The sequence below is a fragment of the Bos indicus genome, chromosome 2, assembly GCF_029378745.1.
Source record: "Bos indicus isolate NIAB-ARS_2022 breed Sahiwal x Tharparkar chromosome 2, NIAB-ARS_B.indTharparkar_mat_pri_1.0, whole genome shotgun sequence".
In the NCBI taxonomy this organism is placed as follows: Eukaryota; Metazoa; Chordata; class Mammalia; order Artiodactyla; family Bovidae; genus Bos; species Bos indicus.
In genome coordinates this window covers 5,519,485-5,591,573 of record NC_091761.1, presented here as the reverse complement: position 1 = coordinate 5,591,573, position 72,089 = coordinate 5,519,485, and the positions used below count along the sequence as shown (strand labels likewise).

Below are 72,089 nucleotides of genomic sequence, written 5' to 3'. Positions count from 1 at the left end.
ATACTTAATAGTCACAATATGCTAAATATGTATGAGGCCATAAATCATCAAACACCCATGGCACACTTAAGATACAGGGGGCACATGAGGAGTTCACTATTTACGAGATTTTAATTCAGCCGACCATTGGCTCCTCACATCCTCTGCACAATGCATACAAGATTAAATCCATAACTGCTCATCAGGCTAATTACAGTGCAGCTGTCAGCCAGAAGCACTTGCTCCCAAACCTGTAAAGCAAGTGTGTGTTTTGACTCCAGGCACCTTCTATGAATTGGGTCACTTTGTTCAAATCTCAACTCTGAATACAGGACTGAGTATTCAGATAGTGTCATCTTATGAGACCCCTACATCATACCTAAAATGTGCTAACCTACCCCATCTCTCTCACCTTGCTTCTTGCTGTGTTTTCAATTGATTTAATAAGCCATGTGATTCAAGCATCTCGTTTTGGTCTGTAAGCCCTTCTGCTTTGTGAGCTCTTGGACAGCTTGCCTGCTGTTATACTTACAGGCTTCCGTTGTAGCAAGGTAATTTCCCACACAACAATAATATTTACAAGTTTTTAGCCTGGATAATAAATGGCATCATCTTGTAGACCTTTATAGCCACTTGCTCATTTATCCTACATCATATTTGTGACATACTCCCATGGAAGTTGTAGATCTATTTATTTTCACAGCTATATCCACTGTATGAATGTATCATAACATGCTCATAAATTCTTATTGATATAATGTAGGTTGTTTCCAGTTTTTAAATACAGCACCCAGTGATGCTGTGATTATTCCTGGGCACATGGAAGAGAGTCGCTCTGAGAATACACCTGGGAGTGCAAATTCTGGGTCAAAGAATTTGCACACCTTTAACTTGATTAAGTATTGCCAAACTTCTCTCCAAGATGATTGTATCAAGTTATACCCTTACCAGAAGAATATGAGTTCCTATGCTCTTAATCCTAGCCAACACTTGGTGTTGTCAGACTTACACACTTTGCTGATCTAATGAATCAACGGACGAACTCTGGTTACAAGTAATAATTCTGGCAATTTAAAAGCCTTGTGGCATTTCCTCATGAGAAAAAAAAATCTGGACACATTTTGTGTCATATTTTTGGACTTTCCTATCCTTTGTTTAAGGCCAAGTAAAGTTTCCTCTTTATTTTTCTAACTCTGTGAATACCAAAGGAAAAACAACTCTGCAACAGAATTTGTCATTTTTTTTTTTTTCCCCATAGGGATTAGGGTTTGGAAGAATACCATGTTGGCTGTTTTATATCACAAAAATAACCCTCTGATTATAAAGGAGCACAAGAAAAAGAATTTAGCAGCACCCATGCAAATCAGTCTAAGTACAAATCAAAACTAAGTACATGACATAATGATGGTGGGTCAGTAGCTGGACAACTATTACTCATAGGCTGAGAATGCACTTATTTAAAAAATTCTAGAAAGTTGCTCCTTGCCCCAGAATATATACCCAAGAGGCTTGTTCCATACCTTAAATCTATTAGAAATTAATTGTACGGGGGTCGAATTTTTTTCATATTTAAGGAACTCCCAAAAAAAAATCTCCAAAAATACAGTTAGTACTTATATATTATCATCACCTTATTTGTCACATTTTTTTCAAAACCACAAAGGAAATGGGATATAGGACCTACAAGCACTATTGGATACAAGACAGAAGCCATCCTCAATTTACTCCTCTCCCTAATCCAGCCATTTGGACAGGTGAGTCTGTGTTCTTCATTTCTTGCTTAAACCTTTTGGATGACTTCACAAGAGCCCCAGCAGTGTTCTCAAAGTGTGGTCGAGGGGTCCCTTGTGACTTCAGATGCCCTAAACTAACTGTTTAAAAAATGCAGATTCCTGAGTCCCAGGCCTTACACTCAGAGTATAAAGCCCTAGAATCTGTGTTTTCAACAAATTACCCAGTTTGATTAAAAAGAAAACTCTTTTACAATTGAGATGGATAGCTCACATTAAGTACTGAAATCATAAATACTTAATGATTTAATAAATAATTACAAAGTGAACAGCCACATAACCACAGCCTAAAACAAGAAAGACAGCCTCGCCCGAACTTCAGAAGTACAATACTCCCTTTCCAATCACCTCCCTCTTCCCTAACTGGAACTACTCTTCCAAAGGTTAGCACTCCTACTTTGATTCTTGTACTCAGTGACGCTGAGAACTACAGCAACAGGATAAAGTGCACACTGCTTAGAGTATCATGTGAAGATGCTGCATAATTTGTTCTCTGCAACCTCATCTTCTGCCTCTGTCCTCTTCGCACTTCATTCTGAAGCCACTTGGAATCAGGTTTCATTGCACAGTTACTGCCCTAATTCATTGCTCTTGTTTCCTGCTGTTTCTCTGCCTCAGTACTTGCTGGGGAGTGCCTGTACTTCCTGAGTCTTTCTATTAAATCCATCCTTCAAGACCCGCTCCACCGTCACTTTTGTGTAAGCCTCTCCTGACTTTCACCCCTGTGCCTCATCCGAGGCAGAACCTCACTCCTTCCACTGTGTGACTGAGAACATCTTACAATGTAGAACGACTGTTCTTTTACATGTCCATTCCCCTTCTTAGACCAGGAATTAGGACAGAGGTTTATTTGCATATTTTTAAAACTCTCTTTGGTATATAGTACAGGCTTCAGTAGATGATCAATTGTTGCTCAAACAATCTCCAAGTATGCACATCTTTGGAAAAGTGGCACACTGCACAATTAATGCCTCCAGGTATATTTGGATTAGATTATATTCTTCCTTTGCTATTCTTGTTGCTCAGTTGCTCAGTTGTGTCCGACTCTTTGCAACCCCATGAACTGCAGCACGCCAGGCTTCCCTGTCTTTCACTATCTCCTGGAGTTTGCTCAAACTCATGTTCTTTGAGTTGATGATGCCATCCAAATATCTCAACCCCTGTCACCCTCTTCTCCTCCCACCCTGTGTTTCCCAGAATCAGGGTCTTTTTCAATGAGTTGGCTCTTCATGTCAAGTGGCCAAAGTATTGGAGCTTCAGCTTCAGCATCAGTCCTTCCAATGAATATTCAGGGTTGATTTCCTTTAGGACTGATTGGTTTGATCTCCTTGCTGTCCAAGGGATGCTCAAACCCCCATCTTCTGCATCCCCTGCATTGCAGGCAGATTCTGTAGCCACTGAGCCATCCACTCGTCAGGAAACAAACCAAGCTCAGACCTCAGGAGAACCCTGGGAGCCTGAGTTGGGGGTGGGGGGTGGTGGTGGTGAAAGCAAGCGAAGGAAGCGGAATGAAATGCAAAGTGGGGCAAGTGGGGGAGCCAGAATGATGTCTAGACCTCAGGGTGGGGTAGGCCATGCAGAGAAAGGAGTGGTCATGCTGCTCCAGGCGGCAGCGGGGAACCAGCCTCACCGGGGTCTTCCTTTCTTCCTCGGACAAGACACCTAGCTGTCAGGCTGCCGTACGGCGTGGAAAGCCCAGACTGCTCTGACTTCTTTACAACATCTTGTCCTGCCTCTAATCGCCCCCCCTCCACTGTTCATCTGCTTCTGCGTGTCCATTCTTGTGTGAAAAATGCCACCTTATAAGTAACCTATTTCTTGACCTTAGCATACAGGGAAGGTGGAGCATTCCGTCCTTCAAAACTCCTGCCCATCCACAGTATGTGCGAGGAGGAGTGGAGGGCGACCACAAGGGACAGAGGGGCCTTGTGCAGCTGCCCTGGCGTGCAGAGGGTCTGGATCGTACGCATCTGGGCAGCCTGCACGGGGACCTTCTCAGCAATGTAGATAGTCCTTACGCAAATGATCCACGACTGTTAGGCAAACTGAGAGGCTGGAAGGACGGGCGTGAGAATGACTCAAAGTGCATATAATCCAGAAAAGATACTGTCAGACAAAATGCAGATCTGTTATATCAGAAAGTAGTCTGAAAGGGAGCCAACACTGCCAGTTTGATCCCTGGGACGGGGGTAGGAGTGGCTTTGAGCATAGAGAGGGTCAAGGTCAGTGTGGAGGCAGCACTCTTGGGAGATGGTTGCTTGTGAAATGAAGGAAGAGTGGAGTCCTGAGAACGGCAGACTTCGGGAGACTGGGCTCCTCTTTCCTCCCCTAAAGGACCACGCAGTCTGCAGAAGGGTCCCAGCAGTACTGCACCAGTACTGTGGCTGGAGGGCCCAGTTCACTGCAGCAAAACAGGGGCAGAGAGACACGGGGACACCAGAGGCTGCCCAGAAGCCAATTTTGTCCGTTTGGCTGTGGAAGCCCAGTGGAAGAATTACCAAAGTCCCGAAGCTGCATACGTTCCTGGAGTAGGGGCACCTTCAAGAAGGTACAAGTTTATACCTGCCTTAAAGATTAATCAGAAAAAGAAAAGAGGTATGACTGTAACATCAGATTAAAGCTGCTCCTAATGTTATAAATATATAAATGGTATACACACACACACACACACACACACACACACACACACACGGCTTCCCTCGTAGCTCAGTTAGTAAAGAATCTGCCTGCAATGCAGGAGACTGGGTTGGATTTGATTCCTGGGTTGGGAAGATCCCCTGGAGAAGAAAATGGCAACCCACTCCAGTATTCTTGCCTGGAGAATCCCACAGACAGAGGAGCCTGGAAGGCTACAGTCCATGGGGTCACAAGAGTTGAGCACAACTTAGCGACTAAACCACCATACCCACACACACACACACACACACACACACACACACACACATATATATATATATACCAGACTGGGCTTCCCCAGTGGCTCAGAATATATATCATACATTCACATCTCACACATGGTAGGCTCTCAATATACAGTTCAGTATAGACAACTAATATCATACGAAGTGCTCCATACATACATGTTCACTGCATAAGTTCCTGATTTTTGTGCTCTTTTCAAATAGATAAACTAAGAATTTTGTTTTCATTTTTATTTCATTGTAAACTGCTTCTGAAGCAAGATCTTTTTACACAAATAATATTGCAATGTTCCCTCTGATTCTTAATGTTAATGCATGTTTATTGTTGAAGGTTTTGATTAAAAGAAAGATAAAAAATGATTTATAATACCATCATCTAGAGATAACTGCTGCTAAGATTTGGTAAATTTCCTTTCATATTTAGCTAGAGTGATTACAGTTCATTCAGTTTTGTCCTATTTTGACTACTACTATTGTATCATGATCATTTCCCAAGGTTATTAAATATTAATTAAATGTATTCCATCACATTGATGTACTATAATTTAATCAAATCATCATCTCAAGTCTTGGTTTTTCAATTTGTAAATAAAGTTGTGATAAATATCTTCTTAAATGTTTATAAACTTGGATAATACCCTAGAAATGAATCTGTTGGATCTACTTGTATGAATACTTTGAAACTCTTGGCTCAATTTGCCAAGTTACTCTTCTAATGTTTGTTTACCTTTTGACCAGCAATTTACACAAGAACTCCTAAACTTACCAATACTGGAAGTATTTGGAAAATTTTATTTAAGAAATATATTTATGGTCAGAAAAAACTCACACTCTGTCATTATTGGAGACTGTTGTTACAGTACAAATTGAAAAAAAAAAAGGCAGCGCTAGCTTCTATTATTAAGAAGTCAAGGTCTTTACCATTCTTGACTCCCATATATTATTGCCAATCCTGGGCAGGCAGATGAGTCATGATGTATAAATCCCAGTAAGACAACAATAAAATTCAAACTGTAACTTGGCAATTGTATGTGAACATGATTTGCTTTTATGTCAATAGTTCTAAGTCTCTTATTGTACAATACATGCGTTGTCCTTTCCAAGCGTCTGCTCCTAGAAGGCAGTGTTGAGTAATTTGCTGTGACAATTAGCCCAACTTATTAATATTAACACACTCGATTTCCTCATATCTGAACCACAGTGTAGTGAAAGCACTTGGCGCAGAGGGTGCTTTCTGAACCCATTCTGCTTTTCTTTCCTTTTCCTGATATGCACTCCTACGTGACACGCACTTGTGTCTGATACGTTCAACACCTCTTCTAATCCAACTTAAAGGGAACGAACGCATAGGCTCTCTGCAAGTCAAGAGAGCCGGACACCGGCTCTTTCTCTGCCCCTTCTTCCTGCAGATCTACCCCCTATACTCCATCCATCCCTGCCATCCGTCCCAGGTCGAGAGCATACCAATATGGTGAGCTCAGAGGAATTTATGTTGGGGTGATCCCTTTTCTGTCTCTTCTTTTTTCTCCTTCAGGAGAGTTATGGATTTGGGTACTTTTCCCTTGGCTTTTCCACTTCTTCAAAGAGTTACGTCCCCTTTAGTTAACTTCTCACAAGTGCACTTATCTCCTTTTTGTCTCATCTCCTCCCACTTTCTTTCAACGCTTGCCCGTTTACTTCAAGAAAGTTCTCCTTCTTTACATGCTCTTTTCCTATTCCTTTACTCCGCGTCTTGGTTAATGAGCCATACACCTTTGTTAAGGGAACAAACAAAATCTTCCATCCACTCTCATGAAGGATGCTTTAAAAGGGGGACTTGAACTGGTGGGTCGTTTACCTGCACAGCGTAGGCCTGACGAGACAAGTGCAGAGACAAGGTGGGAGAGTGAGCACAGACTTGCTGTCAATCTCCGCAAACCGGGTGGAGAAGAGCAAAAGCCAAACACAGGACTGTGAGGAACAAGAAAAAGAATGAAGTGTGCAAATGGAAGATGGTCTGGATTAATTTCAGAGGCTGAGCAGAGTATTTTTTTTTCCTACTTTCCACTTTGCCTTGTGTAGCTAGCTGAGAGTTATTAACGGCCAGTGCTTTAGTCCATTCAGGCTGCTACGACAAAAAGTACCATAGACAGGATGGCTTAAAAAACAAACATTTATTTCTCACAGTCTGGAATCTGGGAAATACAGGATCAAGACACTGGCAGATGATTCTGTGTGTGGTGACGGGCCACTTCCTTGTTCATATATGGTTGTCTTCTCACTATGCCCTCACATAATGGCAGGGTCAAGAGAGCGCTCAGCAGTCTTGTTTATAAGAACACTAATCCCATTCATGAGGGCCTCACCCTTGTGACCTAATCATCTCCCCGTGGCTCACCTTCTAATAGCATCACTCTGGAGGATGGCATTTCCATATATGAATATGGTAAGGACACAAACATTCAGTCTCTAACAGCCGGGAATGAGCGGACAGTAGGTAGTGTGACGAGGCCTGAAACAGGGTCATGGAACAGTTAACTATACAGGGGCTACACAATGAAGGCCAGAAAAAAGGGAAAGAAGTGTTAGTCGCTCAGTTGTGTCCATCTCTTTGCGACCTCATGGACTGTAGTCTGCCAGGCTCCTCTGTCCATGGAACTCTCCAAGCAAGAATACTGGAGTGGGGAGCCATTTCCTTCTCCAGGGGAATCTTCCCAACCCAGGGATTGAACCCAAGTCTCCCGCATTGCAGCCAGATTCTTTACCAGCTAGGCCATCGGGAAGCCCGAAAATGGGGAAAAGGTGGGAAGAAAAGAGAGGATGCTACCAGAGAGGATGGAGGAGGAAGAAAAACAGGGCACTAATCTCTACAAAATGTCCATAAATTCTCCTGTCTTAAAGACAAACTTTTAGCTTTTATTAACATTTAATGCTTTTTCCCTCTCATATTCCAAAATTCTTTATTTGTAAAATGTGAGGACTACTGTCCCCGAATACACGTTGTTTTTTTTTTTTTTTATATTGGAGCATAGTTAATAAAACCAGAATTACTCAATTAAGTGTTTGCTTGTATCTACTGCCTAATATATTAGTATTTTTCTGCTCTTTATATCAGCAATGTATAACATAAATGTTCTTATCTGTAGAAGTCAATTGGATTAGATGACTTCTAAGATCCTACTTGGCTCCCCACTAAGTCTGTAATTGGATGTTTTCATTTGCATTCTATAAGGACTTAGAGCCTATCCTGGGAATCTACAATTTTCTTTTCCAACAGGAATTGCAATATGAGTTCAAAATAACCAACTTATTGGAAACTAAACTAGTTGTATGTTGAATTTCTGAAAATTATTTGAAAATATTTTGAATGTACAAAGGTAGTTGAACTAGGTGAACTTCACAGTCCTTTACATCTTAAAATTCTATATTGGCCTGTATTGAAGATTTGTTTATTTTTAAGAAGACCAAGTGTCTTTAAAGTCATGACTCTTGAAATAATCAGTTATATATTAGCATACCTTTAAAAAACTTGTTTATAATCTTCATATATTTTAAAACATTCAAACCTCTACACACTAAAAACACCAATTTAATCAACATATACATCCAAAATTTTAAATTTCACATTGCAAAATAAGGGAAATTTAAATTATATTTCGGATAATATGAATATTACACAGGACTCAGTTAACTGTAGGGCCACCACCACATAGAGTAGAAAATCAGTTAGGTATGGAATGGTTCTGGTCTTCCCTGGGGGCTGAGAGGTAAAGAATCTGCCTGTAGTGCAGGAGTTGAGGGTTTGACCTCTGGGTCAGGAAGATCCCCTGGAGAAGGAAATGGCAACCCATTCCAGTATTCCCGCCTGGGAAATTCCATGGACGGAGGAGCCTGGTGGGCTACAGTCCATGTGGTTGCAAAAGAGTCGGACATGACTGAGCAACTAAACAACAATGGAATTGTTCTAAGGCAACCACAGAAGAAAAAGAGGATAAAATTATACAATATCTCAGATCTTATCGGTCATAAGCCATGTTATTCCTTCTCTCCTCTAGGAACATCTAAAATCATTTGTTCTGTTGTTTTGAATCACTGAAGCATTTTAAAGGAATCTTTCTAAAAGTAATCGAGTAATGCTCTTCCAGGGAAGTTTTCATTCTAATGTCAGAACCACTACCAACTTTCTACATCAGTTTGTATTCAAAACTTTATTTTAGTTTCACAATGCAGAAATATTTTTTTGTCCAAAAATTCCTTATTTTTGCAAATGCACTAATCATTCTAATAATCACTTTTTAAGATCCTATTAAACATACATTTACTGAATTCAACAGATGTGTAAAACATACTTACAGAATGGAATATAGAATAATACGAAACCAGAATACAATGGAATATAGAATAATCCAAAACCAGAATTGTTACCTTACAGGATGGAATGCTTTTCCTTAACAAACTACCAGGGCCTGGGCATGGCAGGAGACCGTGTTTTGTGAGGGAGACGTCAAGGTGGCACTAGCAGTGAAAATGGTAAGGAGGTGAATTTATTTAGAATCAATGCTTCTTTACCGGAGTTGTCTCAGATACAGGTGAATGTCTCAACTCTCTTTTTGAACAGCCATATTAACTACAGTGTTGTCATACAGACATACAGAATTGGATGCTAAAAGCTTAAAATATTTTCTTTTCTTCATTTTCCTTCCTCCCACCATTTCCCTCAGCATCATGGGTGTTTAAAGCAATGCAAAGTGGGCCAAAAATGCCATTCTTAATGTGGGAAGAACATACTATCTAAATGTGCTCAGAAAACAAACAAGGAGAGACTTCCATGTTTAACTGTAGAAATAACCAGTTAAAAGGCAGAAGAAAATGTATCTGCCCTGACACATTTCCTTTTCAGCACTGTATTCTATGCTGGCCAGAGATACAAGTTTGGGAAGAGGATTTCATGTCATTTCTTCCAACTCTGGAAACAATTCTACTGGGAGGCTCAATAGTTCAGGTAAGACAACTCATTTCATGACTGATGAATCACTGATTGTACACCTTTACGTAAGTAATTTTTCTCTAGCTGTTCAGAACCAGTAATGTGTGCAAAACATCAAGATTCCAGAGAGGAACTGGAAGAAAATAATCATGCAGATTTCATTTGTTCATTTGAAAACTGAACAAATTTAACCTATATCTTTACCTGTATCTTTCCAAGAAGTTGTTTTTATTACAACCCATGTTAACTTTCTCTTTAGAACAGGGTCCAAAATTGCAAATCTGAGACAATGAGGCTAAGACACACTTACAGTAGTGATTCTTCAATTGAAGAAAAATTCAAGGAAGCATGCTTATTCATATGATACAGTAACACAACTATTCCTGACAGAACCTTCCACTAATACAGGAGATTTAATTATATATATTACATTGTGACATTACTCTTTCCTATAACATGCTTTTGCAAAAAGAAAAAGGTTCAGTACTTTAATAAGGTCTTTTTCTTTCAATGTTATCAGCCCATCCATTGCTGCAACATAAAGATGTGGTATGAAGAATTTCCCATCTCAAAGAATGCCTTGTATAGCCATCAGCAAAGTAGGCACACTCTGGGAGGCCAGCCAGGATGTGGGAATGGCCTCCTATAAAACCGAGTTTGTATATGAACATTAAAACGTAATTTTACCTGTATTTGCAGTCGTTTTATATTTACTAAACGCTCTCTAGCCTTCAAGAACACAATCCTAAAATTCAAGGAATTCTTCCCTTGTCCCATTTTTGCAAAGAAAGGAAAAATAGATTCTAAAACAAATTTCCGAATTTTCTGGCAATAGTTTAAGTACATTTTTGGAGGTGTTTTAATACTTTTCTTTGGTTAGAAAAAGTTCACGCAAACCAAATTAAAAAATTCTACAGCGTGCCCTGGGAGCTCAATTTTAACACATCCCAGGGCTGTTCTAGCGCCGTCGGATTTTTACACCATGGAAATAGAAAATATTAACCAGTGAAATAACAGGCAGGTTTTCAGGAGAGTTGACAAGGTTGGAATGAAGTTACCCAGCAAGCCAGACAGTTGTCAAAGCCGCACTTCGGAATCGTGGGTTCCCATTCCTTCCCACCTTCCTATGCCAGAGGGGTGGTGGGGAGGGGGCAAGATGGGCGAAGCAGAGATTCACAAGGACTGCCAGTTTCTCTTCCAGCCCCGCGCACCTGCCAGCCCTCCCCCCCCTCGCCCCCGGCTTCGCGGCCGCAGCCAACTTCCCGCAGGACCCGGGGGCCGGCCGACCCGGGGGTGGGGGTGGGGGCGGCACCTGGCTCCCGGCCTCGGGCCGGCGGGGGCGGGGCGAGCCAGGCGCCCAGATCGGTGGGACAAGCGTGCTATTTTTTTTAAAGTCAGCCTCCCGGGGGATGTTGGATTTGGCGGGGTGTGCTCTTTGAAATACTATATTGGGAACCTCACACATTAAACAATTTTTTTTTTTTAATTGCAAACCTTCCCAGTTCACCCGGCAGCTGGCAAGCCTCCCCTCTCTCCTGCCCGCCACCCCCGCCTTCTTCCTTCCCGCCCCTTATCCCCGCCGGGCTCGCGGGAGCCGCCCCCTCCCAGGCGCCCGTTTGGTTCCTCCCAGCTGCCGCGTGAATGGGCCGCCCTCCGGGTTCCGTGGGGCGGGGGCGGCGGGAAGAGGCCGAGCCCCGGCCCCGGCGGCCGCCGCCCCCGCCCCCGCTCCGCGGCGGCCCACGCCGGGATCTGCGTCACTCGGCCGCGCGGGGGCGGGAGCCGGAGCGGCGCATGTAGCAAGAGCGGAATCTCCCAGCGTGACAGCGCGCGGGGGGTGGAGGCGGCGGAGGCGGGCGGGGGAAGGGGGGTGCCGCGCGCGAGGGGAGGGGCGGGGCGGGGAGGGGAGTAGGGGGGAGGGCGCAGCGGGGGAGGCGCCGCCGCCTCAGCCGCCCGCGCGCCCGAGTCGGGAGGAGCCGCCGCCGCCGCCACCGCGGCCGAGCGAGTGCCGTCGGGGCTGGCGGGCGGGAAGGAGCCGCGGGCCCGAGCTGGAGGGGGGGAGTAGGGAGAGCGCGCCCACCACCTTCCCTTCCCCCCACCTCGATGGGAGCGGGGGCGTCCCGGCCGCCGCAGCCGACCGAGGAGACCGAGCCGGGGGCCGTCACTTCGGAGTTGGGGCTGAGGTGTCCTCTGGGGAGAGCGCGCCAAGACCGCTGCAGCAGCTGGCCGAGTACGTACCGACTCGCTGTCCGCCAAGTGCCAAATGCCTCAGTGCTCGGGCGAACTTGGGGCGGCGGATTCTCCGGGCTGCGCCGGCACTTGGTGGGGCGGGCGTCCAGGGCCGCGGGCTCGGCGCGGCCGCTGCCGGAAGGAGAGGGCGGACTCGGGCTCTTGTGGACGATTCCCGGAGAGAATCGGTGCGCAGGGGCAGCGAGAAGAGGGCGAGCCGGGCCGCGGGGCCGACCTGTGCGTTCCGCTCCCAGAAAGCCCGGGGTGCGGCGTCCACTTTTCTGACCCGGCTGTGGCCGTCGCGCGCGGCGCTGAGCGCTCGTGGGTTGTGCGCGGTGGGAGCGCGCGCCGGCCCCGGAGTTTTGCAGCCTCTTTCCGCAGAGGCAGAGTCTTTTTGTTGGTTTGTTTACTTTAGAGTCGTAATTTTCGTCCTGAGTATCCTCTCTTTCGGAATGTAGTCGTTTTCTTTTTAAAAGCGGAAGGAGAGTTTTGCTTTAAAGTGGCTTACAGAAACTTGGCACCGAGGTGAGATGGAAGCGAGAGACTCATTTGTGCTCGCTAAGGCCGAGTATGGAATTTGCCAACACATGTGGGACATACAAGCCTTGGATGCAGAAGTCTGTGACCTTATTTATGGAGAAACGTTGCGAGGGCAGTCAAATGCTTTGGGACTGCAACTTCGCGGTTCACAAGGCTCAGATGTGAAAGGACACTTCCGAGTGAGCCTAAGTTTTGTAAGATCTTGGGCGAAAGGATAATTGAATTGGAATATGCATTTAGAGGTTCTGCAGACCAAGTTTTGCAGCAGGTGATCAGGAGAAATCCTTGACTTGCATATACTTAATACCTCACTCAGAGAGATTCGGGAGGCAGGGAAAATTTGGGGGTAGCTGTCAATTTAAAATTTCCCCCAGAAAGAGTTGGTTTGGAGTAACCTGTCACTACCAATTGGTTTGCCAGTGACATGTCTGCAAACTTAAGGAGTGCAAAGATCAGAGCTGAGAGGGAAATACTCAGATCTTATTTAAAAATATTTTGGCAGTTTTAATAGATAATATTAGATTGCATAGGAACAGTGAAATAGAATTTTAAAAAGATTAGTCACGTAGGAAATGCTAGGCTGTTTTGTTGGAGAAGTGTGCACACAATGAAATACCTTCTTAGATTTTCACTTTTTTGAAAAATTTCCCTGTAAACCATACCAGATTATGACATGTCGGAATTTATGTGTGGGTTTTAAGAAGGAGTAGTGGGAGAAAAGATGCATAGGATTTACTTTCTCTATTTTGGATGGGAGCTGATGTTTTCCAGAAGACCTTAAAAAGCTGCTTCTAGTCCAGCCTAAGGGCCAGTAAAAGTGTCTCTTTAGATTCAGGGGTATCCTTTTTCCTCCATTTTCCAGTACTTGAAACATTTAATACTGTATTTTCGTTAAGTTTTAAGAACTATATTCTCCTTGTAGGTATTATTGTGCATGTTAGGATTCTCTTTGGAGAAGGAAATGGCAATCCACTCCAGTATTCTTGCCTCGAGAATCCCACGGACAGAGAAGCCTGGTGGCTACAGTCCCCGGGGTCACAAAGAGTTGGACACGACTGAGTGACTGAGCAGCAGGATTCTCTTGAGAGTTTATATATATCTGCAAGGTCAGCCTACTTTATTTCTGTTTGGGTATTAGTTATTGGGAAATCAGGTCATGAAAGAAAATACCAAAGAACCATTGGAAGGTTTCTCGTTTTAATTTTATTATTTTTAGCAGCTTGCACAAAAGTTAATATGTCAGCCTGGTATTAGGAAAATTTTGTTTTCCTTGGCTCTGGTGATTTCCTATTATGTGTGAGTAAATCTGATAATAAAAAAAACATTGAGGCATTGTAGATTTTGATTTCATTCTTACTGCTAATTATGGATGTAGCGAACATGACAGAAATCCTTAGGAATACTGTAGCCGATACAAGGAAATTTAGTGAGCTTATATAGCTAATAAGTAATTTGCTATATCCAGTGGATATATCTTTCCTTGTTTGAGAATTAACAAAATTAAATAATCTCGGTTAAATTAATGAAAAATTTTCCTTTTTTGTTGACTAGTAAAATCCATTGCCCTTTAGAAAATTAATATATTTCCATTCTCCTTGTTATTTGGAGAATCAGTTAAAGCATTAGGTATTTTCTTTTAATCACATTTTAAGAGCATATTGGCTTATTATTAAAGATTTTGGGGATTTGTACCATGGCTGTTTTGAAAGAAAAAATTATAATGTATGACAAAGTGGCAGAGACCTTTGAAGAATTTATTGCATGAACGTTAAATATTTAAAGTAAAAAATGGTTGCATGGCAACAGAAGTATGTCAGGTTTTTGTGTCTGTTAACCTAGACTCTGGGCTTCGTCTGGTCCATTATAAGTCTAATTGTTTTTGTTGGTGCTGTGCATGTACATTATTAGGAATAAAAGCTTTGTAAAATTTACCCTTAAATGTGAAGCATATTCTGGATACCACAGAAGTATGATACATTTTATGTTACTTCCATGGAAATGACCATTTTATAATACTTTTTGAACAGGTTAAGATCTTCCTTAGTATAATCGTCTTTGTATGCATATTGCATAAAGTTTATTAAAAATAATAAGGAATAAATAATGCCCACTTAAGCTTAATATAAGGTTCCTAGCCCCTGTGCTTTGGATTTAGTTTTAACTGTTTCGTTCATTCCTTTTAGTAGAATGAAGAGTAGTACAGTTCTTATATTAAATGCAAATTTGCCTTTTGATCTGACATTTTCAATAACTAGTGCAATAGTAGAATATATTCTCTTAAATATGAAACAAGTGGGAAGTTGATGTTGGGGAAAAAATAGTAATCCTTGTCAGAATTCTCACAGCTAAAATATACCATTAAGCTTTCAAATAGTTTGTTATTTATCAATATATTGTATTTAGAGAGTTGCATCTTAATTTGTAGTACATGTTGATTTAATAATTTTTAAAGAGGAATTTCTGAAATAAATAAAATTTTATATGTACTGTGTGCACACCACATGCTCAGAAGGCACTTAATGTTTGGTGACTAACTTGATTGTTCGTTGATTGAAGAATTTCCAGTCATTATATGAAATACTAGTGTTTACCTGTTATTATCACAGTTAATGCATACTTACTATTTAATTGCAAAAAATCTGATTTTCCTAATACTGATAAATTTAAGCTTACACCTTGAATAATTAAAATTTTAAGAGATTTATATGAAATTTTTTCCAGCTTCATTCAGAATTCAGAAAAAAATCAGTAGGCGAGAACATTTTAAGTTTGCTAAATTATTGTTAATGTATTAGAAGATATATGTTTAATTCATAGATATTACAGTAATAAGATCCAAAAATACCTCTCTTTTTTTTTTGGCTTTAAAAAAAATATTTATTTTTAACTGGAGGATAATTGCTTTACAGTATTATGTTGGTTTCTCAAAAATATCTTGCCTTAAGATATATTCCTGAATGTTTAACAATAAATATGCCTGGTTAAATCATTTGATACTTGAAACACATACATAGGACCGCCCTGCAGTCTTAAATAACCCATGATGTAACTAAGCCACACTTAGTTATTTTAGGTTGAGTTCTGGGACTAGGAAAAAAAATTCAAATAATTCACTCCTAGGCTCAAGGGTCATCCAGATTCTGGCTTGCCTTTTCAATCTCAACCTGTAAAGTACCCATTGCACCCTCTCCCCAGGCTCCTATACCTTCAGGCTGTGTGTGCTTAGTCACTTGGTCATGTTCGACTCTTTGCGACCCTCCGGACTATAGCCCGCCAGGTTCCTGTGTCCATGGAATTCTTCAGGCAAGAATACTGAAGTGGGTAGGCATTCGCTTCTCCAGGGGATCTTCCAGGAATCAAACCTGTGTCTCCTGCATTGCAGGCAGATTCTTTACCATCTGAGCAACCAGATAAACCATGCCTTCAGGCTACATTCTCCCAAACCTGGCCTTACCTCAGATGTTTTAAATGTAGCCACCCACTTAAGATTTCCTATTTCCTTCCTTGCCATTTCCTGTCTCTACCTTTCATTCCCTTAGTGTGTACCCGATCTCATCTAGGTGTTAGAGGAAAACAATCTGGTGGAACTAATTCACCTTAATCTGTAAATGACTCATGAGCTAACTCTTCCCAAGTATTTTCACATTTTTTTTTTAGAAGTCTGGAAGAGATTGGTGTTACTTTAGATAATTTCACAGTAAAACTTTCAGACTGTGTTGGGAGGCAGGAACTGATAGTCCTCTGCATAAGTCAGATTTTACTAGAATTTTGCCCTTGGTTTCTCCCCACTCCTGGAAGAGTCTCTTCTTTGGAATGCCGTAGACTTCACAGTGTGTATATACATTTGTGTATATACATTTGTATATTTCCTGCATCATGAAGAGGAGTATTCCAGAGTAGTGTTTTTTAATCCATTTGAATCTAATGATCGTTAATAAGATTGATATTTGTTATCTGGAGATGACATTTTAATTCATAGAAATTAAGAGGGAAAAGACCTAGGATCTCTTGTGATTGAAATTGACTTCTTAAAATGCTGCTGTTGGGGCTAGGCTAATAATGATGTATTCTGGTAAAGGGAGCTCATCTGGCCATCTTATGGGAATCCACCATATAATTAAAGAAAGGGGAAGTATTGAGGATGAGGGAATGAGAAAGATGGTAGGTAAAGTAGCAGGATGGGCCTTACTAGATTGGACACCAGTTAACACAGAGGGGATCCCTTTTGGAATACAAAGTGAAAGTCCCTCAGTCGTGTCCGACTCTTTTCGACCCCATGGACTGTAGAGTCCATGGACTTGTCCAGGCCAGAATACTGGAATGGGCAGCCTTTCCCTTCTCCAGAATATATTCCCAACCCAGGGTCGAGTCCAGGTCTCCCGCATTATAGGCGGATTCTTTACCAGCTGAGCTACAAGGGAGGCCCAGGAATACTGGAGTGGGTAGTCTATCCCTCCTCCAGAGGATCTTCCAGACCCAGGAATCAAACCGGAGTCTCCTGCATTGCAGGCATTCTTTACCAGATGAGCTACCAGGGAAGCCCTGATTTATAAAAGGAGACTGCTAATCAGAGTCTGACTCAAATGTTGGGTTTCATTTAACAGAGGCTTTTAACAGAGATGTTATTCCTCTTTCAATACTTAGATGAGAGGGATAAAAGCTGAATGAGACTCTAGTCCCTACATCTTGCATGCTAAGTTACTTCATTTGTGTCAGACTTTGCAACTCTATGGACTGTAGCCCTCCAGGGTCCTCTGTCCAAGGCAAGAATACTGGAGTGGGTTGTCATGCCCTCCTGCAGGGGATCTTCCTGACCCAAGGACCAAACCCACCTCTCCTGCATTGATTGGCAGGCGGGTTCTTTACTGCTAAACCATGAGCTTCTGCCATCGAGGAGCTTAAAGCCTGAGGTAATCTGTTCTACAGAGCCATGTAAGTTTGCTTCTCTGTTCCATGGCTCTTTATGTTTAATACTTAGCATAGCATTTAGCATAGTGTTTAAGTGTGTGCCTGCTTCTCTGTCTTCTGGTTCTTAACTGTCTGTGAAGAACCACTGGAGCAAAGTCCAGTGTTTGGCACAAGCATCAGAGGAAGGTTAAGGGCTACAGAGGAAGATGGATAGGTCTAGGATACCTGTATGAGTTGTTTGGATTTTTTCCTCCATCCAGTGGGGAAATTTGCATAAATGAGTAAAGGGCCACATCTGTACTTCAGGACAATGAAGTCGACATTTCAGTATGGCATATTTTGAAGGTGAGGAGGCTGTTTTCAAAGTTGGGGCAAGAAGCAAGGGGAAAATTAGAATTAGGTGCTTTTGAGGCAGAGAAAGGTTGGTGATGTGGCCTAAGGGCATGTAGATTTGAAGAAGGAAGAGGAAAACAAAAGCATGAGTGGATAAAGAAGATACACACCCTGGAATATTATTCAGCCATAAAAAAAATTCTGCCATTTGCAACAACATGGATAGAATTGGATGGTATTCAGGCAGAGAATGACAAATACTATATAATATCACTTACGTGTGGAATTTAAAAAATAAAACTAGTGAATATAACAAAAAAGAAATAGAGTCACAGATATATAACAAACTAGTGATTACCACCTGGAAAAGGGAAAAACGGAGGGGCAAGATAGGAGTAAGGGATTACAGGTACAAACTACTATGTATAAAATAAATAAGCTACAAGGATATATTGTACAGCACAGGAAATAAACCAGTATTTTATAATGACTGTAAAAGAAATGCTGTGCTGTGCTTAGTCGTGTCCAGCTCTTTGCCACCCCATGGACTTTAGCCCACCAAGCTCCTCTGTCCATGGGATTCTCCACGCAAGAATACTGGAGTGGGTTGCCATGCCCTCCTCCAGGGATCTTCCCAACCCTGGAAGGGATCAAACCCATGTCTCCCGAATTGCCGGCAGATTCTTTACTGTCTGAGCCACCAGGGAAGCCCATGAATACTGGAGTGGGTAGCCTATCCTTTCTCCAGGGGGTCTTCCTGACCCAGGAATTGAACTGGGGTCTACTGCATTGCAGGCAGATTCTTTATCAGCTGAGCCATTAGGGAAGCCCAGAAAAGAAATATGACCTTTAAAAATTGTGAATCATTAAAAAAAAAATTGTGAATCATTATATTGTACACCTGAATCTTTTGTATGATATTATACATTAACTGTATCACAGTAAAATTAAAAAAAATAAATCCTTTATTAATCCAGAAAACTGAAAGAGTAGTGGTGCAACTAAAAGTAATGAGAGCTGGAAGAACAGATTTGGGAATCTGGAAGAGGGGAGGAAAATTACAGCACATACTTCTTTTTGGCTTACCAGATTTGAGAAGTTTGACAGCATCCAATGTGAAATGCTGAATTATCAGAAAAACAATTTGGGTTCTCACAAGATCACTTTCTAAATTAAAAAAAAAAAAAATAGCAAGTACTCATTAAGTTTGCTTTTAGTGTTTTATCAATGGAGAATACTTTGACAACTTGAATTTGATCACAGTATTAAGTGAGATTTTATTAAATCACAAAGTTCTTTTTTTTTTCTTTGCAAAGTAGATGTATATGTGTGAGTCAGTGTTTGGTGTGCATTTGGATTTGAGAGCAGTTGGCAGTGACTTCATGAACCACTGGTCCAAGCTACAAATAGCGGTTTGGAGGTCAGTCTGCTATAGGTAATATTGAAGCCTAGGAGTGGACAGAGATCATCAGGGGAGAATATGGAAAGATAGTAGAAATGGGATCTAATAAAAAAATTTGGAGAATTCCTGCAGTTAGAGTAAGGGAAGGCAGCATAACATAGTAAAAAAAGTCAGGTGAAGAGCATTTCAAGGAGTGATGTCAAACTGCAGAGAGGTTAAAGAGAAAAGCTGGTGATCACTCAGTAGTTACTTGGGAGCTTTGATGGAGGAGTTGGGACAGAAGGCAGGCTGAAGCTTCCTGGACTAGATTGAGGCAGGTTTGAAGGAATGGTTCTTCTTTTTCCTTGTGACCATTAAACACCTCTGTCTTAACCCTAAATCCCCACATCCCAGCTTGGAGAAAGAGAAATTGTATTTCCCATATTTATACTGAGTTCTGTGTTTTGGTTCAAGGACAAAGCAGGAGTTGACCAGTAAAGTTTTTGGAGCCAAACCAGCTCCTTACTTCACTTAGCATAGTTTAAATCTTGGCAGATGACTGATCCTACCCCAGAAGGAGCCAAAGTGAGTTTGTCGTTAAAAGGTTCTGGAACAAATTATTACCATTTGAAATAGATCATTGAATAGCAAACAACAACAAATGGCCTTAAATGAATCCACTGTTTTATTCCTCTTCCTTTGGGACTAACTGGACTGAAGAACATTTAAGCTGGTGCAAGTGGAGGTTTGCTGTATATAGGCAGCAGGCCTTTGGTTTAGGTTTTGAATGCAGTAAAAATGGGTAACTGATTTCTCTTAATTGTGGAATTCATAAAAAGGTCAGACTCAGCATGGTTGTTCCAGCATCTCTTGCAAAGGCCAGGTAACTGGAGTTTGCAGCGGAGCAGACTTGCTGTGCTGTTAGCTGCCTATGTTATGTTGCACTATATTAGAATCCTTTTGTATTCACTTCCGATTGGAGAAATGCAGCTTTCTTTTGACTTATTTGACCTTCGTGTTGAAGCAAGAGTAGACACAGAGTTTGTAAAAACAGAAAATCTTGTCTTATAAAAATTTTCTTTTAAATCAAATTAATATATAAAGTGGTGGATGTTTAAATGATCACAACAGGCTTTATGAGAAACTGAAATGTGCTCTTAAAGGAATAAAGCTTAGGGAGAAAACTCCTTTCCCAGCGGTAAGTGTGGGCCTTTAGCAAGTCTCCTGGGACTCTAAATAGTTCACTTATTTATCTTTCATCTGGTGTCTTGACTTTGGAAATGTACACTTGGTCTTGTCAGTCCTTGTGGAGATGTTAATAATGGTAACTACTTTCTTACTGGAACGTAAGAGCTTTCTCTTAGGAAACTAGGGGGTTTCCTTTTTTTTTTTTTTTCCTGGGTAAAAATGACAAAGGATAAAAATTGAAAATTAATATTTTCTAAAACCATTGCCTATCTCAGAAGAATAAAGCCTAAGTTTGAGTTTTGAGTTCTCTTCTTCTTAAATTTCTCTTTTATATTTGTCCATGATATATTCTTTGTTATTGCTTATAAAAAGATTCAAAAACTCTGTTCTAGATTTTCTCAGGTAATTTTTAGTTTACTCCATAATTTGGGGGAGTATAGGTGGTGAGGTCATTGATGACACCATGAATCTTGCAAGGTTACAGCCCTTTTATAAAAAAGCTTTTGCGTGTGTATGTGCATACATACATATTTATGTGTATGTATGGCTTAAAGCTCAACATTCGGAAAACTAAGATCATGGCATCTGGTCCCATCACTTCATGGGAAATAGATGGGGAAACAGCGGAAACAGTATCAGACTTTATTTTTTGGGGCTCCAAAATCACTGCAGATGGTGACTGCAGCCATGACATTAAAAGACGGTTACTCCTTGGAAGGAAAGTTATGACCAAACTAGATAGCATATTAAAAAGCAGAGACATTATTTTGCCAACAAAGGTCCATCTAGTCAAGGCTATGGTTTTTCCAGTGGTCATGTATGGATGTGAGAGTTGGACTGTGAAGAAAGCTGAGCGTCAAAGAATTGATGCTTTTGAACTGTGGTGTTGGAGAAGACTCTTGAGAGTCCCTTGGACTGCAAGGAGATCCAACCAGTCCATCCTAAAGGAGATCAGTCTTGGGTGTTCATTGGAAGGACTGATGCTAAAGCTGATACTCCAATATTTTGGCCACCTCCTGTGAAGAGTTGACTCATTGGAAAAGACTGTGATGCTGGGAGGGATTGGGGGCAGGAGGAGAAGGGGACAACAGAGGATAAGATGGCTGGATGGCATCACCGACTCGGTGGATGTGGGTTTGGGTGAACTCCGGGAGCTGGTGATGGACAGGGAGGCCTGGCGTGCTGCGGTTCATGGGGTCGCAAAGAGTCGGACATGACTGAGAGACTGAACTGAACTGAACTGATTGATATTTTTGTGCGTGTATACTCTGGAGTTGAAAGCCTGTGGAATTACTGCATTAAGTGTATGAAGGGAAAATGGGTTTCCTTCCCTCTATCTCATACACTTTCTAGAAACCCTTCTATTTGGTATAATATTGTTCAATATAGACTTGAACTTGGGTCTGTAACTCCCCAGAGCTTGTTTTTGTGGCTTAGTGTTCAGCTGGATGATAAATTCTCTCCCTTAGAAGTCTCCCTTTTATGTGGGAGGACAAAACAAATCCTCTTATGAGTGATTCACAAGGTGCAGAGATGTTTTTATCCAGAGAACTAACATGACATGAACACAAAGGTGACCAAAAGCTGTACGAGTTTGTGGTGCCCAGAGGGTGCCCTAACCAGGGATCTTCCAGTGTAGTTTGCCAGGTTTGCCAAATCACAAGAGTCTTCTGAGATGCAACCCGAGCAAATTATATTTTTCAGAAGCTCCCCCAAGGGATTTCCTGGCTGTCAGCAGAAGTTTAGTGGGCCCAAATTGAATTTTTTTTTTTTAATATATACCTTGGGAAGTCATCAGGTCATGACTTACAAAGAGCCATAAAATTTGAGGAGGTCAGTAGTTGATGAGAGCAGACTGTGGATGACACAGGGGTTCCAGGAGTTGGGGTTTCCCAGGAGTCAGTCCTTAAGGTGGTAGGGAAATGCATTCTCCTTGGACGGGATGACTGAGACTAGAATTTTGTATAGCAGTCTGGCCAATGATGTAAAGCAGAAGTCCCAGATTTGTTGATATGGCCTTGAGGGCTGTTCCCAGTGTTCCTCAGCTTGCCGAGTCTCCCAGTTGACAGTTGCTACTGACTTTCTTGAGAGTGTACTTGCATTTTCTTCCAGTGTATGCATTCTTTTGGCTTTCTATAATTTTTGCTATAGAGGGCTGTAGGAGCCTTTTAATCCTACAGGTGCATTGATTACAAGTTTGTTTCTCTTAAACGGAAGTGCTTGGCCAGCTCCTCTATGTATGTGGGAGGTCTCCAGGCAACTGTGAATGACTTTTCAATAAAACTGCTAAGAGGTCAAGAAGTGCTTTGCTGGGTCTTGTTCTGTCTCTTTAAAGGGAGACTTCTCTGCCTTCCTTGGGCTCTAGAAGTATAACTTCCTTGGCTCTGTCTTGGGCTCTTCCACACACACTGGCTTCGTCCTCTCTTGAACCCTGAGACAGACTTAGGTTCCATGCTGTTACTTTGCAAACAGGACCACTCTGCTTCAGCTTTATGCTTTGCGCCACATTCTCTAGTGCTGTGTGTTTGAAAGAGAATTCCAACATCCCTAGTTTTATGTATCCCTGATGCCTAGGTAATCCCATAGTCACCTATTAGTCTCTTTCTGGAACCACAGAAAGTGTTTCTAAAAAATGGTAACCGTTTCCTCTCTTTCATCACTTACACCTAAGTGATCACCAAGTCTTGCCATTTATTTGTCTGAATTTTTCCTGCCTCTTTTTTCTCCGTTTCTAAATATACCACCTTGTATCCTATTAATTCTAGTTCATACTGAAATCTCTCATCTGCCTGCAAGACTAATCTTGCTACTTTTTCTTTATAAAATAGGAACTAACTATACCTATCTCACAGGGCTGTTGTGAGGATGAGACATCATGTTAAGTGCCTATTTATCATACGGTCTGACGCAAGTATTCAGTGCATGCAGTACTTCTGGCTTGTGATACTGAGCCCTGGTGGCTCAGACAGTAAAACGTCTGTCTACAAAGCGGGACACCCGGGTTTGATCCCTGGGTCGGGAAGATCCGCTGGAGAAGGAAATGGCAATCCACTCTAGTACTATTGCCTGGAAAATCCCATAGACGGAGGAGCCTGGTAGGCTGCAGTCCATGGGGTCACAAAAAGTCAGACACGACTGAGCGACTTCACTTACACCTATCTCACAGGGCTGTTGTGAGGATGAGACGTAATGTTAAGTGCCTATTTATCATATGGTCTGACACAAGTATTCAGTGCATGCATAGTAGCAGAGTATACTTCTTATCTCCTTCAGAAGTTTATCATCCTTCACTTCTCTGTGTGCACACCATGGAAGCAGCAAAGTGAATACTCAAAAATACAGCATACAGAGCCCTGTGAGCCATGTTTGGCTTAAGTCCCTAGACCTATTTAGCTACCTATGAGATCTCAGGCAGATTACTGATCTTTGAGCCTTTATATTTTTTTCCTTTAAAATGGAAACTATTACTGACTGTTGATCATTATGATTGTTAGGAGAGTAAGATAACTTAGAGAGAGGCTTCCGAGATGGTATCAGTGGTAAAGAATCCACCTGCCAATGCAGGAGACACAAGAGACTCAGGTTCGATCCCTGGGTCAGAAAGATCCCCTGGAGTAGGAAATGGCAAACCACTCCAGTATTCTTGCCTGGAAAATCCCATGGACAGAGGAGCCTGGCAGCTACAGTCCGTGAGTCGCCAAGAGTCAGACACAACCGAGTGCGCGCGCATGCATGCGCGCACATACACACACACACACACACACACACACACAGCATAGAGAGAATGCGTGCGCGCACATACACACACACACACACACACACACACACACACAGCATAGAGAGAATGCTTCCGTAACAGTCAGTTGCTGTGCAAATGCTCCTTGTTTTTTGCTCTTCCCATACTGCAATCTTAAACCCTGTAGTGTCCGACAAAGAGGCTTAAGAAGGTTTTTAGCAAGTGTGATGAGCGTTTCCTCTCTTCTTTTTGCAGGTTAAGCCCATCCACAGTGATGGCTGCAGCCTTACCCAGGACCCTGGGGGAGTTGCAGCTGTATAGAATATTACAAAAAGCCAACCTGCTTTCTTATTTTGATGCCTTCATCCAACAAGGTGGTGATGATGTCCAGCAACTCTGTGAAGCTGGAGAAGAGGAGTTCCTGGAGATCATGGCACTCGTGGGCATGGCTAGCAAGCCCCTTCATGTTAGAAGGCTGCAGAAGGCTTTGAGAGACTGGGTTACAAACCCTGGCCTTTTCAATCAGCCACTGACGTCTCTGCCTGTCAGTAGCATACCCATCTATAAGTTACCAGAGGGCTCACCAACATGGCTGGGAATATCCTGCAGCAGTTATGAAAGGAACAGCAGTTCCCGAGAACCTCATCTAAAAATCCCCAAGTGTGCTGCCACCACGTGCGTGCAGAGCTTGGGACCGGGGAAGTCAGACGTGGTGGGGAGCTTAGCGCTGCAGAGTATCAGTGACTCCCGACTCTGGCAGGGCCACCACGCCACTGAGAGTGAGCACAGCCTCTCCCCAGCTGACCTTGGCTCCCCGGCTTCCCCAAAAGAAAGTAGCGAGGTGCTGGATGCTGCCGCTGCGCTCTCTGTAGCCGAGTGTGTGGAGCGCATGGCCCCCACGCTGCCAAAAAGTGACTTGAACGAAGTGAAAGAGCTGCTGAAAACCAACAAGAAGTTGGCCAAGATGATCGGTCACATCTTTGAGATGAGTGATGACGACCCACACAAAGAAGAGGAAATTCGAAAATACAGTGCAATATATGGCAGATTCGACTCGAAGAGGAAGGATGGGAAGCACCTCACACTTCATGAGGTAAAAAGCCCACATTTAGCTTTGTGTGTATGTGGTGTGCATGTCTCTTAAAGAGATTAATTTGGTAATAGTTTACAGCAGAGATGATACACTCCCCGGATTAAAGACGTTTAGGTTCAGCAAAACGTAACTCTTTAGTGAAAATAGACCATATTTATTGTGTTAAGGTATTTCTGTGTTGATTTCAAACATGTTTAACTTTAAAATTGTAGTGTAGAGTGACTCTTAGAATAATATTGGTTTAAGTAGTAAAAGCATAAAGTCTGCGTTTACAAGGCAGTTTGTCTTTTAATTAAGAATTAAAAATGAAATTTTAAATCTAACTTAAAAATCATTTTTGTAGACTTTTTAGAAAAAAAAGTTGTAAAGAATAACCAGAACTTAAAGTGATTTTCAGCTAGCATAGAAAACAAAATTAGATGGATGTTAGAAGAATTATTGTAGCTTTGAATATTGTTTTGGTGTGACATTTGATATTAAAAATCCTCATTTTATTTTTGTAGCATTCTATCTAGAAACATTTTGCTTAAGTAGAAGAATACATGTATGTATATTTCTTTTACATTTGCTTCCTTTTTCTTGTCCGCCTGGCCAACACATCATCTTTAAGGCTCAAGCATGAGCTTAAGTCTTTTATAGTGTGTTTTCCCCTAAGTAGAATGACCTTTCCTTTTCATTTTTATCCCTACACATACTTCTGTCACAGTAACTTCAACACTTTATTGTACTTTTTAATATATTGGTCTGTCCCTCACAGTATACTTTGGGATTCTTCAAGGCAGAACTTATATCTCATTCATTTTTATATCTTCAGAATCTAATGTACTCAATAAATGCTTGAAAATTAAGTGCATTTCAAAATTACCTTTTTTAAACAAAAGCTGTTTCATAGCTAAAATTCATAGCCATTTATCCATTAGAAGAAAGAGATAAATTATCCTTGGAAAAAAATGTTCAGTTGAATGCAGTATTTCATGTTAGTAACATAAGATCATTCCCCACAGTCTTGTACTTGAACACAAAAAATAGTATATACTCACTGAAAAAGCATTCAGTTATACAGAAAGACGTGAAGTAATGGAATCTGTAAACATCTAGCTACTTTTCTTTACATATACAAATGTGGGGTCATATTTTACACACTCTTCTCCAAACTCTTTTTTTTTAAACTTAATAATATACTCAAAGTACAGTATACTATCAGGTATATTTTCAGGTGGTTACATATAGAGCTGCCGTATTCGTTTATGGGTTACATTATATTTCACAGTGTGAATGTGCTGTTATCTTAACCATTCACTTTTTGATGTCACTTAAGTTGTTTACATTTTTAAAAAATTTTATATGTGGTGAGACATGAACATTCTGCACATACACCTTTACAGATTTGTACATGTTTTCCTATAGAATAGATTCCAACATGTAAAATTATGGGCCCAAAGAATATGTAGATTTAATATTTTAGTAGATGGTCCTTCAGATCAGATCAGATCAGTCGCTCAGTCGTGTCCTACTCTTTGCAACCCCATGAATCACAGCACGGCAGGCCTCCCTGTCCATCACCAACTCCCGGAGTTCACTCAGACTCACGTCCATCGAGTCAGTGATGCCATCCAGCCACCTCATCCTCTGTCGGCCCCTTCTCCTCTTGCCCCCAATCCCTCCCAGCATCAGAGTCTTTTCCAATGAGTCAACTCTTCGCATGAGGTGGCCAAAGTACTGGAGTTTCAGCTTTAGCATCATTCCTTCCAAAGAAATCCCAGGGCTTATCTTCAGAATGGACTGGTTGGATCTCCTTGCAGTCCAAGGGACTCTCAAGAGTCTTCTCCAACACCACAGTTCAAAAGCATCAATTCTTTGGCACTCAGCTTTCTTCACAGTCCAACTCTCACATCCATACATGACCAGAGAAAAAACCATAGCCTTGACTAGATAGTCCTTAATTGCCTTCTAAAAAAGCTAGAACAGTTTATATTTTCTTTATCATTATTATATGCAACTGTCTATTTTTCCACACTCTTGCTAATATTGCATTAGTCATTTTTAATTTTTGTCAGTCTAAGAAAAATTTTCATTGCTCAAAGTAACTTTTATTATTGAGGAAGAGCATCTTTTCTTATGGTTAATAGACATCCAATTTTATATTCATATCCTTTGTTTTAATGTTGGAGTTGTCTTACCTTTAAAATATTGTTAAAAACTTTTATATTGTAAGTATATTAACTTTTTGTCTTAGATTGTAAATATTTTTCCAGATTATCATTTATCCTTTGACCTTGTAGACTGGTTGCCATGTGGAAATTTAATTCTGTGTAGTAATGGTCATTGATCTTGTCCTGTGTCATTTCATTTATCTGATTCTCTGTTCCTTTCACTGGTATGAAGTTACTTCAGGTACTGTAGCAAAGCAGTATATTTTATATATGGAAAGGCAAGTGCCTCTTCAATAGTATTCTTTTGTAGCTTCTTTTTTTTAGGTAACCTTACACATTTCTCCTTCTCAAATGAAATTTTTAGTGTATTTGTCAAATTTCCCCAAAATTTCTGTTGGTGTTTGATTAGAAATGCCCTAAAGGTATAGATTAATTGGGGGGAAAATGATATATTTACAATAATGAAAACTCCCATAGAGTAACATAGTATGTGCATTTACTTAGCTCTTTTATATTTTTCTGTAATTTTTTAGTTCTTTATTCATAGTTTTGAACATTTCTTGTTAGGCCAAATACTGTATATTATATATGTGTATATTAAATGTTTGTATTATAAACATTTACATTTATTTTGCTTGTATGGATACATGAATATGTAAGATATGAAGGGGATATAATTGTAAATGAAATTGTTTCCTTTTTAAATTACTATCACTGGCCGATTTTTATATATTAATCTTCTTTTCAGCAGTTTCACCATCTGATATTTTTAAATTGTTGTAGATGTGAATGTCTACTGATGCTTAATATGAGAGAATTGGTTAGCAAAAGTAGTCACAGGGACTCTGTGATTTGACCTCCTTTGGGCATGTCCTTGTGTAATTGTTGTGTATTGTTGGCATACAATAATGAATTCACAAGAACTTGTGGATAGATGTAGAAAATACAAGTGGCGTTATAATTCAGCTACGCTTTGACACTATTATTACCTGTGACGGGATGCAGAGGAGTCTACTGAAGGCTGCTATAGTAGGGAACAAGGGCGAGGCGTGTTGGCAGCCTCCGGCTCACGCTTTAATCCAGCTTTCATATAGTTTTTAAATATGGCAGATGAAGCACAGTCAAGGGCCTGTATTTTTATTAAAGCAAAAGTATGTTACAGAGATGACTTTAATAAACCCTATCGATCTCACTTTAAAAATTCCTAACCTGCTTTTAAAAAAGTCCAAAATGAATTATTTCACACTTGACTTTTCCTAAGGGGCGCTCTGCTTCTTTGAATAAATAGGCACAGGTGGTATTTAAGTAATGAGACCATTGTGGGTTTCCCAAAAGAAGGAAACAATCAAAATGAGTGCCAGTAGGTGGAGATGTGGGGGTGGAGCTTTGGAAAATGTGGCCTGTGTTTTTGAAACTTAACTTAGACCACTTATTATTTGTAAGTCAAGTGTGTGAATCTGGTCCGATAATATATTTTAGGATAGAAGTTTATGCATCAGAGCACTCTCTTCAAACTAGTAACCATCCAAGAGTTTAATAGAAATTATGAAATCCTGAGGGAATTAAAGAAGCTACCATCAAGTGTACCATTTAGGTATTGTGATAATTCCACATTTTTTTTTTGACTGTTTAAAATGAGAGAAAGACTTGAGTTTTTCTAAATTCCTAAGACTAAAGAAGGTTATTAGTTTGTCCTCAATTTCTAAATAAGGAAAAATATGACTTATTCTTAATCCACTTTTGGTAGTATTTCTGACCCTGTGTATAGTATTACAAACTCTGTGGACACTGTTCTTTTAATCTTTGAAGACATATAAGTAGGTCACAAGTAGATGAACATCAGGAAGTTATCTATACCTGAAAAATAATTTTCAACTCACGAGTACATAAAATTCTCATTTTTATATGCATTTTGTACTTGTTTCCCAGTATACTTGTAAAATTTATAATTCATTACATTTTATTGTAGAGAATTGTAGAATGAGTCATTGTTACAGACACCTTTTTTAAAGCTAGAGAATCGGTGCTGGTCTTAGAACATGGCTAGGTGTAGCCTGGTGGTAGGAGTCAGACCATGAACATATAATGCAGAGGCTGCGGCCTAGAACCAAACTAGTTACTGGTGTGGGGCAGGTGCCAAGGGACGAACCCAGGAGCAGGATTACAAAGAGGTCCAGGCGGGCAGAGTTCCATCTGCCCAAACGTGTTGCTAGAGTATGTGGTAACTAGGTAAGCAGAGTGCATCAAATCTTTAAAGCAGTAAATAGAGAGAGAGAAACCGAAACTTGAGACTAGCAAGGTCATGGAGAATGGAGGGGCTTGTAATATTCAGAGATAGGAGCACACAGACAAGTCGGCATTATAGAGAATGCTCGTCAGCAGATAGCAACTTCCAGCCAGAGAGCTCTGGAACTCAAAGACAGGAAGGAGAAAAAGAGAAGGTAGAGTCAGTGGATAAGTTGTAGGTGTAATGGAAATGCTGCAGAAACTGGAGTGCTAAGGAGATTGCAAAAACAAGGACCCAGGCCCATGGAATACATAGGCCATGGTTTAGGTCAGCTCCCGCCGTAATGTTGAGAAGGCAAGGCTGAGGGTGTCAGAGAAGCCCAACAGTTTTAGTTTTGAGAGAGGGGGATTGTCAAATCAGGGGACCTGGGAGACCTCAACATACTGCTAGTAGTTATAATGCTTTATTCTGAACTCTTCAGCTTGAGCGGAACAATTTCAACATCTCATACTTGAAAGAAATGCTGGATATTTCCTTTTGATCATTTTAAAAAGTAGATTATAGGGCTATTAGGTTAGTGTCACTTCTTGAGTCACTTTTGATAAATGGACAAATGAGAATTTGTCCATTTCATCTAAGTGTTCAAACTTACTGGGATAGTTTATAGTTTTTAAAACCTAATATTGTTTGTACCTTTGTCTCTTTCCCCCTGATCAGTCTTGCCAGAGATTTGTCAGTTATATTAATCTTTTCAGGGATCTGCAGACCAAAGCCTGTGGGCAACATTTTGCCCACTTCCTAATTTTGCAGATAGACTTTCTTTGGAATACAGACATGCCTTTCTGTTTATGCATTATCTGTGGCTGCTTTTGAGCTACAGTGTAGGGTTGGGTGGTTGTGACACAGACTGGCCTGTAAAGCCTAAAATATTATTATCTGACCTTTTACAGAAAAGCTTTCCCACTTCTTTATTAGGAAGCACTTTTGGCTTAATTGATCTTTGTAGTTAATGTTGTGTTTGTTTATATCTGCTTTCGTATAGTTTATTGTTCTAACTTACATTTTATCCTGAGTTCATTAATGTTCAGCTGTTCTTTTCTAATGTAAGCAATTAAAGCCATGAATTCTCACTATATATTGAATTAGCATTATTCCCAAAGGTTTCAATTCTGATTATTTCTCTTTTTTATTTATGCTTTCTGTTCACAAATTATTAAGTTTTTTTTTTTTTCCTAATATGAGAGGTTTTTCCTTAGATCTTTTTCCTAATGATTTCTAACTGATTACATTGTGATCAGAGAACATGATTTGCATGATATGGCACCCCACTCCAGTACTCTTGCCTGGAAAATCCCATGGACAGAGGAGCCTGGTAGGCTGCAATCCATGGGGTTGCAAAAAGTCGGACATGACTAAGCAACTTCACTTTCACTTTTCACTTTCATGCATTGGAGAAGGAAATGGCAACCCACTCCAGTGTTCTTGCCTGGAGAATCCCAGGGACCGGGGAGCCTGGTGGGCTGCCGTCTATGGGGTCGCACAGAGTCGGACACGACTGCAGCGATTTAGCAGCAGCAGCAGCAGCAACAGCCCTTTAAAATATGGAGAGATATTAGTTATGGCCCCGTATGTGGTCAGTGTTTTAAATGTGCTTCTGCAGTTGTTGTTAGAGTGTTCTGTGTGTGTTTGTTTTAACAAGCTTTTTAGGTCTGTTATTCAAAACTTCTGTAGACTGAATCTTTTATTATTTTGTCGGCTTGCTCTATCAGTAACTGAGTTGTGTGTTAAAATCACCTACTTTGATTGTGGAGTTGTCTGTTTCTCTTTGAATTATGTAGTGGCCTTATTGATTTTTTAATAATGCATTTTTTTAAATTTTTTGTGTTGATATTAATACATGTGCTTTCTTTTTGTTACTAATTGCTTGTTACTTCTTTTTCCATCCTTTTACTTTGGTTTTTCTGAATCTGTGTTTTCGATATATCTCTCGTAAATACTGATAGTTGGGTTTTTAAAAAATCCTGTATTACATTCTTTGTCTTTTAATGCAAACATTTGGTCCATGTAAATTTATTACAGTGACTGATGTTTTGAATTTATTTCCTTTATTTTGTATTTCTTCCCTTCCCCTTTTTCATATTTCATGTTTACCATCTGGAACTAGGGTCCTTTAGCTTGAAGTGCGTTATCTGGAATTTTCTTAATGAAGACCTACTGTAGGCAGACTCTCTCCTTGCCTACCCTATTGGAAAATATCTTCATTCTGCCCTCATTTTTGTTGTTATTGTTGTTCTGTCGCTAAGTTGTGTTCGACTCTGTGCAACCCTGTGCACTGCAGCATGCCAGGCTTCCCTGTCTGTTACTATCTCCTGGAATTCGCTCAAACTCGTATCCATTGAGTCAGTGATTCCCTCCAACCACTTCATCCCCTGTTGCCCCCTTCTCCTTCCCTCATTCTTTCCCAGCATCAGAATCTTTTCCAGTGCCTCAGCTCTTTGCATCAGTTGGCCAGAGTATTGGAGCTTCAGCTTTAGCATCAGTCCTTCCGATGAATATTCAGGGTTGATTTCCATTAGGATTGACTGGTTGGATCTCCTTGCTGTCCAAGGGACTCTCAAGAGTCTTCTCCAGCATCACAGTTTGAACACATCAGTTGTTCGGTGCTCAGCCTTCTTTAGGGTCCAACTCTCACATCTGTACATGACCACTGGAAAAACTATAGCTTTGACTACACAGACCTTTGTCAGCAAAGTGATTTCTTTGCTTTTTAATGCACTGTCTAGGTTTGTCATAGCTTTCCTTCCAAGGAGAGAGTGTTTTTTTTTTTTTTAATAGTAAAGCAATTTATTTTCTTGGGTTGACAACAGATAAATCTCACTTGAAATGTGGCAGTAAGTTTGGGTAGAAGAGGAGGATATTGGCTGTATTAGTACTGAGATATTGATGGGTATACATCTGAGGCAGCATATTTTCAAGAGTTATTTTCTTACTACAAATCATCTGCCCCATTTCCAGACTGTGCATCTTGATTTTTTTTAATATATATATTTTTTATTAAAGTATAGTTGACTTATGATTCAGGTACAGCACAAGGTGATTTGGTTATACAAATACAGATATATTATTTTTGAAATTTTTTCCATCGTAAGTTATTACAAGATACTGACTATAGTTCCCTGTGCTATACAGTAGACCTTTGTTGCATATCTATTTTTTAATTAGAAATCTAGCATTTTATTCATACTGAGTCAAACAAGTGGAACCAAAATGTCATAATTTTTTAGTTAGGAAAAAATGTTTTCTAAAATATATTTGTTGTACATATTTATATATATATGTATACAAAAGCTTTTCTCAGTTCAGTTCAGTCGCTCAGTCACATCCAACTCTTTGCTACCTCATTCATTGCAGCACGCTAGGCTTCCCTGTCCATCACCAACTTCTGGACCTCATGTCCATAGAGTCAGTGATGCCATCCAACCATCTCATCCTGTCATCCCCTTCTCCTCCTGCCTTCAGTCTTTCCCAGCATCAGGGTCTTTTCCAATGAGTCAGTTCTTCGCAGCAGGTGGCCCAAATATTGGGAGTTTCAGCTTCAGCATCAGTCCTTCCAGAACTGATTTCCTTTAGGATGGACTGGTTGGATCTCCTTGCAGTCCAAGGGACTCTCAAGAGTCCTCTCCAACACCACAGTTCAAAAGCATCAATTAATTCTTCGGCGCTCAGCTTTCTTTATGGTCCAACTCTCACATCCAAACATGACTACTGGAAAAACCATAGCTTCGACTAAATGGACCTTTGTTGGCAAAGTAATATCTCTGCTTTTTAATATGCTGTCTAGGATGGTCATAGCTTTCCTTCCAAGGAGGAAGTGTCTTTTAATTTCATGGCTGGAGTCGCCATCTGCAGTGATTTTGGAGCTGAAGAAAATAAAGTCTGGCACTGTTTCCACTGTTTCCCCATCTATTTGCCATGAAGTGATGGGACTGGATGCCATGATCTTAGTTTTCTGAATGTTGAGTTTTAAATCAGCTTTTTCACACTCTTCTTTCATCAAGAGGCTCTTTATCTTTAGTTCCTCTTCATTTTCTGCCATAAGGGTGGTGGCATCTGCATATCTGAAGTTATTGATATTTCTCCCGGCAACCTTGATTCCAGCTTGTGCTTCATCTCGCTGAGCATTTCTCATGATGTACTGTGCATATAAATTAAATACGCATAGTGAGAATATACAGCCTTGATGTACTCCTTTGCCAATTTTGAACCAGTCGTTGTTCCATGTCCAGTTCTAACTGTTGCTTCTTGACCTGCATACAGATTTCTCAGGAGACAGATAAAGTAGTCTGGTATTCGCATCTCTTTAAGAATTTTCCACAGTTTGTTGTGATCCACACAGTCGAAGGCTTTAAGCATAGTCAGTGAAGCAGATATTTTTCTGTAATTCCCTTGCTTTTTTCTGTGATCCAGCAGATGCTGCCAATTTGATCTGTGGTTCTGCTCATTTTTCTAAATCCAGCTTGTACATCTGGAAGTTTTCGTTTCACATACTGCTAAATCCTGGCTTGAAGGATTTTGAGCATTACCTTACTAACGTGTGAGACGAGCACAGTTGTACAGTAGTTTGGCTTCTTTGGCATTGCCTTTCTTTGGGATTGGAATGAAAACTAACGAGTCCTATGGCCACTGCTGAGTTTTCCAAATTTGCTGGCATATTGAATGCAGCACTTTAACAGCATCATCTTTTAGGATTTGAAATAGCTCATTTGGAATTGCATCACCTCCTCCAGTAGCTTTGCCTTCATTCTTAATTGCTACTCATTTTGGGTATCTAATTCTATATTGTCATTTACTTTCTGTTCGTAATCAAAAGTATCATTTCCTTGGCCTTTAGCTTTCATTGTGTTTAGAAGCCAGTGGTTAGGTGACTATTGTCTGCTTTAGACGTCTTTTTTTCCTATGCCCCAATTCTTCTTCCTCCTTAATTCTTCTCTCCTTCTGACTTCTCAATTTTTCTTGGTCATTTTTACTATATTACTCTTTTAGTCATATTTGCAACTCCTTTTATCTCTTTAAATGAAGTCCTTGAGGGTCTGTCTGCTGGTTTTTACTTTTGACTCCTTCTTTCTTTGTTTAATGATTTCTATGAGCTCATATTTCTTGAAACTGTGGGAATGTTTTGAGAGTTAGGAAGAAAATGGACTCTCCTAGAGGTTTCTTGTTTTTGCTTCTACCAGGCACCTGTACTTCACACACTACAACTCTGGAGCCCCATGAAAGTGAATTCTCAGGCTGTTGGTGTGAATTAGGGCTGAAAATCCATGTGAAGAGCTGATTTGGGTTTATAAAATTCTCTCCTAATTAGTAATAAAGTTCAGGACAGGTAATTCTCCTTGCATTTCCCGGTGGGCAAGGGGGGACCGTGAACAGGTGTATTTCTGATTCTGTCTTACATTTCGCTGTAGTACTTTCGTATTATTTTTCACCTTTGTGGAGGAAAGGTCTTTGACTCTTCAGCCTCTCCTTTGATGGGTTCTGGCGTATTTCTCTCACTCTCTCCCCACGCTCAGCAGCCTAAGAAGGCGGTGAAGATCGAAGCTCAAGTTCATCTGGTTTGACATCTGTCCTCAGCTTAGTCTTTTGAGATATGGTCTTCATTCATTTTGGCTTCAGTAGTTCTTACTGTCTTGCTGGCTTATTAATGTAAAGATATTTTTTCTTTCTATTTTAGTCAACATTTTTCCTGTGAGAAATGTGAGAAGGGCCAGGCATGGTACATAGCCCTCCCTGTGCTGGAAATGAAAGTCTTGATTGCCCTCTGAGCCTCCCTGTTACCTAGCCTTCATGTTGTAGTTTTATGCTAACACTTATGTGAAGCTTAATTGAAAGTCACACTCATTTGATTGTTAAAGATTATCATTTTAAATACTCCCAGCAAAGACAGTTTTAAAATCTAGTTATAAATAATAGAAGGCTAACTTTAAGAAATCTTTTCACAAAGATATGAATGGAATTTTGGTATTTTTAGCTATGAAAGTAGGAAGTGGAGGAAGTAAGTAAACCAATGAGGGAGACTATCTTATTTTATACTTCTAACAAAATTAGAAACTTAGAACTTTTAAAAAGCTAGCTTGGTGCTTCAGTGACTTAACTACTGGTTTTGGAGAACTTTTTTTTTTTTTTTAATGCATCATTGTTACTGATTTAATTATTAGCAACGAGGATTATGAAATCTAGAAGATAGTTACAGAAAATACATTTTTGAGGGGAAAGCTTGATGAATTGGCTTCCTATTACAACTTGGAGTGAGCTACGGTTATTTCTCTAGCTTCGGTTTTTCTGCCAGAAGGCTCTCTGAGGGCCTGGGGAGTTCAGTATAGTTTTTTGGTCTGTTGGAGCCTGAATTCAGTTTACAGAGATTGCGTTCTGTTTGTTTTTCTTGGTTTCTGGTAGGATGATGGAAGGAATACTAGAACACTGTTTTTAATTTATGTTGAAAAGTTGTTATCTATGGTTGTGCATGAGCTTGTACCTCTGAAATGTTGTCAATTAAAATATCTTACTGACAGTTAGAATTTCTCCATACTTACTTAGGTTTATGAGCACAAAAAAGAACCAGCTACATAACAAGCAACTCGAAAAGGATATTTAAAAGTCATTGTAGCTACCACTAAGCTGCAATTGAAGTTAATTTATGTAGGAAATTATTCTTTGAAGTATATTTTACTTTTTGCTCCTGTAACATTGTGCTTATCAAAAGCACTTCGGGAAGAAATTGATCTACTGATGATTCTTTAGGATGGGAGGGAGAAGGCTGAAAATAATTTCTTCCTATTATGCTTTTATATTCAGCCATGGGTTTAAAATAAGAAACCTGGCCTTAATTGCTAGTAGCCATATTACAAGCATTCAGTTCAGTTCAGTCACTCAGTCATGTCCGACTCTTTGCAACCCCATGGATTGCAACACACCAGGCTTCCCTGTCCATCACCAACTCCCGGAGCTTACTCAGACTCATGTCCATCGAGTTGGTGATATCATCCAACCATCTCATTCTCTGTCATCCCCTTCTCCTCCTGCCTTCAGTCTTTCCCAGCATCAGGGTCTTTTCAAATGAGTCAGTTCTTCACATCAGGTGGCCGGAGTATTGAAATTTCAACTCAGCATCAGTCCTTCCAATGAATATTCCAGGCTGATTTCCTTTAGGATGGACTGGTTGGATCTCCTTGCAGTCCAAGGGACTCTCAAGAGTCTTCTCCAACACCACAGTTCAAAGCATCAATTCCTTGGTGCTCAGCTTTCTTTATGGCCCAACTCTCACATCCATACATGACCACTGGAAAAACCGTAGCTTTGACTAGACAGACCTTTGTTGGCAAAGTAATATCTCTGTTTTTTAATATGCTGTCTAGGTTGGTTATAACTTTCCTTCCAAGGAATAAGCGCCTTTTAATTTCATGGTTCCAGTCACCATCTGCAGTGATTTGTGTGTCTAGGTAGTAAAAATTACAATGTAAAGAATACTTAAATACATTCATTAGTCAGTATTTATTAAGCTCACAACCCATACCAGAGACTGACAAGCCAAGTCTCTGCCTTAACATAAAAAAGTAAAAATACAGCATATGTTAAGTGAAGGAAAGGAGGTTATACACCTGTGTTCACATGTATGTACACAAAGGAATATTGGAATAATATGCATAAAAATATTAATAGTCATTCTGGATGGAATGCATGTTGCATTTGTTTTCTTTTGCTTCTCTTTTCAAAACTTTTTTAAAAAAATTATTGTGAATAAAGTGGGATGTCTGGGTCGGGAGGAAGAGTAAATGCCTGATTCCTTATCAGAGGAGAATGAGAATCGATACTAAACCAACTTTGTGGCAAGTGTGCCTTCTCACTTCTTAGAGTCCTTGGAGGTAGTGATATTATCCTGTTTTGCCTCAGAGAAAACTGAGGCTCTGAGACGTTTTTACATGTCCAAAATTACACAGCTGGTAAGTGATGCAGCAGACTCCTACACCTCTCTGCCTTCAAATCCTGTCAGTTTGCTGTCAATCATGCCTGGAATGGGTTTCTTGCTTTTTAAAAAAGTCTGATATACCCCTTGGCAGTTTCTTACATCTATTTAAATTGACAAAATTATATGAAAAAACATTTTCTAGTCTATTAAGCAAATTATAGACTTGGAGTTTAGGATAACATTTGATAATTAAATTTTTAGAACTGGTGTTTGGTCAATGAGCAACTCTATATTGGCAATATTTAACACTTAGATAAAAGAGTAGAATTACATGAAATTAAAACACATTTGCTCCTTGGAAGAAAAGCTATGACAAACCTATACAGTGTATTAAAAAACAGAGACATCACTTTGCCAACAAAGGTCCGTATAGTTAAAGCTATGGCTTTTCCAGTAGTCATGTATGGATATGAGAGTTGGACCATAAAGAAGAATTGATGCTTTCAAACTGTGGTGCTAGAGAAGACTCTTCAGAGTACCTTAGACAGCAAAGAGATCAAACCAGTCAATCCTAAAGGAAATCAACCCTGAATTTTCACTGAAAGGACTGATGCTGAAGCTCTAACACTTTGGCCACCTGATGCAGAGTCGACTCATTGGAAAAGACCTGGATAACTGGGAAAGATTGAGGGTAAGCAGAGAAGGGGGTGACAGAGGATGAGATGGTTGGATTGCATCACTGACTCAATGGACATGAGTTTGAACAAACTCGAGGAGATAGTGAAGGACAAGGAAGCGTGGTGTGCTGCAGTTCATGGGGTCACAGAGAGTCAGACACAGCTTAGTAACTACACAACAACAATCTCAATCTTAGAGATTTGGTAATTCCAAGACCTTGTTTTTCCTTTTTAGCCCTTGTGTGTGATAATACTTCATTATCTTTTACTAAGTGATTTTGTAAATATTTAATGAATATCATTTACTTTTTATTCCTTCCTAAGAATTTTCATGTCAGTTCACATTTAAAAATATCTATCAGATGATGTATATTCAGTTTTGTAAATTAATTTATTTTAATTGGAGGCTAATTACTTTACAATATTGTAGTGGTTTTTGCCATACATTGACATGAATCAGCCACGGGTGTACATATGTCCCCCATCCCAAACCCCCCCTCCCATCTCCCTTCCCCTCCCATCCCTCCGGGTCATCCCAGTGCACCGGCTTTGAGTGCCCTGTTTCATGCATCGAATTTGGACTGGTGATCTATTTCACATATGGTAATATATATGTTTCAATGCTATTCTCTCAAATCATCCCACCCTTGCCTTCTGCCTCAGAGTCCAAAAGTCTGTTCTTTATATCGGTGTCTCTTTTGCTGTCTCACATATAGGGTCATCGTTACCATCTTTCTAAATTCCATATATGTACATTAATATACTGTATTGGTGTTTTTATTTCTAACTGACTTCACTCTGTGTAATAGGCTCCAGTTTCATCCACCTCATTAGAACTGATTCAAATGCATTCTTTTTAATAGCTGAGTAATATTCAATTGTGTATATGTACCACAGCTTTCTTATCCACTCATCTGCTGATGGACATCTAGGTTGCTTCCATGTCCTGGCTATTGTAAACAGTGATGCGATGAACATTGGGGTACACATGTGTCTTTCAATTCTGGTTTCCTCGGTGTGTATGCCCAGCAGTGAGATTGCTGGGTCATAAGGCAGTTCTCGGAGAAGGCAATGGCAACCCACTCCAGTACTCTTGCCTGGAAAATCCCATGGACAGAGGAGCCTGGTAAGCTGCAGTCCATGGGGTCGCTAGAGTTGGACATGACTGAGCGACTTCACTTTCACTTTTCACTTTCATGCATTGGAGAAGGAAATGGCAACCCACTCCAGTGTTCTTGCCTGGAGAATCCCAGGGACAGCAGAGCCTGGTGGGCTGCCGTCTATGGGGTCGCACAGAGTCGGACACAACTGAAGCGACTTAGTAGTAGTAGTAGTAAAGCAGTTCTAGTTCCAGTTTTTTAAGGAATCTCCACACTGTTCTTCATAGTGGCTGTACTAGTTTGCATTCCCACCAACAGTGTAAGAGGGTTCCCTTTTCTCCACACCCTCTCCAGCATTTATTGTTTGTAGACTTTTGGATAGCAGCCATTCTGACCAGCATGAGATGGTACCTCATTGTGGTTTTGATTTGCATTTCTCTGATAATGAGTGATGTTGAGCATTTTTTCATGTGTTTGTTAGCCATCTGTATATCTTCTTTGGAGAAATGTCCGTTTAGTTCTTTGGCCCATTTTTGGATTGGGTTGTTTATTTTTCTGGTGTTCAGCTGCATGAACTGCTTGTATATTTTGAGATATATTCTGTTTTAGTTAAGGAAATATTATCACCATATTGTATAATCAGATCCCTTGGTTTCTTATAAACAAAAAAAGATGCAGAACATTTTTTAACTTTTTATTTTGCTTATTTTCCATAAATTCTTACACTTAAAAATAAATAAAGCATGTAAATACATAAAACCAAGATGACTGTTTTGATTAGTTTGAGTTCTGAGAGGTGTAGGTGACTTGATTTTCTTCTGAAATTAGGCAGTAAGACTAATTAGGAGTAAAGGGTATTCTGATTTTCATAAATTGTGATCTAACTACATAATGATGTGACATTTTTATATTCTTAAGTGAAACATTTTCTACATTGATGAAATAAAAATGCTTATAACTTGTGAAACTTTTGAAACGCAGCTCACCGTTAATGAAGCAGCCGCTCAGCTCTGTGTAAAGGATAATGCCCTGCTGACAAGAAGAGATGAGCTTTTTGCCCTGGCCAGGCAGATTTCTCGAGAAGTCACCTATAAATATACTTACCGAACCACCAAGTAAGTGTTTAACTGACAGTATTTTGGAGTTTGATAAAGCAGAGCTTGAAACACAATCCGTTCGTTGATAGAGTATATTTAAGAAAAGTAGAAGTGTAATTAAATAATTCTGTCAACAGTGAATTTTCAAAACATTGTTGCTGAAGTGGTTTTCGTTAATTCGTTTAGTCATCTTGTACTGTCTTTTGAAAGATAGTTCCCTAGCACTGGAGCATTGGTCTGGTAGTGGTTCTCAACATTCTTCTCTCACGTGGATGCTTTGGTTTTGAGTGTGATGAAAGGATTTAGTTAAGCAGCATTCATAGACATTTGTACACTACACAAACTCCATGAACTTTTTGAACTCTCTCTGAAAGGAATGTGTTTTCTTTCGCAAAGTGTTTGCCGATCTGAGGGGCTTCCCTAGTGGCTCAGACGGTAAAGAATCTGCCTGCAATGTGGGGGACCTGGGTTAGATCCCTGAGTTGGGAAGATCCCCTGGAAAAGGAAGTGGCCAACACACTCCAATATTCTTGCCTGGAAAATCCCATGGATAGAGGAGCCTGGCAGGCTACAGTTCCATGTGGTCACAAAGAGTTGGACACAGTTGAGCAACTTCACTTTGCCATCTGATGAGATTAGCTAAAGAGATAAAGACTTCATTACCCAGTATGCAAAGGAAAATTGGAAAATACTAGGTTACTAGTGAATGAAGTATGGAATATGTGTTTGAAATAAAAAACCCCATGTTGAAAAGCAGTGGTGATTTTAAAATTTAATGTAAACATACACATAATATATTCTTCATCTTATCCTCACTTAAAACCTAAGCATCGTCTATAGATAGAGGAACATTTTGATTTTGTTCACTTGGCTCCGTGTGGACCCTGATTTCCAGTGCAGTATCAGCTGTTTGCCACTGCTGCTGTGAGGAGCTGAATTAGCATGACTGAGTGTATGTTGAAAAGACCGTATCTTGAGCGCCCTTCCCAGCTCTAATAAATCACATCCTCTGGGGATGGAACCTTAGAGTCCAAACTTTCACAAGCAGCTGCTGTGATTCTTGTGCGTGTTCACACTTGAAAACCACCTAGACAGGCACTTGGTTTCATCACCATTATTTTCCCTAACTCATGGTGGCTTTGTCGTCTGTTCTGTCAAGAGCCCACATACTTAGAAATCAGCAACAAGTAAAATTATGCAAAATAAACAATCAGGGTAAGAATATACAGCAACATTAGAGGATTGTTTATAAGATTTTCTTTTTTTTTTTTTTAGTTGAGTGTTCAAGAGCTGATTTTTGTGAGGTTTTCTTCACTGTATTATACAAAATTTTCTTTCTGACATTTACACAAAATTTTCTTTAATCCAAGTAGTACATGTACATGATATATGAAGTCTTATAGTACACAAGGCTTATTGCAAAGCAGTTACCCTGCTCCCCCTTCCTTCTGAATACTAAGACCCAGAAGCCACTGCTTTCAGCAGTTTTTATTTTTTATAGTATTTATTTACATTTGTATATTTTAAGTTAAATCATTTTAGAATACAAAAGACTTTCACATTATAAGTTGAAACTCAGTAAAGAGCTGATGCCAAAAGTTGCACTCTTGTTTCTGTCTTCTTCCTCTGTTCCTCTTCTCACTGTTAGTACTTTTTGTTAGTCTCTTTTTCATCCTTCTAGTGTTTGTCTGTGTGCATGTATTTCTCACTTATACCTTTTCTTTTTTTGGAAAAAACAGGAAGTAGCATGTGTCTGCATTATGTTGTATTTCATTCTTGGTTTACCATGTGCTAGAGGTCTTGCTGTATTAGTACAGATCCATCTTTGTCACTGTTTTTCGTTTATTTGTTTTTTAACAGCTGCAGGAAACTGCATTATGTGCATCTACCATAATTCATTTAACTAGTCCCTTGACGGACACATGAGTTGTCTCTAGTCTTTTGTCATTATAAGTAATACCACTGGAACCTCATACATATTTTCTTGATTCTGAGATGTGTTTTTCCACATTTTAACATCTTTTGTGTTGAGGTATAACTTAAAAATTTATGACTCGCCATGGTTGAATTGGCAGTTACATTTGATGTTTGTGTATGTGCTTCTGTGGGATAGATTCCCAGCAGAGGGGTACCTAAAGATCAATGGAAGATGCATGTATGGTTTTGATAGGTAGACAAAATGCACTTTAATCTCATGTAGCCTTAAGCATTCATCCTAAATGGTCATTGTTGTCACTTTATTCTAAATTGTACTGGTCCATGAAGGCTCTCATAGAGTACAGTCCTCGATTTTCCCCCTTTTTCATTTTGTGGTCCTCATTAATACTGGGTATTCTCTGTGTTAGGCATTCTTAGGTAGTGGCCTTTTATAATGGATCATGTACTTGTGTTTGTCTGTTTCCCCATTGTTAACTTAGAAATGATGAGAAGTCCCTTTTTCATTATTTAATGTTCATTATGAATGTCTTATTTCTGGTGGCAAAGTTCCAGAGTTACTTGTTTTGGTGGAAGTTTATAGATTTAGATGCCTTTAGAAAAAATGTATTACCTTCTCAAATTTTTCTCTCTCTCATTCCCCTCAGGTCAAAATGTGGAGAGAGAGATGAATTATCCCCGAAGAGAATTAAAGTAGAGGTATGATTATGTGTTATCTTTTCTTATGCTAATAGTGTTTGCTTACTAGTTCAACTGAAAAAGACAGAATGGTCCCTCCAGCTAGTGAGAAAGTGTGAATTGTGGAATCTGAAAAATGGTACAGAATTTGGTCACTTTGAAGTATCCATAGTAATTTGAACTAGGTACTCAGAAAATTCCTAGAAGGAATCAACAGTGATGAGCTTGGTGCCTAGTCAGTTTATCAAAGGTTGATTTGTAAACAGGTGTTTCTTACACGGTTAAAACTCTTTACTGGTTAAACAGTTCCTTTTATGATTTTATTTACATCATTAGTCATCAAGTAGACTTAAAGGAGCTAAAGTTTAATTTCTATATATTAAATATCTGAGAGAAGTGACACTTTAGTAGCTATAAGTTATGAAAACTTCACTATAATTAAAAGCCTCTTTTAGGGTATCACTTCTGAGGCTGTCTTTCTGATTTTAGACCTGTGAGTAGCAAGGTGAGTTGAGCAAGAAAAATATGTTTTTCTTAGGGCTCTCAGAACCGGTTTCAGAATGACTGCTCCTTAATTTCAGAGAAGGCAATGGCACCCTACTCTTGCCTGGACAATCCCATGGATGGAGGAGCCTGGTAGGCTGCAGTCCATGGGGTCGCTAGAGTCAGACATGACTGAGCGACTTCACTTTCACTTTTCAGTCTCATGCATTGGAGAAGGAAATGGCAATCCACTCCAGTGTTCTTGCCCGGAGAATCCCAGGGACAGGGAAGCCTGGTGGGCTGCCGTCTATGGGGTCACACAGAGTTGGATACGACTGAAGCGACTTAGCAGCAGCAGCAGCAGCTCCTTAATTTGGATTGATACTTTTCTAAAGGCCAGTCTGAAGCAGAGCAGGCAGCTCCTTTTTTTCTTGGACAGGGGAGAGAGGTCATTACTCTTGGTCATTCATTATTTAATTTCTTGTTAAGGAAAACAAGCTGTGTTTATCCTAAATTTCCATAATCAGATTATTCTTGCTAAGCATCTGATTGCTTGCAATAATTTTTCATTTATACCAAAGCCAGAGTTAATCTTTTAAAAACATACATCCCTTTCTTGCTTAAATCTATTGGCTGTCTACTGTGCCTAGAATAAAATCTACACTTTTTCCTGAGACACCGAAGACCCTGCACGAGCTGACTCTGACTCGACTCTCTAACCTCATCTGCTTCCACACTTCCCCATTCTTACTGTGTCCCAGTTCCACTGACCGACCTTCTGTTGCTGGAACACGTCAAACTCATTTATGCCTCAGCACTGGCTGGTTGTTGCCTCTCCCTGGATCTCTCTCTAAATCTTCACATGGCTTCAGCTTGTAGTTGAGTTTCCTCGCAGTTCCCTGCTTCCCTTTCTAAAGAGGCACTGTTACCCCATCATCACATCTGGGCTCTTTGTCCTGGCGTGGCTTGCTTGTTTTCATAGCACTTAGCCGTTTCTGAAACTGTTATGTATGTGTTTCTGATTTGTTACTGGTCTGCCCCATTAGGTGAAAATAGAGCTCTTATCTGTCTGTCCTCTATTTTACTTAGTTTATAGTAGTGCCTTGTACTTAGTAGGACTTAAAATCTGTTTGATGAAATCATGAATGGCCATGAGTAAATATCTTTGCATTCTAAAGGCTTTAGCTGTACACAGTGGTTTTCACAGAAGAAAAATGTTGTCCAAAATGAGCACCTTTTTAAAAATTATGCTTATGTTTGTAATCTACTTCAGTGTTAACTCTGGAGTAGTGTTTAAGATGGGTTAACCTCACACATAGTACTCAGAAAACTTACTGAAATGACCTAAGGCCATCGAAAGAGCTAACTGGTGAAATATTTTCTCCTGTTGCATCTCAAAATAATGAGTAAGAGAGGACCCCTGTGGATTTATCTGTTAGTGACTCTGCCTCTAGAAGGGAAGCTGGATCAACAAAGAAACTACCAAAGGGCATGTGCCATTGGAGGATTTAGAGGCAGGAAGGTACAAAGCCTACCCTGTGGCCGGGAAAGGTAACCAGTCAGCTGCTGGGTTATTAGAGAATATGTCTGCATCTCTTTCTCACCATTGACCCTCCACGCCATTGTGACTCAGGCCGTTCTCACATTTTCAAGCCATGGTTTCTTTTTGTCTAGCTTCAGAGGTCACCGGTGAACACTGAAGTCTGAGATCTTGAATCTCATGGACTCTTGGAGCTATAGTGTTTTCTTGTTAGGCTATATTGATAAGTCTTTCTGACCCTCTGAATAGCCCTGATCTGAAATGTAAGCTTATTATTTCTGTATCCAGTTACAGTGTTTCGGATTTCTTTTTAGGAGCTCACGGTGTTGGGTTGAAGTTAGAGGCGACCCTTCCAGTCCTTTATGTTCACTAGAGATATTTGAGTTATGCCTGTGTTTTAAGTTGCTTCAGTTGTGTCTGACTCTTTGGAACCCTGTGGACTGTAGCCCACCAGGCTCCTCTGTCTATGGATTCTTCAGGCAGAAATACTGGGATGGGTTGCCATGCCCTCCTCCAGGGATCTTCCCGACCCAGGGATTGAACATGCATCGTTTAGGTCTCCTGCGCTGTCAAGCAGGTTCTTTACCACTAGCGCCGTCTGGGAAGCCCCAATTGATTAGTTCTATATGAGATTAGTTTATTACTTTACTAGACTTCTCAAAGCCATTTGCACAGTTGTGGATTTAGAATTAAGATAATCATTGTTTCCTTTTTCTGTGAATAACAGTTCTAACCCTTCCTAAACAGACAAGTGACTAATAAACCCCAAGTGTTCTTATAGACAATAAACTCTTGATTTTAGAAATGAATAGGGACTTTGGCTTTGAATTTAGGACAGGTGTTTACTTTTGTTGGTTTTTTTGTCTGTTTTTGCTTAGTTTTTTTTTCTTTAAACTTGTGTATTGCAGAGCATTGATTTATGCAAAACGTGTTAATGCCTGTGTGTATACCTACACAGGTGTATAGTGTAGTGTGTGATGCTTTGCAAAATACCCAGTACTGGCATAAATGGTGTTATGTGCCTGTCCCCGCTAGGCATTTGAAATTCTCCTTGTATTCTGAGTCCGATTTGAGGTCCTGGAGCTGTCCATTTGGTTTCGGAAGCCGATACTGAGGTAGTCAGTATTGGCAGTACAGGGTTACTGCTCCCCTGAGAAGGCTTCACCAAGCATCATTGCTTTCTTTATGTCTACCTTCTCTGTGGCTGCTGGGCAGGGGGAGAATTTCTGGCATGAGAAGAGATGAGGGGAGGCTTAACGAAGAGATACCATCTGAGCTGGATTTTAAAAGAAGGGTAGGATTTCAGAAGATAGGGATGTGGGGTGGAAAGTGTAGGGGCATTGCAAAGAAATACCAGCATGGGCAAAGACACAGAGGTAAGAAAATACTCTGTGTGTTTAGAGAACAGTAAGACCAGTTTTTCCAGAATATGTGGCTGACACAAAGGACATCATAAGTCAGTGAGAAAGATTTTAGAATTCTTTGAGTATACTGTTTGTCTTATTTCATTTGAGTATTTTGTGATTCTTAGCTCATTAATTCTCTATTAAGAAAAAGTTATATAAAAATAAGCTTAGCTTATTGTAGTGTAAGATTCCTAATTACTAGGCTCAAATTAATGAGTTTTTTTCTCTTCATCTTTATTTTTCTAAAATTTTTGTCAGCAACCAATGAGCATATATGCCAAGTTGCTAAGTTTTTTCAATCTTAAAAAGATCATTTTTAAGATCTGTAACATTGGAGAACAAAAAGAAATGTAATGTCTGATAGATGAAATAGAAGTAACTCAAAGTAGACATGTAAAGGAAAGAGAAACATTTTCTTTTGCGCCATTTTCAATGCATGAGACTACACTAAAAAGCTAGTGCTTTATTCAGGCTCAGTTGCTGCTGCTGCTGCTAAGTCACTTCAGTCATGTCCGACTCTGTGCGACCCCATAGATGGCAGCCCACGAGGCTCCCCCGTCCCTGGGATTCTCCAGGCAAGAACACTGGAGTGGGTTGCCATTTCCTTCTCCAGTGCAGGAAAGTGAAAAGTGAAAGTGAAGCCGCTCAGTCGTGTCCGACTCCCAGCGACCCCATGGACTGCAACCCACCAGGCTCCTCCGTCTGTGGGATTTTCCAGGCAAGAGCACTGGAGTGGGGTGCCATTGCCTTCTCCTATTCAGGCTCAGTAGCTGTTGCCATATTTTCCTGATCTGTTGGTGAAGGGTTGAATGGAACAAAATGTTAAAATCCTTGTCTGGTTTTTCTCTTATTATATACAGAATGTATTATATATATATATATATATATATATATATATATATATAAAATATTTTAATAAAAATATATATTTTTATATATCTATATGGTTGTTCCCCCTAATAGTTAACTAGTATGCATGTTGCAAAGTACTCAGGATAATCTCTTATTCTTGAATAGCGTTCCTTCCTGTAGGGATATAAGACATTAAACAACGTAGAAGTTTGGAACTTTATAATTCCTAGAATATATGAGATAGTCACAGAGGAAAAAGCCTGCTGACTTCCGGAGGCCTTGTTAGGGTAGCCTGTGACCTATTATACAGCCTCTGGGGAAAATCTCTTTGGCCCCATATGTTAGTGAGGCTTGGGAATATTTCTCCTGTTGAGGCTAGATCACCGTCCTCTGTGAATCCACTTTCAGCTAAAACGCTAATGGATTATTACATTTATTCTTTTTCATCAGAGACCTCAAAGCTAGCTCTGGGTCATTTGTGGAAATAACTGATTTTATTAAATCTCTTATATGCCTGTCCCTACTAGGCATTTGAAATTCATTATCACAAACCTTGTCTCCTCTGTATGAAGGCTTTATGAGTTCCACTTACAGCCAAGGAGAAACCCAGAAAGGCTCAGAAACTTACCTGCCTTTTAACATTGCTGTCTAGTAGCCAGAGCCTGGCCTTCAAATCTAGGTCTAACTTGTAAACTTCAAAGCAGTTCCACTCTCCTGGGTGCTAATGATCATTTACAAAGCACCTAAGGTGTGATAAATGCTTTCCTCCTGCTAGTATGGTAAGAATGGCAAAATGTGCACAAGACTGGCGGTCTTAGCAGAGGGGAGAAAGAATGACAGTTATTATCTAATTCAAGGAAGGCAAACATTTTGAGTAGAAAATTTAACAATGTAAGTTACAAAATGTTTTTAAATATAAGATAACACCATTTGACATACTCATTTTTTAGATTGAAGAAAAAACGGTGCATTGGGAAGATTAGCAGAATAAATCAAGAAAAATTAGTTGGAGTTTTTTATACTGTGTGACAGAACGTATTTAAGAAGGCTTGATTGCAAGTTAAGGGAGATGAAAAATTAAGAGCCAAAGTCCTTGTCTTGCCTTCCTCTCAGTTATAACATCCTGAGTGGGTTAAGTTGATATCTTTTCTTTTTTATCAAGAGCACATCCTATGAACAAACCCTGCCATTTCCTCCAGTGTAATAAGTATTATCGTGGAAGAGAGAGAGGGTGAGTGAAAGCACCAGTCTTAGCCCAGTGGTGGCAGCTGACTGAACGGACTGCCAGTGTTCAGTCTCGTCTGTCAGCTTTCTTCGCTCCCTGAAATTGCTGGAGACTAGGCAAAGAGATGAGAGGTGACAGCCTTCTTGATCCTGTGTGGGCTGGGAGTGCAAAGCAATCAGAGATAACTGGATGAAAGAAATGACGTCTGTTAATAGAGACCAGAAAGTCAGAGAATTGGGGCTTGAAAAAGAAGGACTTGGAGGAAACATCTGCTTGCAGTCCCAGTGGGCTGGGGGTGGGAGAGTGAGGAAGGAGGGGGAGGAGGGTCAGAGTATCCACCCACACTGTTACTAAGCTTGTTGAAAGGAACGCTGGTCTAATTTGATGTAGACTCTTCCCCTCTGGATCAGAAAAACAGAAGCATTACAATGTGCTATTCATACAGAAAGTGTGAGTAGAAAAAGGGAAAATGCACGTGTGAGACTAAGAACATCTGTTGGAACAAGTCTTTTTAAAGACAGCCAAGCAGTGGTTTTAAAGCGAGTTGCTAGTATTTGGTGGGAAAGGATGAGGAGAAGTTGGGGTGGAGACCAATGAGATGAGAGTAATTAGGTCAGGAGCAGCATCCCACCCTGTATCTTTTAATTTCTCAGTGCTCAGACTCAGAGTCTCTCCAGTGAGGGAACACGGTGATTAATGACAGCAGCCAAAAATGGCAGGAAGACAAATTGCTCATAGCATGGTACAGCTGGTTCCTGGGGAAAAAGCTTCAGAAACATACTAAGAGTCCTGTACCAAACGTGATTTGAAAAGAGACCATTTTCTTGGGAATGTTCTCACTTTTATTTCTAAGTTGCATGTTTTGGGGCGCCTTAAACTTCCTTTATATGTCATGAAGTGAAGGCCTCTCAGTCCAGTATTTTCTCATCCATGGTGAACCGTTGAAAGACTGGGACAAAATTGGAATGAGTAAGGAACCCAGCTGAGAGAGACCACTGACCTGTGTTGTTTACTGCTTATTGCATGCTTTTCTTTCTCTTTGTTAATGATGGAGCAGTGTTCATTTTGTAAAAACTTTTCCCATGTTGAGGTTGAGGTTCTCCCAGCTTTTCAGAATCCTCAGGGTTAATAATCCTGACAGTGGTGCAGCCATATATTTCTATAGCAATGTGCATTTTCCAAACCTTTACCATTTGCATTATTTTATTTAATCCCCACAAATTTCCGTTGAGCAGTTAAGCTATTTTTTAATCTCCATTTAAAAACTGGAAGCAATGAGGTTAACTTTCCATTCATCTGTTGATGGACATTTAGGTTGCTTCTTGTGCCTTGTAATTAATTGTAAATAATTAATTGTGAATAATTGTAAATAATGTTGCTCTGAACATTGGGATGCATGTATCTTTTCAAATTAGTGTTGTTTCTTGTGGATACATACACAGGAATGGCATTGCTGGGTCATGTGGTGGTTCTGCACTACAAAGCTACAGTAGTCGAAACAGTATGGTATTAGCACACAAAAACAGACAAATAGATTAATGAAATAGGGTAGGGAGCCCAGAAATAAACCCACACACCTACGGCCAGTTCTGCAAGAAGGAGGCAAGACTATAAGGTGGAGAAAAGACAGTCTTTTTAATAAGTCATGCTGGGAAAACTGGATACCTACATGTAAAAGAATGAAATTAGAATATTCTCTAACATTATATGCAACAGTAAGCTCAAAATGGATTAAAGACCTCAAGGTAAGACCAGCTGCTATAAAACTCCAAGAGGAAAACATAGGCAGGACATTCTTTGACATAAATCATAGTAATGTATTATTTTTTTGTATCTGTCTTCTAAAATAAAGGAAATAAATGCCTCTGGTTAGTTTCACAAAAGTGGCAACTCAAGGATTTTACGGTTCTGACATAGGCTTTGAAGCCAATGTCTGTAGCTATAAAATGAGGGAACTCTAGGGTTGTTTGTGGGATAAAATGAAACAATACAAGTAAAACACAGAACATAGTTAGGAAACTGGTTGATTGTAGGCACCTGAAAAATGATAGCTGCTCTTACGGATGTTATTTTCTGCTGGCTTACCTCATTGAACTTTCGAATTTAAAGGAGGATTTGTTAAAGATAAAGCTGGGTTTTAGGTCTAAATAAATTCTTAGGTGAAAAGTGGAATGACTAAGAAAAGTGTGCTTTTCATTTAAATTATATACACTTGTATAAAATTCATTCTAGTTCAGTTAATGATTGTATTCTATGCATTCCTTTAAGCCCAGGGTCCTCGGTCTTGTACAGGCCTAGAAAGGTGGCTATTCTTAATTTAAAAAGGCTGATTATATATCAACCCACCATGGAGGTACATAAGACTATTTCAAGATGTTAAATTTATTTTCTCTTGACTCTAAATTACTTTATTTCATGTCTATGATTTTTTTTTAAATGGACAATTATTAATAATTATTAGGAAATGAATTTTAGTAGACGCAATATTTGAAAACATGAGATTGGCGGAGGAGAAATAATTTTTTGAAAAGACCCTGATGGGGAAAATATGAATCAGTGTTTCATACTTGAAATTGTATAAATAATTTGTTATTATTACATCTTTTTTTGCTGTTATTATATAACAACTTTAGTTTTTCATAATTTACCCTACAAACATAAAGCTTTATCAAACAAGGAGAAAAATGTTTTGGATGTTAATGACAACATCTTTGAGGATCTCTTGAGTAATTTTTAGTAGATTTAGTACAACCATGTTATCATGATGTTTGTAGTTATAAATTTTATATGGAGCACTAAACAGGCAAAGAAATTTGATAAAATTAGTAAATGGATTTGCATGTATATAATATGTATATATGTATGGTATAAAATGGAAATAAGTTGAAGTGTTACCCAAGAGTAGAGTGCCCCAAGTACACTCTACTTAATATAAGAATAGATATAAATAAGTATATATAAGAATACCAACTGATATATTTATTCAGTAGTTATTGTATGCTAAAGGCAATATCTCATTTGCTTTATCTCACAACAGTCCTGATAGATAGATTCTCTTATCCTGATTCTCCATATGAAGAAACTAAAGTTCAGAAGGGTTCAGTTACTCATCCAGTGTCATGTAGTTAGTAAGTGGTGGTGGAATCAGAACACAGGTACAGGTCTTTCTGATTCCTCACCTCATTGTCTGTCATGTGAAATGGTAAAGAAGAAATGTTAAGTCAGCCTGGAAGAATTCTGCAGAAATCTGGGTTGGAAGTTTACTTTGGATCTTTACCACATTACATGTAACAAAATAGATTCCAGATAGGTTAGAGAGTTAACATTTGAAAAATGAAAGAAACAATAGAATAAAACTTTAGAAAACTAGAGGGTAGATTTGAGTTCCTCTCAAATCTCCAAAAGAGAATGTCTTTTGAATTGTATAGTAACAGAAGAAATCACAAAGTAAAATCTAAGTGTATATTCAGTGTAGCTACAATATGTAAAGTTAAATTTTTTTGACTATCAAAACAAAAGTACAAATTGGCAAAAATTAAGAAAACAACACCCAGTACTGGCGAGGAAAACTGTCATACTTTGCTTATGACACAATAGAGCAGTAAAGGCCCTTGAGGAACACATGTGATGGGCATAAGTGTTCATCCTTTTGTACCAATTCCACTTCTGGTAATCTGTTGTATTAGATCATCTAAACTATAGAAAATGTTATTTCCATGAAAGTATTTTTGCAGTATTTTTCATAAAACCAAAAATAAGGCAAATAATCTAAATGTCCAATATGAAGATGATGATTAAACAGTCAGACCACCAGATGAAATGTTATATAATTATTATTATCAGTGATCATAAAATCTGTGTTTCAGTGTAAAACACTGTGAATGTATAAACTTTTTTATCTTTTAACATGTATGTTTTATTGAGGTTGCAACTGTGGAAATAAGGTAATTAATTGTACTATGAAAGACTGAAATGAAGTATTGTATGTTAAAATCTTAATCTTGATTATTCAGGTATCAGGATTAAGGTGGATTTCTTTGCTTCATCTTCTGAGTTTTTGATAATATGGTTATTTTAAAGTAAAAAGTACATATTCTTTGACCTACAGGATGGGTTTCCAGATTTCCAGGACTCTGTGCAGACACTCTTCCAGCAGGCTAAAGCTAAGAGTGAGGAGCTCACTGCTCTTAGCTCACAGGTAATGTCAGCCATTAGTTAACACTTCATAGGAGCTTCGGTGGGTGAAAAACTCAGTGGCCCCTTCAGCTGGCTTCAGTTTTAGATTCAGTTTCATCCAAAGACTAAATTTATTCCCGGTTGTTTTTACAATGTCATCTGATCCACAGTTGTGTCAACAGGATAGCAGTATCAGCTAGGTTTGGTCTGCTTTGTGAGCAGAACCCAGTATCTGCTACTTGTTTATTCTTTGAAGTTTTGTAGGAAGTAGGACAGATTCTCTACTTAAGAAAACTCAGAAGCAGCAGCTTGATACCAGGAAAACAGCCATGTTGACTCTGTGTGTATTATAGCTGTGAGATAAAACAATTCTAGTTCTCAGTAAAATAGTAATAGTCAACATTGTTGCTATTGTTTAATCATTTCAATTCATGTATAATGAAAAACTAATATGTACTTTCAGGTGCTTTCGCTACTAAGTAATTTTATTGTGTACACAGAAATTAACGTTTTTAAAAGTCATTTTTGCCTTTTAGTAGGTACTATAGGTTTTATTCTTATTGATCTTCTCACTTCTAATGACCAATCTGCTTTTGGTCAGATTTAGTGGTGCCAAGTTTTGTGTTTTCATGTGGAGAAAATGAAAAATAAATTTTCCTCCTCCAGAAATCTTATTGAAATTTTATTAATTAATAATAAATGAATTAGAAGTTACGATTCCTTTTAATCTGGTTTATTTGATTCAGAAAAATAGTGTAAGCTTTTATTCTGTTTTATGAGTAATTTTATGTGTCAGCATATTTCACCTATTGATTTTTGCTATTGTGAATCAGGATTATTATAACTAATTTTATATAGCACATTCCTTGTATGAGCCGCCTATGTATGAATCTTCTGTGTAGCATGGCAGCGATTCATTTCTGTGCCTTTGGACTATTACCTCCTTGGCAAAATAGCACAAATACAGTGCTCTGAATATCACACACAGGTAATTTAGAACCGTGCCTAGAGAAGGGACAGATAAATTTATATGTCAGCCAACTAATTGTGTATTTTAAAACATGTCATTTGAAAAAAATAATAAAACATGTCATTTGATGAGTGGCTGGAAAACACTGCAGTTTCATTCCATGATGAAGATGAAGATCCTTGTTGGCACTGAGGTTTTTCTGCATAATTTGCATTGTTTAATTTTAGTGGGAGGTGTGTTTGTCTTGTTCTTCTAGACAGCCGTTTTACACCTTTTCTCCCCCAAACATACTGTCATCATATCGGAGTTTGTGTAGTGCCAAATCCTAAAATAAAAATGCCAAGATTTCACCCTGTGTTAGAAGCAGTTTATAGCAGATGGTGCTGTTGCTCTGAGGTTCTTTTTAAAAGAAAAATCTTTAAAAGGACTTGGTACCTTGGAAGACAAAGCTAAGGTTATTCTGCTTTTGAACTAGAATGGAATTCTCTTTATAGGATTGAGCAGAAAGCTTTTTTTCCTTTTGTACAAAATCCAGCATTCTGTGTTTTAACATGATGATATAGACATCAGTGCATATTTATGGAACGTGTATACCACATGAAGTGTGAACTAATTTTAATGAATACTAAATATATTTGCTGGAGTCTGAAATTGGCATCTTTAAACCATTAAAAAATCTAGGATGTTTTAGTTATTTTATTTTCGCTTTACTTACTAGCAGCCTGAAAAGGTGATGGCAAAGCAGATGGAGTTCCTCTGCACCCAAGCTGGCTATGACAGACTGCAGCATGCCGAAAGAAGACTGTCTGCAGGACTGTACAGGCAGAGCTCAGACGAGCACAGCCCTAACGGCTTGATGTCAGACAGCGCTGAGGGACAAGGTACATCCTTAGAGTGACCGCGCCTTTAGTGCCAGCTGCTCAGTGCACTGTAAACAGAAACAAAGAAACAAAAATGCTATTAGAGTTCTCTATCAAAATTTTTAAATTGTCCCTTTTTCTAAAGAGGAAAGAATTCTTCCTGCAGTTTTAATTTGTAGTTTTTTTAACCTTGTTGTTTAGTTGCTAAGTTGTGTCTGACTCTTTGAGACCCACATGGACTACAGCGCACCAGGCTTCCCTGTCCTTCACTATCTCCCGGAGTTTGCTCAGACTCATGTCCTTTGAGTCAGTGATGCCATCCAACCATCTCTTCCTCTCTCGTCCCCTTCTCCTCCTGCCCTCAGTCTTTCCCAGCATCAGGATCTTTTCCACTGAGTTGGCTCTTTGCATCAGGTAGCCACAGTCTTGGGGCATCAGCTTCATCATTCGTCCTTCCAGTGAATATTCAGGGTTGGTTTCCTTTAGGATGGCCTGTTGTGATCTGCTTGCAGTCCAAGGGACTCTCAGTAGGCTTCTCTAGCACCACAGCCCTAAACAAGAGCTGGCCCACGTAACTGACATGTATTTCGTAGAGGGTGGATGGGAATGGGAGATGTAAATAGTATAGATCATTTTTCCTCAAGAAATGAATTCCATGGGAGATGCTGATCATTTTTTAAAAGACTAAAAGTGTATTTTTTTTAAGACTACATAAGCAGATTTGTCTGAAATTTATAACATTTGGTTCCTCAGAGAATGTGGTAACTGTGTCTAAAATACTATGACAAAATAGAGATTTGAAGAGAGTATAAGAAGGGAGAGACTTGTAGAAATGTTATCTTCTTTCAGGCTTCACATTGTTCTATAGATTCTGTAAAGATATTTTGTGTGGCATATACTTTGGAAGTTGTCCTCTTAAACTCTTTAGATGTAAAAGGCTTTGCTTCGTGAGTATTTTTACCATTTTTAAAATTCCTCCATTTGTATCCACACATGAAGAAACTTCCCAGTGCCTGTCACTCACTCATTCAGCAAATATGTGTTTATGCCTCCTGTGTGCCACGCTGCTAGATACTGAAAATGTAGCGGTAAGTCGGATAGACCCTGCCTCCTTGGGGCTTATGCTTGACTGGAGAAAGATGGATAGCATCCAAGTATCAGAATAGATCCTCTAGTTTGAAATAGTGACAGTGTTTGAAGAAAAGCAACTTTGTAGGATCTTCTTTTTTATGTATTACTGTTAGGCTTTTTTAGAGAGTGGTTACTATAGTCAAAAAAGTAAGATTTCTAAATAGGAATATCATCCTAACCAGCCTTCTTCAACTATAGAGTAAAACATTACATGTTAGCAGATCAGAGTAGTGGTGAAGAACATTCTTCCTTTAAAATATTACAGAAACTTCAGTGGAGGTCTTTTTTTAACTTCTCCAGTCATCCTTAACAGTTAAGATTAGAGTTAAGAAATGTTAGTCACTCAGTTGTGTCCAACTCTTTGCAATTCCGTGGACTGTATTCCACCTGGCTCCTCTGTCCATAGATTATCCAGGGAAGAATATTGGAGTGGGTAGCCATTCCCTTGAGGGATCTTCCTGATGCAAGGGTCGAGCCCAGGTCTTCTGCCCTGCAGGCTGATTCTTTACCATCTGAGCCACCAGGGAAGCCTGAGAGTTAAGAATCAAAGACATTAATGAAAGATTTGATTACTCTCATTTGTGACACCAGAATATTCCAGTGCAGGGCAGCAGTTTGCTAAGTGTGATGGATTTAGGTTTATGATAGGGAATATGATTTGGTGTATGAGACACTTTTTACCATATCTGTGCTAATTACATCTTTTCCTGGCTTTGCCATAGGTTTTGCTGTTGTTCTAGAAATTGGCAATTTGCTTGAAGCCATCTCTGTGTCTGTGTGTGAAAGTGTTAGTTGCTCAGTCATGTCCAACTCTTTGCAATCCCATGGACTGAGGCCCACCAGGCTCCTCTGTCCATGGGATTTTCCAGGCAAGAATATTGGAGTGGGTTGCCATTGCCTTCTCCAGGGGATCTTCCCAACACAGAGATTGAACCCAGGTCTCCTGCACTGAAGGCAGACTCTTTGCCATCTGAGCCACAGAAGAGATTTCTGTGTCTGTAGTATTTGTTACTATGTGGTTAATGACCTACCTTGGTAAAATGGTTGCACTAATAAGAAAATGCCTGGAAATCTCAGTCTTTTGTTTCATTTGTGATTAGCTTGTCGAAATGTCCTGACAGAACAATAAATTGTGAGACTAGCATGAATTGCCATTTTCTCCCTTAATTATTATCTTAAATATTTCTCCAGCTAGCATTTAAATTCTTCAGTGCCTGTTGACTTTCCTTACTTATTTCTTAAGGAGTGTTCAGGCAATCCATGGAAACTTATTTTTAAGAAAGCCGTGATGCATTTTTAATTATTCATATTCCTTTTTTTCTTTTCATTAGGAGAAAGACCTTTGAATCTCCGAATGCCTAATTTACAGAACAGACAACCCCATCATTTTGTGGTGGATGGGGAGCTGAGTAGACATTACTCCAGTGAGGCAAAGTCCCACTCATCAGGTGAAAATGTAGGATGTGATTAGAGGGAGTAATACTTGAATAAACTGTATTTTGATTTTAATCTCCTAACTTCTATTTATCCCTCCTTAAAAAGGGGTCATTGCTAATACTGTTACTGGTCAGTTTTCTCGCCTTGGAAATAACAGATTGCCATATTAATAGCCAGTTTTGTTTTGTTTTTTGAAAACATGATATTCCAAAAAATAGACAGGGAAAAGCTCTTGAAGGTTGAGATTATTTTGATTACCTATTACATGAATGGTGGCTTTATGCAAGATTGTAAAACAGGTAATAAATGACTGGCTTTAGATATCATATTCCCTTTTCCAGCCTTTCATAATATGAAATTGATTATATGTTTGCTGTCATGCTAAAAGAAAACCACTTGTGTTTTTCTAAAATCTGAACTTTTCATGCAGCTGCATTTGGGGGGTGATACTTGTATCTCAGAAGTAAACTGAACTCCATAAAAGGGCAACTGTTTCTCGTATAGTCTGGCGTTTGCATGTTTTTATCCAAGTAAAGTGAGTTAGGGGTAAAGGTATTAGAGACCAACACCATTTGAAAAAACCCAGTATTGTTCAGTCTTTTGAGTTAAAGTAACTTTAGGAGTCATTTGAAGTCAGTTGTCTCATCTGTAAAACATAATTTCTGCCTCACTGAACAGTTAGGAGGATTAAACAGGATAACCTATATGAATTGCCTGACTGATAAGAATTCAGTAAATGGTAGCTACTATTACTCTTTGTATGCTGAATTTCTGTACAGAGAGGGAAATTCATAAAGTCAACTTCCTAATCTCAGATAAGCTATAAATGTTGGTTACTTTTCTAGAATCCTCTTTAAAGTGTATATGTGTGTGTGTGTATCCCCCAGTATTAATACTTCACATAAATAAATACTACATTTTATTGTCATTCTGTAGTGTGTGTTTGAGGTTCAAATAATTATTCTTGTAACTCTTAAGGAATGAGTCCTTATGAAAAATAGAATCTTCATTCTTTTATCCCTGTTTCTCCCACATTAAGGTTTTGTGACTAGAGAAACTTAAAAGTAGTCCTGTGTTTAAACATGAAAAATGACTTTCTGCCTCATGTCTTCATTGGTAGTAAATATTTTGGCCAGTAACTTTGTTGTATGTGAGCGACCAGTTTTATTTTAGATATTTTATTTATCACTTTGGACCAAGCATTAAATAAAAATCAGTAGGTTCTATATGCTGTGTGCTTTACATGTGTTTTGTAATTTAGGTCTCATACTACCATGTATAGATCCTATCCACATTTTATAGATGAAGACACAAAGGCTTAGAGAGATGTGTAACTTGGAATCCAAAATCTTAGACACAATTCACAATTTTATAAACATAAAAATTTTGTACGGAATTGGCAGTTACGAATAGTTGATACTGCTTGTTTTGGGATTTGAGTTTGGGGTTTTCTTTTTGTTCTTTTTGTGACCTTTGATGTTAAGTATTAATATATTTTGTTTCCATTTTTCTACAGAGAGCCTTGGGATTTTAAAAGACTATCCTCACTCAGCTTTTACTTTGGAAAAGAAAGTCATCAAAACAGAGCCTGAAGATTCAAGATAGCTGTGGTTCTTCCACTGTTCTCTGGAAATGGCATCAGAGTTAAGGATAGTGCTCCATCATAGAAATAAGCCTTAATAACCAATGTTGCCTCATTCAGCACAAACAGATTTCATAGCCAAAGCATAAGGACTGATACAGTAGTCTGTGGAAACCAGGAAGACAAAACCACAGCCGCAAAGGGGTAAACTGAGAGAATGTTGCAATCTGTAACAGAAATACTGATCCACATTCCTGTGTAAGTCGTTTTATGTGGAAAGGCTTACAAATTAATACTGTAAGCATTCACTATTTAAGAATGTACAATGTACTTGTGTAATTTATAGAAGTAAAATCTAGGTGTTGAGACCTGTTTGGACCAATAGATGTGGATAAAGTTTATTTTACTTGAAATTTCATTGTCTGCTTTAAGTGTTTTACGTAAATATTATTGTATGTCAGAGTTCAGAATCTTTGCAGTCATAAAAAAGAAAGTTTAAAAGTTTAAGTGATGTAGTTGTTGGCAAGGTTGTAATGACTTTGGAAAAATGGAAAGCAGATACTCAATTTAAGCCAAGGAAAATGTTGTAGTTTTAATACCTGATAAAACTGATTTTGTTTAAATAGGAAATGTCTCATTTCTTAGCAGTCAGGTGTCATTTTTACTGGCTTAATTAGGCAATAGTTAATAAATACTGGAGTGGAGTTAAAAAGATGAGCAATAGAGTAGAAATCTCTCCTACCTGGTTGATCCAGGTTGCATACTATGATAGCTACTTAAAGTATGACAAAAATAGGAAGCTGCTCCTTGGACAGAGAGCCTGAAACAATGGACCCATGCACAAAAGCCGTGACTTCAACATTGTTTTTTCAGAATGTGTTATGTAGATTAAGACATAGTAAGTTAACCCTAAATGTGATAAGAATGATGACTGTTAACAAAGGCTATATATGTAGTAGAGTAAGCACTGTTTTATATCCAGAAAGTCCTGTACGTAGAAAATCCTTTTCTACATACCAGAGTCAGAGAAGCTAGATGGTTCTCCCTGGGGAACATATTCCCATCCAAACAGTTCACAGTTGTGGACGACCGGTGCATCCACATTTGCAGGCATATTTCTATGAAGGTTTAGTTGACACCTATATTCATTATTTATTTTACAATTTCATTTTTGTATACTTTTCGGATTTATGAATGCAGTTTTTTCTTAAAACTCATTTTAACTTGAAAATCTGTTTTAATTCTCCCTATTTAGTTAGTGGGCTATATACATATATATGAGAGTGTGCTTAAATGTTAATAACATGCTTGCATACTTACCAGAATTTCCCATTGGAATCCACAGTGAAAAACAAATACTACTTCTACCAATGTATATTTTTCTGTTGGTTTAAGAGGAGAAGATTTTTGACAGCTTTACCTCCTTCCTCCAGATTTAAACCCAGAGATTGCCCAGGAGAGTGTGTTGACTTGGAATATGTGTTTTTTGTTTTCAGTTCTGCTCTGGGTCATAACTGAATAAACATATTAAGTTACAGTCTGTTATATTAAAATTCATCAGCCAGATGTCAGATGAAATGTCTGCACTGTAGTCTCTGATCACTGTCACATATATAATTCCTTTTTCATGTTGATTTGTAGAATAGCTTTACAGTAGAAACACCAGTAAACAACTTTTATACTATTAAAAGGCTTTTTTCCCTTCTTAAATGTTTTAATTGTACCATAGTGTTTTGCCCACTGAAGAAGCTTTTCATGGACCTTGCAACTTTGTTGCTAGCTTTAGGTTGATAATTGTGGTTGTATTGTTCACTGTATGTAGAAATAGTATGAATATGATTTACATAGATTGTTCGGTTTTTAATATTAGCCATAGAACTGGTTAGTATCTCAGTAGTTTCATGAAACGTTTCCTGTATTCTAATCTATTTTGAGAAATTTTGTGGGTTTTTTTTAATTGTGTCTTACAGTTCAAGTTTGTAGATTTTAATAAGCGACAATTTTTAAAGATATGGTAATCTTCCAACTAATATTTATCTGTCTTTCACGACCATACAGACTGCATCTTTAAATCCATGAATAAGTTTCCTTAAGTATCATCCTTTCCTGGTTTTTTTCGTGCTTAGTGGTAAGGGGAAGCACAAGAAAAATTTCAGTAGAATACGGTTTTTATTTTGTAAACACTAATGTATTAAACTTGCTATACATTGAAGCAAATAATATATATTTTTATTTGAATTGTATATATGAACTGGATGTTATAACTAGTCGATTTTTTTCATTGTGTTAGAGGTATTTTCACTGAACAAGGTCAATTGGTTACCTCAGTATTACAGCCAATATAGTCCAAGGGACCATTTCTCTCCAAGTCTTGTGTTGTGCTTTATTATGTGAAGTCCTCGTTTCTGTGACTGTAACCGCTGTCGGTGAGGTGGGATGAGTGCACTGGCTTCCTGTGGCAATAAAGACGTTCTGTGCCTCACACATCTATGTTTATAGAGTTTTCTGCATAGCATTCCTCACAGCAGTACTAGCCTGCCTGTCTCCCCGCTCGTTTGGTCTGGGCTTGAGTGCCAGGGCCAGGGGCTTCTGTCTTAAGCCTGTTACTGTCAGCCGCCTTCATCTCTGTAAGGTTGTCGGCAGGCAGGTACTCAGTTTACGCTGGCTGTCAGAATTTGGTTTATATTGTTCTCACAAGAAGGTTACAAAGACATTTTGAAAACTACCCACCATGTCTAACCAACTGAATCAATAAAAGGGGGAACATTAGGACTTAAGACTGCAAACATACTAATATTTGCAAAGTGTTAATGTGACTCGGCCTCAGTATTAAGGGCTATATATGAAATTGAACTAACCTGTGGTAGAGAATTAGCAAAAGCCTTGCTGTGAAATTGTAATGGGTGAGTTTGGTAGATTAATAGCTTCAGTGCAGAGCCAGTGGCTCGGGTGAGGGTGGAGGCCACAGAAAAAAAAAATATATATAAGAGGTGAACTTTGCCCTTTGGGAACCTAATACCTAGTTGAATGGGAATTTTTGTCACTCAGATAAAATCCAGATTCCACTGTGTTACAGAGGGATAAATAAGGAACTGACATTTAAGTGAATTTTGTGTTCAGTAGGCGTTACGGGAGTAAATGCTTTACAGGTGAAAGAAAGCGCGTTGAGTGAGTGAGGCTGGCGATGAGCCAGGACTGGAAAGATGTGGGGTGTGCCTATAAAGCTGTGGTGGGCGTGCATTTCACTTGGAGGTCACTTTTTTAAAAGTTACAAAGCTGAATGCTTCAAAATAATGCTTGCCATGGATAATCATTCTTTCGACAGTCCCATTGAACTTACGAAAAGGCAGCGGCTTAATGTGTTAAGACTGAATATTACTGTCAGCTGCCTGCATTTCCATGAAGTTTTTGGCAGACAGGTACTCAGTTGACTCTTCTGTCAGAAAGAGACTTCGGTTTATATTGTTCTCACTTAATGAGAAGGTTACAAAGACATTTTGAAAACTACCCACTGTATCTAACCAACTAAATCAATGAAAAGGGGGAATATCAGGATCTAAGGCTTTGCAAACTTATTAATATTTGCGAAGTGTTAATGTAACTAGGCCTCAGTATTAAGGCTTATGCTTTTTCCTGTCCTTAATTAGTAAAACCGCCTGGGGAAAAGCTCTAGGATTTGGTGATTATGAGCACCTAGTGAACCTTTACAGTAAGTTTAAGAGCTGAAGCCTAAATAAGCATGTAAGGAATTTCCTAACGTGGTCTGCTCACTTGGCTACTCAGATGTCTAAGTATTACTGACACAATACGCATTGTGCTTGTGACTTCACCTAATACTGCACTGACTCTTCAAAAGACAATCAACCGAGGTAGCAACCTAGAGAAACTAGGAGGTCTGTCTCTTATAGGAAGTGAATTCATCAGTAAATAGCTGAAGTTAGAGTTGAGCAAACATTTTTGTGTTTGTAACAGCTTGAAGCATAAGACCAAATATGGTAGCTGCTGTTTAACTAAAAACCACCTTATGGTCCAGCTGTGTGCATGGGTGGTGTTTCAGGGAATCCAGACTTATTTATTTGTTACTATCTGTGGGTGTTCTCATAAATGAGATAATCTTAAGTGGGCCTCCAGACTTAATAAAAGAATGATCCAATGTCAAGAAATTTGTTTTTTATTGTAAATATGTGTAATTTCAGAAAACCTTACTGTTGATTCTTAGTGGCTCTACAAGATGATTCTTATTTTACATTGAAGCGATCAAAAGCTAATTGTAGTGTTTTTCTTTGAGTATGCAGCAGTTGCAGCTTTAAAATCTCTTCTCTGGCCTCTGTTTTTACTGACCTACGAAAAATTTTTTAAAAAGAAGAAAACACCTCTATGGTGTTTTAAATTTTTTGTGCAGAAAAAGCTAAGCAGAAATTTATTTTGTAAATTCACTGTCAACTTATTAAAGTTAGAATCTGAAAACTTACTGTGTTTTATCTTATAAATTTTTTTCTGTCTATAAGTTTAGCAATTTTCAGGAAACTATGAATAATCGGTTGGTTCCATTTACAAAATTGGTTTAAAAATCCCTTATATTTTTATTCTTTCATACTCTTCCTGTCTTCTAAGGGCCACAATTTTGAATTATTAAAACAATATCCTGTTGAATTCTAGGTCTCCTTGTTGTGTCTGTTTGATCACAGTTTCCAAGGTTATTTTTCTGACAGCTAAATAATCTACTTCCAACTATTGCTCCCAATAAGGTTAAAGGTCTAGTTTTTACCAATTCATCTTAATTAGTGGAAATTTTTATGACATTTTTGTAGCAACTGCATAAAACTCTCAAGGAACATCACAAATGAATTAAAAATAATACTGATCTTAGTTTTACTGCAACATTCAGATCAAATGTTTAGTTATGATTCTTTTTCTGTTTTATTCTTACTGCCTGATTTACAAAACTGGTTTAAAAATCCCTTATACTTTTATTCTTTCATACTCTTCCTGTCTTTACCTCGAATTTTTTTACTCTACTATATAATTGCTGTCTACTTAAGTTTTCCAGTATAGATTCTCAAAAGAATTGTTTTCTTCACAATATCAGAAATAGTTAATTGAATGCTGCCGTCAAACATAATATTGCAAAATGCAGATTAAGTACATGTAACACTAGTTTAAGATGATAACCACCACACAAGTGTTACAATCAACCCAAGAATTTTTTCTCATCAGCCTATTAAGAGTGACAGATTTTTTTCAGTTTCCTGGTAGTCCAAACAATTTGGTAATCTACCAAGGCTAGTTTTACTGTGGGTGCGCACCAGTGACGGTATAAGTTAAGATTGTGCTTCATATTTACACATTCTGAAACTTTATGAGTCATCTTTGCATTAAAAGTTTGCACCTCATAAATTTATGCTTAAAAGTGCCATGTTTAACACCCACACACAGTCCTGAGCAAGTAAGGCCATTCTCTTGCAACTGTCACAGACACCCTCTGCTGACAGGTCATTTAGGCTCAAGTATGTAGGAAGATATTTAAGTAGTGCACACGTAGGTGGAATCTTACCGGTAACTGGCTCAGCTGAGGATTTTATAGTTTTCTGAGACTCCGTACCATCCTCAACTGTGAACTGTTAAACCAGACATCTGTGGTCTAGCCCCATACCCTGTTATTTAGTAGCCTTCCAGGAAGACAAAGTGATCTTTTTTTTGGTGGCATGTTCTTATAGTGTAAGCCCTCCAGCGTCTCATCATTTTAGTATAAAATTCTAAAGAGGAGGTACAACACTTTCTACCCTTAAGTCTCTGACAACATAATGTGAGGATGTTTTCCATCAGCAGTTAAAATGGACAAGGTCATCTTTTTCCCTTCTGAATTCAGCCAGTTATTCTATCAGAACACGCTTGTACATTGATTGATGGAACTTCTGCATGCATCAGCTAATTCTCAAGTTGGAGCACATCTCTGATTGTTTATAGTGAGAATACAGCTTGACTGATGAGATAGACCTATCACAGATAAAACCAGGTACTTAATTCCAATTCTTAGAGTTTTAAAAAACCACTTGTAAAAAAAAAAAAAAAAACTATATATATGTATATATATATATAATTGTGAAATCTAGTTTATTCTCCTTTCCTGGACTGAGTGGAAAAATTCTGGAAGTAACACCTTTATTGAAAGCTCGCAGGCTATCTTTATCATTAGAGTTGTGACCTAATTAATCCCTTTCCACAAACCAGCAAATTTGCACTGATTTCCTCTTTTTATGAAAGAAAAACTACATTGAGAGGTTTGGAAGCTCATTGATACCTTGAGAAGGAATTAATTTGCAGGTGACAATTGTTTCTGCTTTGGTTTCTGTCCTTAATGAAAGAAGAGCTCTGTGCATTAAACCCCAAAGTCGCCTCCAGCTCCTTTACGTGGACCAATGTGAGGGGTCCGCCGAGACAGTTAAAGAAGGTTGAGGAAAGCAGCAGCACAGGAGCTGACAACCTCAAAAATAAAGATTGTTACTTTGTTTCCTAAATGGACAGGCTTCAGAGAAATCATGTGTTGTTTTGTTAAGTATATTCTTAAAACTCCAGGGTTCTCTAAATAAGGCAAAAATTACCATGAACATTTTTTAGTCATGCGTCTGAGAACAAGGTCACTATAAGAACAAACTAAGATTATGGCTCCTGAACGTGAAACATTTATAATACTAAGCAGATGACATTATTCAGAACAAATTCAAAGAATAAGAGAATTACAAACAGCTCACATCCAGACCCATACTCTGCCGTCACTTCAGCGCATGTGTGCCAGCCATCATGGAGGCTGCTTACGGAGGCGGGGGTAGGGAGGCAGGCCATGAGCTGACGGACACACTGAGTTTGACAGGCCCTCCGTTTGTCTTAGTGGAGCTATTTAGGGTGGAAACAAAGTCTGGGGATCAGGAAAGTCTGGAGCTCCAATCAAGACAGGGTTCATGGATCTGGGTGTTAAACTGGTGTCTCAAAAATGGTAGCTGAAGCTATCATAGTGAGAGAGCACGGAAATAGAAGGTTAGAGTCCTGGGAAATACTAAAACGGAGCAGGTGGGAAGAAACACGGAGAAGAGCTGCCAGACACGCAAGAAAGGGCAGTTAGAAGAGCGGAGAGAGAATTAATTCATCCAGGAAGCTACAGAGGAGGTCAGCAGTCATGTCAAAGTAGGTGAGAGTCAAGTAGGATGAGAACAGGCTGTTGGATTTGATTGTTAAATAGGTCTTTGTTAACCTTTTAAGAGAGTGGTACCAAACAGGGTAATTGGGGGGGGGGGCGGAGAACTGATGCAACTGTTCAGTGCGATTCACCAAAGTAAAACAACATACTGATGAAAGTAATCGAGTGTGAAAATTAGTAGTGACCTTGATTCATGGCATCTTTCATTCAAACATAAGGTTTGAATAAACACCACATTCCTGCCTCAGCACAGGCTAGACGGCTTTACTTGGGGCTGTTTGAAATCGCACTCACTATGCAAGCCAGAAATCAGTGTCCCTAGATCACTTAAGCCCAGCCCAACCCCTGTCACAGCCTGCATCTCAAAAGGCTGAAGTAGAGGGACTTCCCTGGTGGTTCGGTGATGAAGAATCGGCCTTGCATTTCAGGCGACGTGGATCTGATCCCTGGTCTGGGAACTATGATACCACGTGCTGTGGAGCAACTGAGCTCCACACCTCAACTAGAGAGAGTCCCTGCACCGCAGCGAGGATGCAGCGAAGATCCCACATGCCACAGCTGAGACCCGATGCAGCTAAATGCTTTCTTTTTTTAATTAAAGGTTGAGGTAGAATCCCACAACACCTGATCAGGAACACCAAACTTCACAGCAGAAGAGTTAGATAGAAAACATTTAGGGTTTTGTTTGTTTTTCTATGCATCTCAGTAATGCAAGCTTTTAACTGTAAACTACTAATGACCCGTGATGGAAAAGGGTAGAATGTTAAGATCACCTGCTCTATTCCCCAGATGAACCTGGGCCCAGCAGTTGGTGACTTGTCAAAGGACTCACAAGCAACAGGTGACAGAGCCACCTGCCCGACGAGCCCCTGGGCCCCTGTCTCCCTAGTCCAGTGCTCTCCTGCACCACCCTGCCTCTCCTCTAGGTGAGATTTTTAGTACTTCCCTAAACAAAACAGAGAACATTGTGCTGTTAGTGGCTAGAGAAAATTCAGGAAACATGAATTTGAGTTCTGACTCATCTACCATTTATTTGCCACTGAGTCACTCGTATCTCTACATCTATAGCTGCACTTCCATCATCCAAAGAAGTACAGTTTGGTACTTCAAAGCTGAGTGCTACAGATCAAGGACTGGGGGTCAGGGAGTCGCTGTTTTATAAATGGTTTTATCTTCAGGCAACGGAACATTCAAACAAGTCACTAAAGCGCTTTGACCTTTAGTTTCCCACTTGTAAGAAGTGGATCATGAGGTGCTCTCCAGACCCCAGGGCTGCAGTGAAATTATTGCATATAGAAGACACAGAGCGCTAAAATAGTCACCAACTTTTATAAAGTACAGACATTGCCTTATGTGATTCCATGAGTATCCTTAAGAATCCAGGAGGCTATCCTAATAATGTTTAAGTTATTGCTAATATTTACCGAGGAAAAAGTTATTAGGGTCTGCAAACTTTCTTTCCATTAAAGAACATCTTTGCTTATTTGTTGCAAGCCGACGAAAAAGGCCTTTATTCTAACTCCTGGGAGGGTCAGTCACAAAGCAAGGGAACACTGAGTAAGGTTAGGGATGCTGGACTCCAGTCCTGGATTCTGCTAATGTCTTACTGTGTGACCTGTCAGATCACACCTTTGCTGTACCCTGATTTCCTCTTCTGTGAAAAGAGAGTTGGGCTTCCATGGGTTGTTAATTCTTTGTGCCACATATCCTTCTGATAATGTGATTGATTAAGTGTATTGATCCTCTTCTCATAATGCACCCAGGCCTTAACTTTAGCATAAATTTCAGTGGACTCAAAGCCTAGACAACCCTGGAGAGCATATTTAAAAGCAGAGATGTTACTTTGCCAACAAAGACCCATCTAGTCAAAGCTTTGGTTTTTCCAGTGGTCATGTATGGATGTGAGAGTTGGACCATGAAGAAAGCTGAGCGCCAAAGAATTGATGCTTTTGAACTGTGGTGTTGGAGAAGACTCTTGAGAGTCCCTTGGACCGCAAGGAGATCCAACCAGTCCATTCTAAAGGAGATCAGCCCTAGGTGTTCTTTGGAAGGACTTATGCCAAAGCTGAAACTCCAGTACTTTGGCCACCTCATGTGAAGAGTTGACTCATTGGAAAAGACTCTGATGCTGGGAGGGGTTGGGGGCATGAGGAGAAGGGAACGACAGAGGATGAGATGGCTGGATGGCATCACTGACTCGATGGACATGAGTTTGAGCAAGCTCTGGGAGTTGGTGATGGACAGGGACGCCTGGTGTGCTGCAGTCCATGGGGTAGCAAAGAGTCAGACAAGATTTAGTGACTGAACAACCACACAGTCTAACCTAATACAGAATGGACTCCAGGTTAAGAATCCCTAACCTCGTTGGTCTCTTCTAGGTTTAATTGTCTAGGAAAGCTCTGACCAAGATGTCTATGTCTATTTTGGGCAAAGATAGCATTCCATTTTCAGTTTTTTTCTTCATTAGAGTTCAGCCTGGATCCTACAGATGGCAGGAGATTTCTGGCACAACGCCACTCCATAAGTAGTTGAAATTTGTGAAGAAAAGGATCTAAAGTCCTCAATATTATTTAAAATGGGAACTCCTGAATCTGTCATCCCATATCTTAAGCACAGATAATTTTTGGCTCACACATCTAGGCCAGCAACTAAAATACAATGGCACTTTATATAACAAGTTCTTAAATCTGTTCATATTAAAAAGAAATTGAAGAACTCCTCTTTGCTTGAAAAGATACATGCAAAGGCAATAAATAAACTTGGATTATGTTCTTTTTTATATATAACCTGTCCTGAGAATCAGGTGAATGGGCGACAGACCACCTTCTCTATCAATTATGTCATGACTACAGTAAGCTCTTGGTTGACTGCAGAACAGTCTGTTCAAATCAGTGTAAGCAAATACGGAAGCTTTTTGAAGAATACAAGTATATCCCAAGGAATCCTGGACGGGATATCAGTGCCGGCTCAGGAGGGACCAGGGCCCAGGAAGCTGAGGGTTGAGAAGTGATTTTGTTTCCAGCCTCTCAGAGAAGCTAAGTGTTTGCTAGTTTCCCCTTCCCTCTGCACGTCTACTTTTCTGTCCCACTAGCAGTGTCTGCCTCAGAATACTCCTGGCCAGCTAACCGCAGCAGTGACTTTCCACCCGGACCCCTATCAAGATTGATGGAGTCTTGAATGCTCAAATTCCCCCCAGGGAGATTTGATTGCTCCAGCTTAAGGGAGGAGAGCTATGAGAGCAAAATTTCCCTTAAACTGAAGTCTCTCAGTCGTGTCCGACTTTTTGTGGCCCCAGGGACTGTAGTCCACCAGGCTCCTCCGTCCATGGGATTCTCCAGGCAAGAATACTGGAGTGGGTTGCCATTTCCTTCTCCAGGGGATCTTCCCGACCCAGGGATCGAACTTAGGTGTGCTGCATTGCAGGCAGACACTTTAACCTCTGAGCCACCAGGGAAGCCCAAGTTCTATAAGGCGACGCTAAGTACTACCTTCGGTTCAATTCTGGTTTGAGTGCTTCTGAGCCTTCTTGAAGGGGCTCTGGCGATGAGGTAAACAGCGAACTTCTGCACTATGGGATGGTAATGTCGCCGAGGTAAAGGAATTGACTTCTAAACTAGCATATTTATTGTTCCTGTTGTTTAGTTGCTAAGTTGTGTCCAACTCTTTTGAAACCCCATGGACGATAGCCCACCAGGTTCCTCTGTCCATGGAGTTTCCCAGACAAGAATACTGGAGCGGGTTAGCATTTCCTCCTCCAGGGGATCTTCCTGACCCAGGAATTGAACCCCTGTCTCCTGTACTGCAGGCCGTTCTTTACCGCTGAGGCACTGGGGAAGCCTGCCTAGCGTGTGGCAGACCTCAAATCAAGGCGAAGGAATCAACAACATCAGGAGCATTTGATAGTAACTGAGGATAGATCACTGTCACTCGCTCCCAAAGTCCAGTCTCCCTCACGCTCAGAGGCAGCCTTTATCTGGAGAAGACACCCATAGCCCACAGCTACCAGTTAACATCGGGGAGCTAGTCTGGTATGTCTGTATCTGTTTCCAGATGGATCCCAACACTTGAGGTTTTTTGTTACAACCACATTCTGAAATCTTCATCAAGAAAATGTTAACCACAGAGTTGCAGAAATAATACAGACTTTCCTAACAAAAACTGTAGGACCATTTAACTACCTATTAATGTTTAAAAAAATTTTAAGACAAAAATGTAGATTAACTTTGAAACTATAAAACTGTATTTGTTTTCATTGTTCTGGTTGCTAAATATCTAAGCTCATTTGAGCTAGCTTAAGGAAAATTAGAAATTTATTTTAGAAATACAATGATGTTTAAGAATATGAGGGTAAAAAGGTAGCTCTAACTGGGCAGGAACTAGGAAATTGATGAGCATCAGGAGCCCACATAGTCCTCCCCTCAGCTGTCCTCTCTGCTTCTCTTTGTAAGTACACTTTCTTACCATCCCTGCCAACGGGCTTTTACCTGTTCCCTTGTTCACAAAGTGGAACATGACCTCCAAGAATAGTGAGTTTACCCACTTCGGAGGTGATTGAAATATGAATTTGTGTTTCTGTTTTGTACTTCTGCTCCTCCAGAGCCATCCACACTGCCTCAAAGAGAATTAAGAAAGTTCCAGACAGTATGCAAAGACAGTCAATGCTTGCTTGCTTCCCCCCCCCCCCCCCAAAATAAGCTTTTTTTGGTCAGAAACAGTAGCTGAAACTCTTTTTGGTAAGACTTCACATTTTAGAGTAGTTTAAGATTCATAGGAAAATGGAGAGGAAGATGCAGAAGTTTCCTGTACATTCTGTCTTTCTCCCCCTTTCCCCAAGGAGTTTTCCTTCGGGCAGGTTTGAGTGGGGAGGCTTTGCAACCAAATGAGGGTGTTGACTGCCAAGAGAACAGGCTCATGGCTGCCAAGGGGGTGAGGGAATAGAAGGAAGATGGATTGGGAGTTTGGTATTATATATAGAATGGGCTTCCCTGGTGGCTCAGAGGTTGAAGCATCTGCCTGCAATGCGTGAGACCTGGGTTTGATCCCTGGGTCGGGAAGATCCCCTGGAGAAGGAAATGGCAGCCCACTCCAGTACCGCTGCCTGAAGAGTCCCATGGACGGAGGAGCCTGGTGGGCTACAGTCCATAGGATTGAGCAACTAACACATATATAGAATGGATAAACAAGGTCCTACTGTATAGGGAATTCACAATCCTGTATTCAATACACTGTAATAATGGAAAAGAAAATAAGAAAGAGTGTATTGAGCCTCTTGATGGTAGAGCATGGTTCGTTCTGGTGACACAGGAGCCTACAGGGCAGTGGGAACTTGGCCTTGGAGTCATGGAACCGTTTGACCACTGCTGAGCAGCGTAGAGATCTGGATCGAGTGGGCCTGGCACAGTAGCACTGGGTGAGGGCATCCGTATGGTGCTGGGGGCCACCGTAGGAGTCAGCACAGCCAGGCGCCAAAGTGCCTCGCCTGCAGGGGTAATTTCTCAAATACCTGCCCACAGTAGACAATTGCCCTTGAGTATTTCACAGAAGTCTTGCAAAGAAGCCAAAGTCTTCATGGAGACATGCATAGAAGTCAAAGTTTTAATTTGAATGTGGTTGGTTTTGTTGAAAGAAAAAGGGGCTGTGAGAAATGAAAGAAAAGACCCTGAAGGAAGCAGAGTATAGAGTTTACATCCTAAAAATAATACAGTGGAAAGAAGCTGGAATAAGACCCTGAGTGTAACTGTCCCTTACCCCCAGAAGAAGGGAGGCCATCAGTGAAGCCCGGGATGAGGGACCAGGACCTTCCAGGATCCACATAGATGAAGGCAGAGTTGGCCTAGAGAAGCTCTGAGTACCTTAGTCTGCAGGGCTGGGAACCACGTGGGAGATCCCAGCCAGGCCCGCAAATCGTGGGTAACCACTGGAGTGAGCCCACGCTTGTCCTTGTTTCAGGGACCACAAAGGTCTGGCCTCTGTTGCTTTGCTGCCTGTAGAGGTCCTTCTGCTGACAGCAGCTAGTACATCACATCCCCTTGGTGCAGAAGGGGGCCTCCTGGATTCAAGAATTTAAGGATATCCATCTGATCTGCCCATGTGGGCCAGCCATTTCAGTGGAACAGGACATGTCTAAGTCTCTCCCCACAGAGGGTGGGTCCTGACCCCAGAGGTGGGGAGCGACAGAAGGAGGGAACGGGATTGGACAGTACTGGCCATGGAGAGCGCGACCGCTGCATAGGACCACACAGACTGCTGCTTTCTATCGCCAAGTTCAGTTCCAGATTCCCAGGGAAGGAGTTCTGACTGGCATAGCCTGGGTCAGTTGTCCACTCCAGTCCAACTCACTGTGG

General features: G+C 39.8%; 1 protein-coding gene across 4 annotated transcripts; it reads left to right on the top strand.

Moving 5' to 3' along the window:
• Window positions 1-11,751: 11,751 nt before the first annotated feature.
• Window positions 11,752-61,034, top strand: NAB1 (NGFI-A binding protein 1). Of its 4 annotated transcripts, none has more exons than XM_019969357.2 (8): window positions 11,752-11,883; window positions 24,224-25,061; window positions 40,160-40,293; window positions 42,858-42,909; window positions 52,503-52,592; window positions 54,262-54,421; window positions 56,863-56,979; window positions 58,485-61,034. In XM_019969357.2, exons 2-8 carry the CDS (start codon window positions 24,243-24,245, stop codon window positions 58,571-58,573), a joined length of 1,461 nt encoding a protein of 486 aa, XP_019824916.1. In that variant the 5' UTR covers window positions 11,752-11,883; window positions 24,224-24,242; the 3' UTR covers window positions 58,574-61,034. The 4 variants fall into 4 exon arrangements, with proteins under 4 accessions (XP_019824916.1, XP_019824908.1, XP_019824925.1 ...); XM_019969349.2 differs by having other exon boundaries at window positions 54,259-54,421; XM_019969366.2 differs by having other exon boundaries at window positions 54,259-54,421; window positions 56,863-56,987.
• Window positions 61,035-72,089: the final 11,055 nt, after the last annotated feature.

Coding starts and splice junctions, on each gene's coding strand:
- NAB1 (XM_019969349.2), top strand. CDS start 24,243: ATGGCTGCAGCCTTACCCAGGACCCTGGGGGAGTTGCAGCTGTATAGA. Junction 42,910..52,502: donor CGAAGAGAATTAAAGTAGAG/GTATGATTATGT, acceptor TTTGACCTACAG/GATGGGTTTCCAGATTTCCA. Junction 52,593..54,258: donor TCACTGCTCTTAGCTCACAG/GTAATGTCAGCC, acceptor TTTACTTACTAG/CAGCCTGAAAAGGTGATGGC.